At 43.6% G+C, this 65928-nt stretch overlaps 1 protein-coding gene across 3 annotated transcripts; it reads left to right on the forward strand.

Annotated features, from left to right (window-relative positions):
- Positions 1 to 20422: 20422 nt before the first annotated feature.
- SLC10A2 (solute carrier family 10 member 2) lies at positions 20423 to 51844 on the forward strand. Of its 3 annotated transcripts, none has more exons than XM_053304914.1 (9): positions 20423 to 20544; positions 28446 to 28572; positions 30080 to 30276; positions 35486 to 35589; positions 38296 to 38414; positions 43284 to 43372; positions 43946 to 44121; positions 47360 to 47517; positions 51468 to 51844. In XM_053304914.1, exons 3-9 carry the CDS (start codon positions 30244 to 30246, stop codon positions 51614 to 51616), a joined length of 828 nt encoding a protein of 275 aa, XP_053160889.1. In that variant the 5' UTR covers positions 20423 to 20544; positions 28446 to 28572; positions 30080 to 30243; the 3' UTR covers positions 51617 to 51844. The 3 variants fall into 3 exon arrangements, with proteins under 3 accessions (XP_053160889.1, XP_053160890.1, XP_053160887.1); XM_053304915.1 differs by having other exon boundaries at positions 30137 to 30276; XM_053304912.1 differs by lacking the exons at positions 20423 to 20544; positions 28446 to 28572; positions 30080 to 30276 and having other exon boundaries at positions 35150 to 35589.
- The last annotated feature ends 14084 nt before the right edge of the window (positions 51845 to 65928 follow it).

The raw sequence follows: 65928 nt of genomic DNA on the forward strand, positions 1-65928 counted from the left end.
ACACACAGTAGCAGATTTAAGCCCAGCTTTTGTCTCAGATCAAGCCCACGTGGGGGAAAGAAAAATGCTGGATCATCCCCTACATGTTTGCTCAACAAAGGCTGTTTCTTTTAAAACTTAACTGTTCCTTGGTAGTTATATCACTGCCATCACACACCCCTTTTAACAGAGTTTAATCCCTCCCTGGTGTGGACAAAATTCCAGGGAAACTCTCCTTTTCTTTACCAATGGAAAAATACAAAAAACCCTCCATATGCAGTCTACACATGAAGAGAACACTTGGTAGTGATTTGCTGAGCAATCAAACTTGAAACATGTTTGCACCAGAATAAAAACCCCTTTTCTGAGTTAAAAATCCACTCAGAAGCAGATAAAATACAAGAAGAACAAGAAGAGAAAAACTTTATTCAAAATACTACAGACTGCTTCAGTCTGAGGCTCTCTCAGCTTTTGGTTACAGGTAACAGAAACAGTACTTGCAAGAATACATCAAAAAGCACCCTCAGATAATATTGGGGTGGCACACTTTAAAAATCGTGGTTATCCAGTTGCATAGAACATAAATGTAAGACAATACAAAAAGCCCCCTTGAGAGTTTACAGAGACTTTTGCAACGCCCCAGTTGAAAAGAAAGGGTACAGGCTCAGTTCTTTTAATTTGTTATGTTACAAATAAAAACACAATAAACTAGTTATAAGGATTTGCATAGCACAAGAAGAAAGAAATCTAATGTGAGCTAACAAACTGTTTCCTCGCTAAACCCTTCAGAAGCCCTGACTTCCTTCCCCCTTAAAACTCAACCCAAACTCCAGGAGAGATTTCAAGCTTCAAGCAATCCTTTCTCTCAAGGGTCTGTAGATGTCCTTCCATGAGAGAATTCTTCAGGCTAGCTTTTGATTATGCGGCAGCAAAAGCTCCATTGCTGCGGCTCACTCAGCCTTCCTCCCGTCCTCTCTCATTTCCCTCCTAGCTCCTTCTGAGAACAAAGACATGCTTCTTCCTGCTGCATGGCCCTCTGGTTCCCACAGCACTGTGTGCTGAGTGGCTGTTCCCTAGCCTGTCATTCAGGACAGGGTTCACTTCCAGTTCACTCTTTAGGGTAAGGGAGGCCCGATTCCCCCTGCCACCCACCCACCCACACACACACACACACACACACACACACACAGAGTGACTGACTGACTCATTCAAACAGACACCTTCAGTGACCCCACCAGAAGAAGAGTTTGGAGGGCATTTGAACAGAAAGGTAGCAGGTGTGGAAAGGATTTAGAACACTTCCCAAATTTTTCTGCTTCAAATTGTCCCCTCCCAAAGCTGCTTTATCTTAAACACACATACACCAGCAACTGAGGTTGTGTTACACACATTTTTTGTGGTGTGTATTTAGCACCTGTTCCCTAGCTATGACCAACCAGGCAAGAATTCCTCTGTCACTTCCTGTCCTCCCTTCCCCGGAGAAGAGGTCAACTAAGGCTGCATTCAAACGTACAGGATAATCTAATGGAGTTAATCGTGGCCGGGGTTATAATTCCTAACTCCAGTTTATGCCACAGATATTCAACAAATTGTGGCCAATCTGAAGGAGAGGGGAGCCTCTCCCTGCCACTTGGCCTCCCAGCCTGATCCCAGCCAGCTCCACAGCCAGACTCCCAGCAATGCCAGTGCTGCTTCTGCCAGCCATAGTGACAATGCACACACACACCGTAGTAGCCACCCACACAAAAGCAGCATGAAAACTCGAATTCCGGCAGGGGGGGATGGAATCCTGCTTTCAGTGTGGGAGGGGAGGGGAAAACCTACATTCATTAGAATGGGATATGCAGAGGCGGGGGCAAAGGATGCTGGGGGTGGGAGGTCTGTCCCACCATAAAAAGGGAAGATGTCATGAGAGGAGTACCCAGCAGAGCAGTTCAGCCAGACCCATTACAAACCCACTGCAAACAACTTGCTGCCCAGTGGGCTCACACTCTCATGAGAGGGCCAGTTTAATGGGGATATTGAGCCACCCACTTAACCACCAGGGAATTCAAGGGCCCCCCACTTTAGTGGGGCCCCAACTATCTTTGTTAAAACATAGTGGGAGAAAGCCCACTAATTCCCTCTCCCCAAATCCCTCTGAAGCCTTGTGTGTTTCTGAGAGGTCATCCTGACACTGAATGTTTTATAGCCTGGCCATGTGCATGGCCATGGAGTGGCCCAACGGGACACTATATTTGCTCAAATTTAAAAATCCTGGGTCCGCTCTGTCTATGTGCCATATGCAGAAAAGTGGGTGTGGGGAATCACGGAGAGGGCAATTTCCTCTGCTCCTCCAACCCTGAGGCAGCTGGGTCAACTGCAGGGGCTGCAGGCGAGGGTACACCTGTGAGCAGGTGTGGATAGCCAGGCAGGGGACTTGTTTCCAAGGCACTTCAACAGCCATCCTCAGGATCAGGAAAGTAGTCTCTGGGAGACCCCTGTCCACCGCTTCCCAACACACAGAACACAGCTCTACTTGGAGCACCCATGGCCTGACACTCTCGTAAGCAGGCATAGTCTGTGTGGGCTTTCGTAGCCACCCTCATCACAGAGGAAGTATCACTCCAAAAACTAAAGCAATTCTTATCCCACTGGTCTTGCTCATGAGTAAGACAGGGTTGTAAAACCCTTCCCTCGGGGAGGTGGCTGGACCCCGCTTCCCCACCCTTTCTTTGCAGAAAATAGAACAGATCCCCCTCAAACCTCCCCACCCTCTTCCCCTGTGCAGACTTTCACTCACCCAAAGGCCATCTAGATGTTCCCTTTGTCTTTGCCCAGATGAGTGTGCAGAGGGGAGGGAGGGGTAGACACTGGAACGGACCTCTCCGCCCATTCAAAACTCCCAGGTCCCAGTCCATCCTCGCACTGTATGCAAATCTGCCAGTGCACGGATTGACAGGAGAGGGGAGCCTCTATTCTCCGGCCACTCCTGGACAGCAGGGTGGCCGTTCCATGTCAGTGGCAAGGGTGCATGTATACATGTGGGCTGGCAAGGGGCATGGTTTCACAGGAGCTTGTCTGCAGTCTCCAAGACTAGGAAATCAGTCTTCAGGATTGCACTCCCTGCAGCGGCCATCCAGATAACATCCTTGCTCTGTTCAGAGCACCCACGGCCTGACACTCTTGTGAGGAAGGTGTTAGGTGGAGAAGCGGATGTTTTGCTGTCTGGCATCATTTCAGATTTGTCTGGGCAATTCTCTCCCCTCCCCTTTGATGGTCCTTCTCATGAGCTGTCTGGCAGTATTGCTGTGGCCTTTCACTCTCATGCCTGACCACTGAGCCCTGGGTCAGGTGGCTGCATCCTTGAAAAGGCATCTGTTGACCCAAGACTGACCCTGGTGACTGGCCTTGATCATGAGGTAGCCTGTGGGTCACAAACCCACAAAAGGGAAAGGGGCTGCCCCCCCCCCCGTCTCCAACCTTTCTGTGAAAAGAGCAGAACTTGGCTGCTTGGAAATCCCTGCTGGGGGTCTGCCTTTCAACGCCTGCAAATAGCACCCCCACCCAAACCATTTGCACGGACGGTGCAGACAATGGGCTGTGGCATGGACCCTTTAACCCATCCAAAATTCCTGGGCCAGGACTGGCATTGTGGCATATGTAGATCAGCCACTGCAGGGAATACATCAGCCACTGCAGGGAATTCCAGGTGAGGGGGCCTGGCATTTTCAGCAATCCCTACCAAGCCACATTGCCATGGTGGGCAGAGAAAATCATGCATATGTGCTGTGGGGCGACCTGGCTGCCAGAGGAAGTGCTTTTAATCCTGCTGTCCACCAGCTGCCAAGACTAGGAAAGGTCTTGCTGGGGTACCCTTCCCCGGGGCTTGCAGGGACCTAGTAAACGGGCTGGGTGGCAGCAGCCCTCCAGCCTGCATGCGTGCCTTTTAGGGATGAGCGAAACATTCTGTCCCCAAAATGATTTGTGCCTGAAAATGGCCATTTCGGGTGATTTGTCAACAGAACAAATCACCCGATTGCATTTCCAAAACGATTTGTCCCCAAAATGAATCACCCCTGCTTCAGTGCCAAAGTATTTGTCATTTCGGGACTCCATTTTGTGACGATCTCTGCTTTCTGTTTCCTTGCCGTCTCTTTAAATTGCCCGTGCTTCCAGCCTTCGAGTGGTGGACGTAGGCATGATCTGACCAGCTGATGACTCCCTCTCCTTGTTCCCCATTGGCTCTTCTCCCTCTTGCCACTCTTTGCTGAACCCACATTGGCCAAGGGAAGGGGCAAGGCTGGGTGGGAGTTCTCGGAGGGCTTTTCAAGTCACCATTCTGCCTTTCTGTTTCAACGTGCAGCTGTTCTTTATATTGCATGCCTCAAGTTGCTTGCCATGATGTTGATGCCATGCCATGCCATACCAGCCACCACCACTATTGCCTGTGCCTGCCTTGTTGTTAGCCTGAGCCCAGCCTGCTACTGCATGCTAGCATGGGAATGGCTTGGATCTATCTGCTTTTTTGTTCCTGGGAAGATTTTTTTTCCCACCGCCCCCTTGAGAGAATTGGTGTCAGCCTGTGATGTTTCTGTGTGTCTGCCAGCCACCAGCCCCAGCCCTGGTGAGTGAGTTTACCCTACCTCTGGAATTCTTTATTCTTTGGGGTTGCAGCAATACAGCGTGGGGCCTGGGGCTGCCGCAGCGGAGAGTGGGCTTTGGGGTTGCAGCAATTGAATTTAAAAAGTTACGTGTGTTGTTTGTTGTTCCTTGTTGTTTCACACTGTTGTGTGTGGATAAATTGCATTTGGGGAGGGGTGAATGTGCTTGACCAAAACTTGTTCTTTGCAAAGCTCTGCGGGTGCTGTAGATGTGTGATGTTGATCTTATTTGGGGGGAAGAACAGTGGGTTGAGTGGTAGTGCCCCAATGGGTGCCTGCTACCACCTAGGTTTCAGAGTGATTGGGCAAAGGGCTCAATATTATTTGATTTTTGAAGTGAAGTTTACTCGTCTTTAAGATTTTTTCCCCATAGGGAAGAATGGAGGTTTCAGCAGCCCAATAATTGCATATGTGGGGCACTTGGGTGGCCCAGAGAGAGTGGTGGCATAGTGAACAGAGGGTGCCAAACCAACCCCACGGGTTGCTAACCCATGGGGTACTGGGTTCTGTTGTTTTGGAGGTGTTCTGAGTGTAGATTCTCTGGTAGCATATGAGATTTTCAATGAGAAACCATGAATCCACTATCATTTGCTATTGCTATTGCAAAACAGCAGAACCAAGTACACCATGGGTTATCAAGCCATGGGGGTGGTTGGCACCCTATGTGCAATATGCCACCACTCTCTCTGGGCCACCCAAGTGCCCCACAAGTGGAGTTATGCTGCTGCTGAAACTCCCATTATTCCTTCTGGGAAAAATCTTAAAGACACATAAACTTCAAAAAAAAATTAAAATCAACCCTTTGCCCATTTTTTTAAATTTATTAATTATTATTATTATTATTTTTAAAATTGGGGTGGTGGCCTCCACCCATTAGGCACTACCACCCCACCCCACTCTTTTGGCCCCAGGACCCATTTTTTCTGATCCAAATCGATTCGGATTCAGATAAATTCAGATCCAAAATCAAATCTGGGCTGATTTGGATGGGTCAGATTTGGACACTAATCAAAATGGGGGTGTTTCAATTCAGGTACAAATCGAATAACAAAAAATCATTTCATGTGCACCCCTAGTGCCTTTATGGCCTGTCACTCTCATGAGAGAGCAGGCCTTAGGAGGATGTCTAAGATTTTATTGTGACACTTGGCTTTATCGCTGGGTTAATATAACAAATATCTAGGTGTAATCCAGGATGGGTCTTCTCATGAGGTATGGCCAGTATTGCATGTGTGCATCCCAAGGGAAGGGGCTGGGGCCCCCTTCCCCACCGTTTCTGTGTAAAAAAAAAGAACGGTTGCTCCAGCTTCCCTGCTCGGGTCTGCCTTTTATATTCCCCTCCCCCAGCCATTTGCCCCCTACCCAGTAACATGATGGGTGCCCAGCAGGGGCATAACTATAATAGGGCAAGGGGAGACAGTTGTCTGGGGGCCCACTGCCTTGGGGGCCCCCCCAGAGGCAGGTCACATGACTGACTCCCCCAGCCACACACACCCTGGGCTTCCTTCAGTTGTATTCATCCTCCGAAATTGATGTGAGTGTTAAGACCTGGAGCTACCAGAACAGCATTTCTTTCTCTAGTACCATTAAATGACTTGCATTGTCCACAATTTACAAAACAATTATTACAATTTACAATATAATTTAGGATGATGTTCTATTGTGGCACATAGGATTATTTGTATATTAAAAAATTTGATAGATAGATAGATAGATAGATAGATTTATTTTACTATGCTTTTTGTTACCACTATTCAGCCTCATTTAAGATTTCTTTACTTCACGAGCTGAGCTTCAGTGGGTGGGGGGGGCATTTTAAAATCTTGTCTCTGGGCCCACTCCAACCTTGCTATGCCCCTGGTGCCCAGTGCCCTCGCCCTACCGCTTGCCAGGTGTGGGGAGCAAGGGAAGGAGTGAGAATTGGGGGGGATGTCCCCAAGAAGCTGTGCAGCTTGACAGGCTGGCCAGTCCAGGATGGGGCGCGGGGGCATCCCTGTAGCATGGCAACTCCATAGCTGCACAGCTGACAGGAGGGGTAGGGCTGGTTTTCCAAGAGGCTGCCAGAGAGAAGTGCTGAAAGCTAGAGCAGCCATGTCCTCGGGCAGGTCTGTACTGCCACCTCTATGATTGGGGTTTGGAAATGGGTGTGAAACTGGTTATAGCCAAGTCTGCAGTCAGGCATAATGCTTTGGCGGCAAAACCGCAGTTGTTGGCAGCGAAGCTTAGAGAAAACCAAAGGTTTTCTGAACTGCAGTTTGACAAGACAAAATGGATTTAGCTTTCGGCCTGTAACCGCGGTTTTGCGCATTTGGGTGCACTGCAATTACAACCTCGGCCAGCTATAACTGCAGTTATCCTGTATGTCTGAACACAGCCTAAGAAGATCAAATACTAGGATGGCTAGGTACGTCTTCTTTACCTGTCTTGCCCACTAAAGGCTCTGCTTTGCAAAGTGCAATTAAGCACGAACTTCAACGAGATGATATATTTAGGTTCCAGTATGTGGATATGATGACCCGCAAATAAGGTTCAAATCTTCTGCTGACCAAAACAACAATGTTCATCTTCTTTGTATTTGGGGCTTATAATTTCTAGTAACCATAGCAAGTACGTTAGCCTGACACATATTTAAAAAGATGAGTTTCTTTACCCAGGTATCACAGCAGCATAATTTTACATGCTGATATTGAACATGATGCATATTAGTTTAACAATCAGAAATCTTATTTTTGTGTTTAATCAGGATTGATGGAGGACTTCATAGACTTAGAATAGTCCTGTTGTTTCCCTCAAAAAGCACAGCTGCTATTGTTTATTAGAAGCAATCTAGTTATCTTTGAATCAAGGCCTAATGCATACCCTCAGTTTTTACAGATTATAATATAGATTGGTATATCTATAAAAATTAGTTAACTGTGTTTCTTGACACTTTAGCTTAATTTATGCAGTCACCATGATAATATACTTTGTAATTATTTTGGTGTAGCCAGCTGATGAATTTTCTCAGGCAAGGGGTAATTATTTGCAAGTGCCTATTACATGAACAATGAAAACTGCTACTATATGCCAACTTCATCCAGTTTTCATTGGGTTTTTTCCTTGTTATTTCATTATCCAATTCAGATCAGCAATTGTGATGTGTCTAAGTTAATTCATGAAAGAAGTTCTCATTATATTTTCACATTATTTAGTTGGAAAATCAAAATGCTGAAGAATATTTGGGACACAATGCATCCAAAGCGAAGCAGTTCTAGTTCCACTGATTTCTGTGATGCCTGAAGGGTAGTGTGGGGCATGGATTACTTCTACCAAGCCCCTAACCTAGTCCTCCAAACTTTTCTCTAAGGAGAAAAGCCCCCAAATTATCTTTCTTTCCATAATCTACTGCCAACATCGGTTCTCCCAGGATGGAACCTCTAAACCCTGGGAAAGGTTCCTAACTAAGGGCAGCTGGGGTATTGCTCTTCCACCATCCAAAGATCCTCCACTTTCCCCCATCTCTCACCCTTGCTTTGCTTGAAGCAGTGGGTAGTAGCAGTGATTAGCAGCAGTCAAACTACAGGAGACTGGGTGTGGCCATCACCTCTCTGGGCGGGGGGGGGGAGAATTGCTCCTGCCCTCCACACACACACACCCCACATAAAGTTGCCTCAGGTTGGATATATTTCTGTAATGATCTATACTTGTCACCTAGCTTCATTCTCTAGTTACTATTACTATTATTATCATTTCTATACTGCTTCTCAACCAAAAAAACCCCAACCCTCTCAAAGTAGTTCACATAGGAATAAGAATAAGGAGGTGGTCCCTGTCCCCAAAGGGCTCACAGTCTAAAGAAACACAAGGCAGACACCAGCAACAGCCATTGGAGGGATGTGCTGAGGTTGAACAGGGCCAGTGCTTACCGCCCCGCCCGCCCCCGCCCCCACTTAGTATCACCATCATTTTGAAAGGTGCCTCTTTTGTCTACTTAGCAGGGCAAACTAAGTAAACCAAAAACCAATTAGGCCATGTAGTTTTATCTTATAGTAAAGGAACAGCTGTCCCAGTCAACTGCTTCTTCAGGGCGACAGATGCATGGAGATGGAGGGAGAGGGAAAGACTGCAGTCTACATCTTGTCCCCGAGTCTCTTCCTTCCTTCTTTCCCCTCACTACTCATTCCTGACAAATTTTGCTGCCCTTAAAACTTTGTTTAGAGATGGTAAAATGGGGGTAGGAAACCCACAACTTACTGCCTGGGGAAAGAAAAAAAGACATTCAGGAGATGTTTTCGGCTCCTTAAAATGGCATATTTTGTGTTCCAAACATGCTGCACTTAGAGTGGAGATTATGAGAAATGTAGGCCGAAGGAGCTAGCACAGATGCAGGGGTGACCATTGTCTGTTTTTCTCCTTCCCTTCTTTTTCTCCCTTCCTCTCTTGCCCTATTTTCCCCCTTCCAAAGGGGGAAGGGGTGAGGTGGGAATGGGATGGATATCTCTCATACTCTCATGAGTCTCCTTCTTAGGGGTGCAGTTACACATGAACCTGGGGAAGTGTAGTCAGGTAACAAAGAGGACCTGAAACCACGGGTACACTTTTAGGGCTAGCATCTGGTACATGGGAATATGTCACTGCTATTCTTGCAGTAATCTGAACATAAAAGGTTCAGAATTCTCTTATTCTCTTATTCTGCAAGCACAATGTCTAGGAATACCGATTGTAAATCCTCTGCTCATTGATGCATAGTTCAGGCGCACATCACACACACACACACACACACCCTTTGAATGGAATAGCAGCCCTGCAATACCCTTCTCTTGTCCTCAGGCAGATTGACATGGAAGAGCCATGAAAATAATGTTTATACACACACATTGCCCTTTTTTGCTCAGGGCAATAGCTTCTAATGCACTTGCTTACATGAATCTGTTTGCTCCTTTATATGTTAAGGTAAGTCAACATTAAAACGATATTATGCATTTGATTCTTGAAATTTAAACAAACGAATACCAAAACTTGTATATTAAATGAATAGTGGGGATGATCTACTTTTGAATTTGAAGAATTCTTCCTTTCCCTGGTTATTAATGGGTGTTTTGGTTGGTTGGTTGGTTGGTTTTTCATTTTCTTTTATGGAGAAATTATATTTATGTAAAATAAACATGTGGTTGAACTTTAAACAATTAAAAAAACTGATCATTCCAAACTTGCTACTAAATTAATCTCAAGAAATAATAATTTGATTGTTGTCCTCCTGTAACTAAAATAGCACATCCACACAGATCCATAAGCCTCATAGCAACAACAAAAATACATTGGAAGTTCTTTGAAGAAACATTAATTGCTTAATTAAGAATTATTGCACCAGCTTATTCACATCACTGGAGGACATGTGTAATTTTTTAATTTACTCAGTATCTGTCAGGGCTTAGGTCTGAGTGCTGGCAAGTACCTGGAGCAGGTAGCAATAGGCAGGCCAGTGAGAGTAGCAGATCTGAGAGCTGTATAGCAAACAGTAGTGTGGTATCACCCAGTTCACAAGACAAGGAAGATTCTGGGCAATTGTATAAGTGTCCCAACTCATACTGTCTTCCCTGGACCAGCAATAATCACTGCTCAGTATCCACACAGTATCTACCTTGGACCAGCAGTTCCCTCTTCTGATGGTGCAGGGAACCTGCAGGGATCCTTACTTACTTACTATTATAGGTTGACACCAGCAACAGCCACAGGCATGCTGTGCTCAGGTTGAATAGGGCTACTAGTTTGAGCCCTGTGATGTCTGAGAGTGTCGCTATTCCACTTTGTAGGTTTTGAAATAAAATGTGCTGGAATATACCCTGAATATAGTATTGCCACATCGGAGTGTGAGATGTAAATGTTGTCAGATTCAATGTACAAGTGAACCTTGCCACTTGTGGATCTGACATCTGCAGTTTCGTAGTTGTAGCGGAGAACGGAACCCCCATGGAGAATGGGGTCAATTGTATGTGCAACTAGGAAATTGCCACCCAAAAGTCCAATACATACAAATTTGACTTCAAAAGAAGAAACTTCTCAAAAATGAAGGGTCTAGTTTAAAAAAAGCTGAAATTGAAAGTCAAAAGGGTTAACATCTTTCCAGAAGCCATTCAGGTTATTAATAATAGAAGATTAGATAGAATCTGTACCACAATGTAGGAAAAATACCACCAAATCCAAGAGGATGCCGGTATGGATAAGTAGACTGTGTGGGACAAAGACCACTAGTTTAGTTGGCTTTACAAAGGGATTGGGCAATTTAATGGCAGGAGAATCTATCAATGACTACTAGTGTTGATGGCTATGTGCCACCTCCAGGTTCAGAAGCAGTATGCCTCTGAAACTCAGTTATAGGGAGCAAGAGCAGGAAAGGGGGGCATGCCTTCATCTTCTGGTTGTGGGTAGGGATGTGCATGGAACTGGTTTGGAGGCCCTTTATGGGCCTCCAAACTGGTTCAAACAACCAGCGGGTCCACTGGTTTGAAGACAGCAGGGGTCTCCCTTTAAGAGTGGGGGAGAGTGCACTTACCCCTCCCACGGCTTTCCCCCCACCGGCATCCGTGTTTCTTGATGCCCATCGGGGCAGCAGCGTACCTCCCTGCTGCCCAGTTGCCCTCGTCTTCCGGATATGACCAGAAGTCGGTGCGCGCATGTCATGCATGCACACGCACCTATGCCAGCATGCGCAGGGGTGTCGGCAACTTCTGGTCATATCCGGAAGATGAGGACAACGGGGAGGCAGTGAGGTATGCTGCTGCCCCAATGGGCATTAAGAAACACAGACGCCAGTGGGGGGAAAGTGGCGGGAGGGTAAGTGCACCCTCCCCCACTCTTAAAGGGAGACCCCCGCCGCCTTTGAGCCTCCCTGCCACTGTTCCGTGCACATCCCTAGTTGTGGACTTCCCAGAGGCATCTAGCTGGTCATTGTAGGAAACAGAATAGATAGCCCTTTGGTTGGATCCAGCAGGGCTTATGCTACTTCTGGACAACCAGGCTGGTCACTGTCCAGCCTCATATAAGCATACACCTAAGAAAAGCAACATCTGTGAAAAACAAGGAACCTATAAACCAGGTCTCTACAATTTGTGAGTCATCAAGCTGAGCATAGCCCACCAGCCAGAAGACTGCTCTAAGAAAATATCCTGTTATTGATGTAGAAATAGGATAGTTGTCAAGAATCTGGAAAGCCTAAATATATGATTAGTGGATTATGTTTGGCTTGGTGGATCACAAGTTGTGCACTCCTAATGTAACTTGCCCTAAGGTGCAAGGGTAAAGAATAAAGCCTTCAATATTGGTTGTGGTTGGCTTAATCTCCCTGCAAGCAATACAGCTCAGTTATTGAAGCTGCCATACTTGTTAATAAGATTAATGACTGTTTGGTCCAGCAGATCAATATGAGTAGGTAGAAAGTTAGGGGTAAGGATGTTCTCATCACAATGCCACCTTCTGTATATGATTAATGAGATAAGACAATGACATATTAGGACTTTACTTCCTTCCAACTTAAACAGCGCTGAGCATTGCTACTCATGTCCACAACATGATGGATATACTTAATCAGTATTACTAGCAGTCTCATTAAGTCCTCATTAAACTTTATAACCTTGGGAAGTACATTAACCACTAATGAATGCATTGTTCTCTTATGCTGCATGCAACACATATTTAGACATATCACGTGCTAATGATAGTACTACCACCACAGCAAGTACAGCCTGTCAACATTTTTTTAAAAGTTTATACTTCTCATAGTAGTGGAGCCAAACAACTGAGAACACCGAGGCAGTGTGTCTTAAGCACTGCCTTTAAGACTTTCTTTTGGAGTGCAATTCCAAATATCATAATTCCCAAACCCACCTCAAGGCAGTCACTAAACCAGTCACTGTTTGTACATAGTAAAACCAGAGCTCTTGATGGTTCCAACTGGATAGAAGACCCATCCACAGGGAAACTGTCATACTTCCCAACCTAGCCAACTGGCTCCTTTAAAAATTGAACAGCATACAAAAAATAGAAGTGGGCCTTATCCAAGGAGCAGCTTGCCATTCACTTAGCAAAGAAGTACACAACTGCGATCACAAGAACTCAGCTAAAATACTGGGTTATTTCTCCACTCATGGAAGGAACTGTGCACTGTGGACCAGTAACAGTTCCTAGTGAGACAGAACACCCAGTCCTTGAAACCAGAGCAGTCTGAATTTACTCATAAAGAAAAAACTGTCTGATGGAAAAATACGAATATTGCTGACCATAAACTAGGGATTCCTTCAGATTTGGATATATTATATGTGAATATGGTACAACAAGCTGAGGTGGTAGACTCTGAATGCTATTACTTGGAAGCCCAAGTCTCATAAAACTAAGAGGAAGCTAGAAACACAACATGTTGGGAGTGGTATCAGGAGGAGTATGAAAAGGAGAGGAGCAGGAATAGGAGGCTTGCAATACACCCATTGCTACAGTGATGATATCTTGTAGAATCAGCTTCCCACGCAGCAGCCGACTGAATAGAATATTAAACATGAAATAGTGTGATTTTTAAAAAAAAAAACACTGTGTTGGACAAAGTGAATGTTGCACACTTCTCATAATGCAGATAATTAGCTATCACACAGTAAGCAGTTAAATTCAAAAAACCAGTCACTTGTCAAAGTAGACAGCTGGTAACCAGAGATCATTACCCTTCCTGTCGCCCGAGTATGTTCTTGTCATTCTCCTTGTGTCTACCACCCTTGCCACCAGCTTTAGCTTCTTAAACTTACTTATTGGTTTTGGAGACAGGAACTGTTTCTTTTTTTTAATAGTGCCTGCTTCACAATAATCAGATTTTTTTATCCACTATTATTAAACAAATAAGTTAGCTAAGAATAGTTACAGTTCATCACAGCATAATGAGACATTTATTTCTCCAAAATTAGACTTATCTCCATTTGGATCCAGTGTTCTCTAATCCAAAAGCTAATGAAATCTAGTGAAAAGCAGCAGAGAACTATAAAATAGAAGACCTAGATTCAAATCTCATTTCATTCATGCTCATTAGTTGATGCTAAGTCAATTCACATATCTATACAGTTCAAACTATGCTTTTATATCACATTAACTGCTGTGGCTTGATGACTGACCATTGCACACTGTCAATCATTCTTGATTCTTCAAGAAGGATTGACAGAACTTGAAATGCTGAAAAAGTAGCATTTATTTATTTAAGGGATTTTTACCTTGCCTTCCATTCCAAAAAGGAATGTTCAGGGTGGCTTACATAACAAATAATAAAGCAATCTAAAAATAATTGACAAACAACACATTTTAAAAGCGGCATAACACAATCCCAAACACACACACACACACACACACTTTAATAGTAACTAACTAAAATTTTGTTGAGACAGTTAGGTGTTCAATCAGTGACTGAAATGAGGTAATTGGGATTAAATGCAGAGACGGCTTGTTTCCCCCTTGCTGCTCAAGGAAAGCCAAAAACATGCCATGCTGCCCCTTGCTAGTCTCGCCCTCTGTGTGAGTGAGATACGACACAGCCCTCCAACAGCTAGATACAGTAAGGGTGAAGTGGCACACACTCTGCTGACTGACACCTTGGTGCGCACTACTGGAGAAAATTAACTCCTAGAGGTTCTTTATAAGTGGAGGCCACACCATTCTGTCAGATTCAAAGCTTTATTAATCACAGCACACTGGACAATACAGCAAGGAGGAAGATATGCCCATCTGGCCCAGGATGTGGCAGAGTTCACGTTGCTTCATCTTTGCTGTATAGGTTAAACTGACAGAACACAGGTGACACACCAAATGATCCACCCTCATTTTGAGACTGGCATGCCAGTCTCCTTGCCTCCGAGACCTTGCCTCCAGCTATGCCAGCCCCTGCATCTTGCTGACGCCATGCTCGTCCTTCCAACACAAAGTTTGCCCACTTTTAGTGCTATGGAAAGCATGCAGCAGCAAGAGACTAACAAAACTGTGAGCCCCCAGAAGTTGAGGGGGAAGAGGGGCAGTGACCAGTCACTGACCTAGAGGGAAGGGTGTAGATGAAGAAAATGGACTAGGATTGGGGACAAAGGGGTTGTTGCGACAGCAGAGAACGTAGGTGAGTGAAGCTTGCAGTGGAGCCCATGGAGCACTCACGACTGAAGTCGTTCCCTTACCTCACCTCATGGGGGAGTCACCCCTGACTAAATGGCATTAATGTTCACCCCATAATATCTGTTGGTTTCATTCATGAGTCACAAAGAAAAGTTCAAGCTAATTTCAAGTAAGTTAGCTAACAATTTAAGATTAGCTTTCTTTCCTTCCTTCTCTTTCTTTCTTTGCCATCTATATGTGCACGTGGGCACCAAAGTCCCCAACACAGTAATGGTATTATCAGTCCCAGGATTGATGACAGTGCGAAGATTCTGGATTGGCCCACCCTAACATAAACACTAGCGGAGTGTGGCCTTCTGCCATAGCCTGGTCAATGGAGCTCATGGCACTTTCATGATTCAGCTATCATCTCCTCTTTTCCAGCTTCTTGTTCAGGCCATGGACCTTGGAGACCATGCCTGAGCATGCCCTTCAGGTCTGGATGCAACAACCCATGGGCCTAACCTGACACAAACTCTCTGAACCGTTGTGTAAAAGGTCAACATGTGGAGCTTGCAAGGTCATAGTTTTGCAGAGGTTTGTACAACTAAAGCTGGTTCTGTACAACTATGTCTATACGATATGATCAGGGGTATAGCTATAATTGAGCAGATGGGCTCAAAGAACCCGGAGGACCCAGCTCCACTCCTCCCTATTTTCTTCATTATCTTCCTCATTTAAGGGACCACGGGGGAGAGGGGCAAACATGGGACCCCTCTTCCCTATCTACGCCCCTGCATATGATATCATCTGTACAACTGCCACAGGTCTGGGAGCTTTATTTATTATTATTATTATTATTATTATTATTATTATTATCATCATCATCATCATCATCATCATCACATTTATATCCCACTCTTCCTCCAAGGAGCCCAGAGCAGTGTACTACATACTTAAGTTTCTCCTCACAACAACCCTGTGAAGTAGGTTAGGCTGAGAGAGAAGTGACTGGCCCAGAGTCACCCAGCAAGTATCATGGCTGAATGGGGATTTGAACTCAGGTCTCCCCGGTCCTAGTCCAGCACTCTAACCAGCTTTAGCGAAAGGCTGGCTATGTCTGGCCTAACATTAACCCCTACACATCCAATTTATAGTTTCATTTCACAGTGGAGAATATTAATTTTTAAAAAACAATTAAAATGCACCTATGCTCTCACGGCCATTTCCTGGGATTTTACAACATGAGAACAGAATGTTTAAAAGGTCATCTCATAACAGTCAAATAATATATACATTTCATTGATAGAACTAGATAAATGATGGGGTAAAACCATTGGCAGGAAATTCCATATCAGTTGCAAACTCAAGAACCCATCTGCATACTGGTGTCTTGTTTCATAAATGAAGCGCAGAGAGATTACTGTGGCATACCTGCACTTAGCAAATGAGAAATGCCAAAACAAATCAAGCAGTAAATCCATATTGGACTATGACAAATTGATTCTGAAATCATGTTTTCTGCCATCAGTTACTGCTACAATGATTGATAGTTGCAAAATTTCACGTGGATTTGAGGTCTCAGACCTACATTGATAAGAACAGGAAAGCAACTAAGCAAATCCAGCACAGATTTTTGACATAACTCAGCATGTATTTGTTAACATTACATTTCTATCTTAAGTGTCAGTTTTTTTTTCCCTAAAGGTTATCTTCTGCACCTTACAGAATCTTGTATATTCTCTGGAGCCTCAGACACAAGAATGACTATTTATTCATTTCACTTTATTTTCTATTGGAAATATCTATTTTAAAATTCCCAGAATCATTAACACCTATCAAGATTCACCACATGCTACATTATTTTTTCCACAGAAACTTTTTAATGAAGTTGTTTTTATTGTTCACTTTATATTATTTTTACAGCTTAATGAGTGTGTTAAAAATGCAACTGTTAAAATGCCAGTGTTGCTTTTAAGACTCCCAAACAATAAGGAATCTGTCATATAAAGTAGTTAAAAAATGAAATTAGTATGAGAAGGAGAAAAACAAGGTAGGCAGCCTCCCCTACAGGATTTATGACTGTTGTGGCTAAACTGTATTGACTAACCTTTCCTCTACCACACCACCTAATAGCCAAAAAACAGCAGTGAAAACACAAGGAGTCTATTCCCACGATGGGGGGAAACCAGGCTAAAGGAGCCCAGCCCGGTTTTCCCCCATTGTGAGAACCACCAGGTTCATGGGCAAGCTCAGTGGTTCTCTGGTGGCTTGCCCTCCCACCAGAAAGAAGCTCTCCCCTTAACCCGTGTTAGCGGAGCGAGCGCTCCGCTAACCCGGGTTTTCTGGTCATGGGCCGCCACTGTGCGGCTCCTTGCTGCGGCGACACACAAGGAGACCCCCGCTAGGAGGCTGAAACAAGCCTTCTGGTCCCGGGGGTCTCCCCAGGATGCCCTGTGCACTCACGTGGGGCATCCTGTGACTTCCGGGGGCTGGGTGGCCCCTGATCCCCGCTGCCCCAACCGGCTCTGTGATGGAATTGGTAATCATGAGAGCAGCTGATTGGCCAACCAGGGACAGCTTAGCAATCATCTGCAGGGAGGGGTAAGTTAACCCACTCTCCCTGCAGGCCCTCCAGAAGCTCTTCTCACCAATCGTGAGAAGGGCTTCAAGGTATAGAAGAGGAAGTTCACTGTGCAGAAAGGAAGGCCCTAGTGACTATGATTCTCCACTAGGAATGTGCACAAACCAAAATCGCAGTTTGGTTCAAATTTGGATCAAGCATCTTACACGAGGTAAAAGTGAAGATGAGTCAGCAGGCATGAGTGCAGGGCAGACACAAACAAAACAAAACAAAACCGCCAACCAGACAAGCAAAAAAGGAGACAAAAGTCTCGTGGTGTTGTGAAGCATTTATTGAAGCCCAACACATTTCAGCTTAGAGGCCTTCTTCAGGATCAATAATCTGTGATATTTCAAAGAGACCTTGAGTGCGTGCTTCACAGCACTATGAGACTTTGCTTCCTTTTTTGTTTGTATGGGTGCAGGATAGCCATAGAAAAGATTTAACTGCTGAATGCTGAACAATCTAATCTTTCAAACCAAATAATCTCAGTCTGAGGCCAAGCACTGTCATGCTAGCCTAAAAAATATAGATTTAATGCATATTAACTAGGCTTTCACATTTGTTTAGTATCATAATGATACTATTATCTCATCAATTTTACTAGCATCCAAAAGCGGATCCACTATTCACGAACACAAATAGATCTACTGCGTACCCAACCATTAAAATGTCTGTGCACATACCCATTAAAATCAGAGTAAGAGCTGGATTGCCCTGTTTTGCATGATTATAAGAACTCATTCAAATCCCTTCAACCACATTGCTCAAACATGGTAGCTCAGCTTTTTTAGGAGAAGAGGAGAACTCTTCTACCTTGCTTTTCTGGCCATGTGGATCCACTTATCTTTTCTACCCAGCCATCGGGACCCAGCAGGCATTGAAACAAAGAGCTGTGGCTAAAGGGACTGCCATCCATAGATGTGCCACTCTACAAATCACACTCTATGATCCTGTAGCTGAAGCCACTTCCACCTTTTGTTCCTTCATGGTCAATCAAAGGGCAGCTGTTGATAGCATGAGGCTTTCCAGTCTACTGGCAGTGCAAAGTATGCTGGGAAAGCCTGCTCCTTTGGTGGACTTGCCATGCTTGCAGTTTCCAGTTTCAATAATGGAAGCCTCGCCTGGCTTAATCATGTGTTTATTGGGTTTACTAACCCAAACATATGATCCAATTGTGCCTTCTGGGGTGGGGGGGAGGAGCTCTCTAACCTTCTAATCACCCCTCAAATGGCCACGTGAACAGGCCTCATATGAAACAAGCATAATTTAATTGCAGCTCAATATGTACAAAGCAAAGGACAATCATGCAAGCCAGAGGAGAAAAAGTCATTAGTATTTCAAAAAAGTATTTAGCAACTAGGCATTTTGACATATGCACCCTTTGCACGTTTTTTATTAGTTCAGCTTCTCAGCTTAAAGTTTTGCAGTTCACTCTGCATTTCAGCACAACATGGAATTCACCTGAACCACTTTACAGATGAGTGACCCAGAACATATGCTGTGGGGAGAATTGCAAATGAAGATACTTGTGTGATTAACAAACTGGCCACCTGGCAGAAGTGCTCATCCATATTCAAAAATGCTACTAATAGCAGGTGAGTTAGAAGCAGCAAAAGTTTCTGAAATACAGCCTAAAAGATCAATTTCTGAAAACATTCCTCTAAAACGACATGGATTATACACATCACTCACTTTCCATACTATAATCTTCTGCAGCGTGATAGCAATGTTCTTCAATTCAATTAAAATATTTATTTTTAATCATGACAATATATTTTAATAATAACAATAACAAACAACAATACACAGACATCTCTAGGTCAGATTTCAAACCATAGCAACTTCTTACTATGTAAGCAAGAAGTTTTTCTTACTCAAAAAATATCAAGGTATTAAACTTTAAATTGTTCTGGAGTTTCCTTCCTATACATAAAAATAGCAATATTTCCTCCCAGCATTCCAAAAGCATTTGAGAGATTTAAGAGGCATTTAAATTTAGCACAAAAATGATTACTTGCACTGTTCCTTTTGTACTAGGACATTTTGCATCTCGTTATACTGCCCTGTACTATGCCACAATCGGAGCTAGGCTATTATTAACGCTGGGTGTTATTATAGGTGCCACTGTATTCTGGTAGTTGTTGGGTCAGCACTGGGATATGCCACAATCAAGCGAGCTTTGGGCTTTCAGGAGTGCAGTGCAGTGGTGTGCTTTACTCTACAAGTCACTACAGAATAAGGTAAAGCTGGAAAGAACACATGGTTGCATGGGACTTCGTGCAGCTCCGGACCATTAAGCTGCTGAAAAATGTGTGCATCTATTGGCCAGATCCCTTTTTGACAGGGTATACTTGGATACCCATTACCATGGATCTTCATTAGATTAATACATATATTAATGGCCAAGCTTTTATCATACTCTCTGTGTTGGTGTATGCCTGACTGTCCTCAGAATCTCTTTACACAGGATACGGAGGGAGTCGGCTACCAACCGCTTACTGGGATGTGAAGCCAAACCTGCACCCTGGCAGGATGGGAGGCAAGGATGGGAGCCAGTGTAGCTGCACTTGACAAATGGGAACTCTGTCTATGACCAAGATGCCTTTGCATTATGGATACTGTGTCCAGTTCATTAGTTCAGTTCAGTTTGTTTGTTTGGTACCTTTATATACCACCCCCTACAAAAAGGTTCCTGGGCAGTTCAGAATATAAAATCATTAAAACATTAACATAATTAAAACAATTTAAAATGCAATAAAAACTCTAAAACCAAAGCATTAAAACTATAAGCTAAACGCCTGACTAAACAGGTATGTTTTTAGCAGGCGCGTAACAATGATAGGGCAAGGGAAGACAGTTGTCTGGGGGCCCCACTGCCTGGAGGGGCACCCCAGAGGCACCTCATGTGACTCCCCATTGAACCCTGCCCAGCCCCATAGCCTCTCAGCCACTTGCCCTCTTCGCGGTCTCTCCAGCTTGTTCTGCTGGCCCGCAATGGAAGCAGCAGGCAAGCTGCAAAGAGCTCCTTTTCTCCCGCCTCTCAGCTGATCGGCGGGTGGGCGGGGCTTCCACGGAGGCCTCCGTGTAGGCCGCAGTGAAGCCTGAACTCGAGTAGGGCCCAAGCCAGCCAGGAAGGAGGAGGCAGCCAGAGCGTTCTCTGCAGCAGAAGACTCCTTGCTGCCCTGCTTAACCCAGACCAGCATTTGCCAGGTAGAGTGTGAACTCCTTTTTGTGGTTACCTTTCCCGCCCCCCCCCCATATATAGGGATCTGCTTGCCATAGGGCTTGGATATGGGGGGCGGGGGGGAGGGACCGAGAAGTCTCTGAATATTTATTTTGAAACAGCTTGGAAAATTTGCTGACTTAAAAAAAAACTATCTAAAAAGTCCTATAAGTGGCTTGTTTCATGGCAGAAAATTGCAAAAACTTCTGGAACAGTATTTTATTAATTTTATTTATTTATTCATTCATTCATTTATAAATGCACTTATGTTCAAGTTGTTTTGCAGCCCAGAAGGTCTGAGTGAGAACTGTGAAGCATGTGTGGTGCTTTTATTTTATTTTTCTTGTGTGTGAACTGCTCCCCAATAACTTGCAGGGACTTCAGGGTAAATCTGGCCAACGTGTGAATGCAGCACCTCCATTCCAGAGGAGATGTGTCTTAAAGGGCTTTAAAAGCCTCCTGTGAAAAACCTCCTGCAATCAAACTTGACTGAATTTGTTCAGAATTCTGAGAAAACAAACATAGGTTCACCCTGCATGGTTGAAAGTCTCCTTTGCTAATCTGCAGCGAGGGGCCCATTTTAATAATTCATCTTTCTAGTGTGTTCTAGGCATTAAAAGTAATACAAATGTATAGTACTCAATGTATATCACTATATATTGTGACGTGTGTGTGTGTGTGTGTATTCAGTGAAATGTATTTGCAGGCAGCATACTTATTTTGGAATATCAGACTTAAATCCTTGGGGGCCTGGGGTGTGCGGAGGCCCTGGACTTGGGGGGGGGGCCATTTTAAAATCTTGTCTCTGGGCCCACTCCAACCTTGCTACGCCCCTGGTTTTTAGGTCCTTAAAACATTCAGAGAAGGGGAAACTAATTTGATTAGGAAGCACATTCCAGAGTCCCGGAGCAACTCTAGAAAAAGCCCAGTTTCAAGTCTCCACCACCCGAGGAGAGCTGGTCTTGTGGTAGCAAGCATGACTTGTCCCCATAGCTAAGCAGGGTCTGCCCTGGTTGCATCTGAATGGGAGACTTGATGTGTGAGCACTGCAAGATATTCCCCTCAGGGGATGAAGCCGCTCTGGGAAGAGCAGAAGGTTTCAAGTTCCCTTCCTGGCTTCTCCAAGATAGGGCTGAGAGAGATTCCTGCCTGCAACCTTGGAGAAGCCACTGCCAGTCTGTGAAGACAATACTGAGCTAGATAGACCAAGGGTCTGACTCAGTATATGGCAGCTTCCTATGTTCCTAGCTGGAACCTCCTCTGGACCTCCTCAGATGATCTTAACAAGCGGTGGGGTTGATGAAAAAGTCACTCTCTTAAATACCTCCAACCCAAGCCGTTTAGGGTTTTATAGGTAATAACCAGCACTTTGTATTTTGCCCAAAAACTTATTAGCAGCCAGTGTAGTGCTTTTAAAATTGGTGTAATATGATCTCTTCAGGGTACACCAGAAACCAACCTGGCTGCTACATTCTGTACTAACTGCAGTTTCCAAACTGCGTACAAAGACAGCTCAGTGTAGAGAGCATTGTAGTAGTTGATTCTGGATGTTACCAGCATATGCACCACTGTTTTAAGGTCATTTATCTCCAGAAATGGACGTAGCTGGTGAATCAGCCAAAGCTGATAGAAAGCACTCCTGGCCACTGCCTCAACCCTGAGAAATCAGGGAGAGGTTTGGGTCCAGAAGTATTTACAGTCGCTGACCAGAAAAATATATACGTACATATACCAATGAGCCCTTTCTCACGACCAGTGGGAAAGGGCAAGAGGGTTAGCGGGGAGAAAGCGTCAAAAAGCTTACCTCCCCGCAGACGAGCAGGTCCTTCTCTCTGGGCAGGCGGACTGCCCACCCAGATGACTGCTGGCTGCTACCAGTTGCTCTGAAGATCCGGTTGCCAGACACTTCACACACACATTCCCCACCCCCCCACCCCCGCCAGAGCTCCAGTAATGTACCACGTGAGTGAACAAGTGCATTATGGGGATCCCCCCTTAGCCCAGTTTTGCACATACATGTGAATAGCTTCAGTAACAATAAACTAAACCCATGTATCTGTAACCCTTATGAAATCTAACTATACAGATACTTTGAATTCTAGTGGCAGCAAGACAAATGGATGCTGTGTAGTTATCTGGAGGCCATGAGGCCTTAGGAAGCAATGGTAAGCAACAACCAGGGACAGAGACATTTTCCACTCAAGGGAAGGCAACAGCAAAGCGGGGTGAAAGGAGGAGCCAGTCTCCTACACTGACTGTGTGTTTGCCTTTCATAAAGGACGGAACCCAGTGCTGCAAGTCAGATAGCCTAGGATTCTATCTAGACTACAATACAGGGGTGGGGAACCTTGGCCCTCCAGCTGTTGTTGAACGACAACTCCCTTCATCCCCAGCCACAATTGTGGCTGGGGATGGTGGGAGCTGTCATTCAAAAACAGTTGGAGGGCCAAGGTTCCTCACCCCTGCTATAGTAGATTGTACCTCTGTGCTTTCTGGCAGACAATAGATGATGAGACTGAACCTGGGACCTACAACATATGCTTAGCCACAGAACTATATGCCCTTGTTGCCTAAGAAAGCAATGTTCCCAAGCAGATGACTCAGTTCTCTTGCTCCCAGCATCATGCTCTATATAGGGCGGAGAGATGCTTGAGTCAGGGGGAGCGGCATAATATGGTGTGGGAAATCACACTTTATGTTGTTTGGGGGCCAGGAAAGTCTGTCTCATCTGGCTTTGCTTTAGACCAGGGCTGCTAACTTTGGCCCTCCTGCAGATGTTGGACTGCAACTCCAATAATCCCTGGCTATTGGTCACTGTGGCTGGGGATTATGGGAATTGAGCAGGCTTGCTTTAGACCTGATGAAATAGGGGTTAATGTGGATTTAATCTCAAGAATGACTGAGGGCAATTGATCCTCTCAAGAGCCTCACTGACATAGACCCTGAGAAACATGCTGAACTTGACAGTCTGACCAAGTTGGAGCATATCAAGCTGTGCCATCATTTTGCTTTTATCTCCGCCTCACCTTTCTACTTTTTGGTTCTTCAGTTATTTTTCTGTTTAAAGAGAATTAAATGAGAACTTTTCTGTTCCTTTTATGTTTAACCCACACACACACACACACCTCACTACCTCCAACTTCCCAGAATTAATTATTGCCATTGTGGAGAAAGATTTGAATGAATGAGAATTTGCTTTAATTGAATTGTGAGAGATTACACACAATTAGTTTCAGGCTACCTTGCAAAATAACAGAATCAAGGTCTTAACATCAAATTACAGCGTGTTTGGAGTACACAAAAAGCCACTATACAAGCCAATTTGTCAGGTAAAATATAGTGCATCAATAAGATCTAATTGGAGCTCGGGATTCAGATTAATTGGCTGCAGTACCTTGGAGCTAGTGTGATGGATTTATTTTAATTACCAATGCATCTTAAGCTGTTAACTGGTGTGTATGTGTGTGCATGTAGCTCTTAAATTGTAGAAGTAATTGAAATCATAGAAGTGAACTTTAAAAAGAGCAACTCCAAAAAGACAAACCAAATGTGATGATACCATCCACATTTCATATGAATGGGTATGTGCATCTGTCCTCGGTTTGTTTTAATTCAAATATGTGAAGTATCTGCTATTGGATTGGAGAAATATAATGGACCATCCTTTTAAATCTTTGTGTCTTTGGAAGATCCAGTTTTTCTCTGCTGCTTTCTGAAAATCATTTCTTCAGCATAGTAAAGGAAGGTCTAGTAGGGCATTCTGTCTATCTATATCCTCTCCATATCCTTCACATTATTATTATTATTATTATTATTATTATTATTAATACATGTATATCCCGCTCTTCCTCCAAGGAGCCCAGAGCGGTGTACTACATACTTGAATTTCTCTTTCACAACAAACCTGTGAAGTAGGTTAGTCTGAGAGAGAAGTGACTGGCCCTGAGTCACCCAGCTAGTATCATGGCTGAATGGGGATTTGAACTTGGGTCTCCCTGGTCCTAGTCCAGCACTCTAACCACTACACCACGCTGGCTCTCACATGTTATGTATAAGTACCAAAATATGATACATAAGTGAGCCATCTTTCTTCCTTCTGCTCTTCTGTTACCAGGTTTGCTTGGAAGTCTGGCAGTAACCACCCTTTGTGACTATGCTTAGCTCAAAGTGGAGGAAATTAGCTTCAAATGGGTGTAAACCAGTATACACCTCGATTAACCTAAAATTACTAGTGAAAGTTGAACTCAGCATGGATGCACTGGAAGGAGGCAAAAGAATATAGAAACATGCCTTGAAACCAAAGAGGTACTTTATTGAGGGGTAACAGGGGTACAGAATGAGAAAAGAGGATGATTAAAGCAAGGATTAAAGGTAAAGTGTGCCATCAAGTCAACTTCGACTCCTGGCATCCACAGAGCCCTGTGGTTTTCTTTGGTAGAATACAGGAAGGGTTTACCATTGCCTCCTCCACGCAGTCTGAGATGATGCCTTTCAGCATCTTCCTACATTGCTGCTGCCCAACATAATACCAGTGGGAATTCGAACTGGCAACCTTCTGCTTGTTAGTCATGCATTTCCCCAGTGCACCACTTAAGGTGGATTAGCACCTGGCAAATTAGCTGAGAAACAGTCTTCCCATAAGGAGGTTTGCAGACTCCCTAAAGATAGGTTAGGTTGCTCTTAACACACATTCACCATATCATAGCACTGAGGAAGAGGGGCAGAGGTCTAGGGTTACAGGTTTTTAGAGAAAGAGAAAAGCTGTTTTTCATAGCTACTTGCAATTAGGAGGGGGTCCCATGGGGTGCAAAGAAGGTGCAAGAGAAAGATGCCATTTTTAATAGTCAAATCCTGCTGGATACCTTACACAGAAGTACTACATAGTTTTTAATCTTATAGTAATTTCATAATAACCTTACAGTTTTTATGCTAATAGACAGACTATTGCTTTTATCTGCTTCTAATTACTTTTAATATCACCTGTTATATGCTCCTTTTACCTTGTGCTGGTCTGAGACTGTAATTATTCAAAGATTGATTAATTAATAGTCAAAATATGCATGAAGGCATGTATGGTGGGGAGTCAAGCATTCTGAGTACTTGTTTCATATACAGTGTGATTTTACTATCGGTCAGGCTACATCCTGAGTATTATCACTTGGGTGTTTCTTTCAAACAAAGGGTGCTCAAAGCGTGATCACTACTTGCCTACAAAAATGGGAGTGGGGAGATCTATCTCTGGCATTACACACCCCAAGCTGTTAAATGGAAGGGAGTAAAATATCCTTGAATCATCTTAACTGCTGAGGCTCCTTACAGGGGTAGAAGGAAAACTGCATTCCATCACCTTTTGTTTCCATTTCACATGCTAAGCAGCCTGCTCTGATTCTCTGCATATGCTCAGATGTTATCAGAGTGGCATATCCTTAGTACAATTACAGTCGTTCAGTGACCTGAAGGCACCAGGAAAGCCTAATCAGGACAGAAGAATGCAGCAGGCTATAGCTTCTCTTCCAAACAGGCAAAGAAAATGGCTATGTTTCTGATCTGGAGAAGCACTGAAGCACACAAAATGGCAATCCAGCAAGCCTGGTAACATTTCCATCCTATATTGAGTGCCCATATATCTCCCCCACTTGGAGAATGAACAAATTCCCTACTTTGCTCATTATAACAAGATTGTGGAAAGTAGAAACAATTCATTCAGGCTTCCTTCCTCAGTACTTCATCATAACTTGGGAAATGATTTCTAGCTAGCTAGCTAGCTAGCTAGCTATTTATATTTTCATACCTGCCCTTCTTTTGAAAAGCTCAGAGAAGCTTACATGAAGCTCTCAGTAGTTTCTCATCTAGGCAAGCATAATGTCAATACCCCTTTACAGCTTCAGATACCCTCAGGCTATTCACCGGCCCTCTCTATCTCAGCCTTTTTTAAAGCTTCTGGATGTGTGTATGAAGGGGTGTGTGTGTATCTTCTCTCTTCCGCCATGACCCAGCCCATGTTTATAGCCTCTGAGTGGTCAGTATGTACTCATTCTATGTCTGAAGCAGGGGCGTAGCAGGGTTGGAGTGGGCCCAGAGACAAGATTTTAAAATGCCCCCCCTCACTGAAGCTCAGCTCATGAAGTAAAGAAATCTTAAATGAGGCTGAATAGTGAAAATAGAATATCATCCTAAATTATTTTGTAAAAGGTTTTGCAAATTGTGGACGATGCAAGTCATTTAATGGTACTAAGAAAGACATGCTGTTCTGGTAGCTCCAGGTCTTAACACTCACATCAATTTCGGAGGATGAATACAACTGAAGGAAGCCCGGGCGAGTGCATGGCTGGGGGAATCAATCATGTGACTTGCCTCTGGGCCCCCCCCCCAAGGCAGTGGGCCCCCAGACAACTGTCTCCCCTTGCCCTATTATAGTTACGCCCCTGGTCTGAAGATAATGTTCTGGGGTCAGAACTGTGTTAAAGAGCTGTCCAGCTTCTATGCATTAGAGACCAGTAGGTAGGTGTCCTTTTCAGCAACAACAGATAAGGAGAAAACACAGATATGATCAGGAGTATGTAAACAGATGTGTGTATATGAAAAGCTCACATAATAGCCCTTTTCAGACAAAATGTAGGGTGCAATAGCACTCATCTGTGGTGGGGAGTGAATCACAACAGGAGGCTTGCTGCAAGTCTATGTAAATTCACTTTAAAATGTGCTTAGAGCCAGTGCCAAGTTCATGGTGCCCTTTGGCCAAGTGTGTTGGTGAACCCCTGTGGCAGTAATGGGACAACTGTGCTAGCAGCTGCCATTTTACAACCTATAATGCAATGCCTGTGCCCCCACTGTTCCATTGCTGAATTATAAAAAAGGAAGACGATGTAAAAGGAAGATGATGGCTGCCAGTGCAGCTGCTGAAAGCGCTCTGAGCCACTGCTGCCCTGAGGGTTTGGGAGAAGTTGACCTCAGCAGTAGTAACTTAAGCACTTCTTGGCGGTCATACTGGCAGCCACCATATTTTTTTCACAAGTACCTCAAGCATCACTTATGGGTCTTTGCATGGGCCTGGGCGCTCAGCTAATCCTGAACTGGCCCACCCTTAACACTGACCTTGACACACACAATTGTACACACACAGTTATTTCTCCACACAGTTGGGAATCCTGAAAATGGAGGGTTATTGTATGAACTGTATGACTGTATGAAGAAAACCCTACTTCAAATATACGCTCAGAGGTTGGGGCCCATCGCTTCATCCCCAGACCATGCATGTATATTCTACTATGCATGTTAACAGAATAGGGTTATAGCTATTTGTAAAGCACATTAGCAATGTATTTATACCAGTGCAATCTCTGCCTCTTCCCAGAAGCACTTTGTATTCCAATGCCTCTGACATTCACAATCATCCATGCTGTAGGTGACAGGAGAATAATCTTAGGGACAAACTGCTAGTTGTTACCTCATTAGAACTGATGGTCTTAACTTTTCTTTCAAAAATAGCAGCTGTGGGGGGGGGGTCCATAATGGATTGGGACCATGGTGGGGGCAAAGAGTTACGTTTCCTCACTACAATGTTAATTTGGATTTTCCCTGCCCCCCACACCTGCTTGTCAAAGAAACTTGTCAATGCTAAAAATGGGCTTAAAGTTACATGTAGTTTGCCCTAGAGTATCCTCAGACAGATTGACAAATGACACTGCCTTTTACTCTCCAAAGTGTCACTTCCGGTGGTTGGAATGTTATTTGCAACTTACTTCAACAGCCAAAAAGCACAATTGGTTTGAACAGCACTTAGCTAACTATGATACACACCCTATCAATGGTGCTTGCAGTTGTTGGTAGATGCCCCACGCCTTGAGGACATTTTATGATGACACTGCTTAAAATCATGTCTCAACAGGGAGGGGAAACCAGGCCAGTGCCACAAGCCAGATGTCTTGAGAAGTGTACGTGGGAAATATAGCACTTAGAAGCAAATCGGAACCTTTGGGGTTAAAGTAACACTTTGGCTTGTATACTGTGTGCAGGTGAGAAAGTTGTTTACAGCAGAGTATAAAAGATGGATGGCCTGCCAGATTGGAGGCGGCCACACCCAAAAGCTTTTGCCAGGGGCATAGCTAGGGGAGAGGGGGCCCATGTTCATCCCTCTCTCTGGAGGCCCCCCCAGAGGGAGGGAGATAATGAAGAAAATAGGAAGGGGTGGAGCTGGAGGGCCCTCAGGAGCGGGGGGCCCGTGTTCTTTGAACCCTTTTGCTCAATTATAGCTACGCCCCTGGCTTTTGCTAGCAATGAAATAAAGTTTTGTTTGAAACTTTGATACTGGTGTCCGGTGAATATACCTAACCAAGAGACATGCGAAATACAGGGAGTAAATCTCTCTTCTAACACTATATATTGCTTGAGCTTCAAGAGGAAAGAAATTGCACCATGAAATATACTAGAAAGCAATGACTGTACTTTCCTACATTTTCTAATAAATTTATATTTGACTTTGTTCAGAATTACCTTCAAAAATTAACACTCAGTGTTATTCTCAAAAACATACAAAAATGGAATCTAAAAGACAAGAGCAAGAGAGCATTCATTTCAGCTCTGAAGAAAAGGGCTGAATTTGGTTGGATGGGCCCAGATTAATCTTCCCTATAAAGTAAAAGTGTAACTTTTCAAGCAAAGGTTGGGTTAATCTGCATAGTCTGTTATATACCAAAGTCCAAGGCCAATACATGTTAGGGAAAGTACTCTAATCCAATAAAATGATTTGAAAAAGTTTACAGTTATGATATGAATCATATTTCTTTGCACCCTACAGTTGTTGAACCAATAAGGTTTGGTGTCATTTTAGCAATTCAGTTGCCAAAAGGCCAAAAATATCTGGTAATTAATAATATCTGTGTCATAGCAGGTTATAATTGTTGGGCATAAATGTAGCAAACCTTGGGAAATCTGGACTGGCCATACATGTCTTGTTCTGTTGATATGATAAGATCAACTCTATTCAGTTAGCTAGAACATGGTCAAAGACTAAGCATGTTTCAGACATGATTTAGTGCAATAGTCACAAGCCTCAAGCTTGCATATGAGAGAAGGAAACTTTCTGCTTCAAGTCCTGGTTAAAAATAAATGGAGATTTGTCACAGGAACATAGGAAGCTGCCATATACGAAGTCAGGTCATTGGTCCATCTAGCTAAGTATTGCTTACACAGTCTGGATGCAGTGGCTTCTCCAAGGTTATAAGCAGGAGTCTCTCTCAGCCCTATCTTATGCCAGGGAGGGAATCTGGAACCTTCTGCATGCAAGCATGCAGATGCTCTTCCCAGAGCAACCCTATCCCCTAAGGGGAATTACTTACAGAACTCACATGTAGTCTCCTATTCAATTACAAACCAGGCAGACCTTGCTTAGCAAAGGGGACAATTCATGCTTGCTACCACAAGCATGTCCCTGTCATGATGTCATGACTCAGCAAATCCCAGAATGTTAGCTTCCTGGAAGAAGACAAGTCATAAACTGCCAATCTATGTATTCTCCTAAAGGCCTCAGCATTTTCAAGGAGGAGGATGCTACCTTGTGCTGTACCAACTTCCTTTCAGAAGAGAGAACAAGAGGATTGACTATTCTTGAAGTGATCCTAACCAGTAAAGAAGACTTGGTTAATGAAGTTGAAGTACTGAGGACTTTGCGGGAAAGCGACCATACAATGTTGAAATTCTTGTCTTACAGAGAGCTAAAGGTGAGTGTGGTCAGACCTTTGTCTTTGGTTTCAGTGAAGCTGTTTTTAATAAATTCAGAGAACCTCTAGGTTGAATTCCATGGTTAGATAAACTAATGAGGTAGGAACTCAAGATGGGCAGCAGTTCCTGAAGAAGTTACTAAAAGCCACAAACAATTCCAGTAAGAAAAATTGGTGACATTTTTAAAAAAAATCCAGTGTGGCTATATGAAAAGCACACTGATGAGCTCAAAATGAAATTCAACAAATAGAAGGAAGGACAGGTCATCGAGCATGAGTACCCCTGCCTTGGGCAACTCAGAAAAGCTAGCTCAGAACAAGTTTGCTTATCGTTTTGGTGAACAAAAAAGATACTAATAGCAAAAAAGAAGAAGAAAAGGAAAAGGGAAGAAATTGTAGACTCATTGCATTTGAAGGATGTCGAAATGTCAATGCATGCCATGCAACTTCAACAAAGCAGCATGAATGGTAAGGAGTCAGGACTGCCGTTCAAAATTGATAAGGAGTTTGTAGGACATACTTCTCTAACTTAAATTGGTTCACATCTTCAGGACCAGATGAACTGCAACCTGGGATACTAAAATAAGTTGCTAATGCCCTATCATCTCTGAGAAATCCTGGATAATGGTTAAGATACCACAAGACTGGACATGGACATAAATTATCCCAGTCTTCAGAAGGACAGAAAACGACAATCCAGGAAACTACAGACCCATCAGTCTGACTGTGTCAGTCAATAGCTCTACCTCATTTGCCATAGACAGGCAAATGTACTGATCACAGCTAGATAGCAAGGCTGTGCAAAGCAGCCCTGCTTTCATTCAGGAACTACGCCACCTTGCTTTGGCTTTCAGAAATTTTGGGCCCTTCCCTGCCATGCTACTCTCCCTCAAGTCCTGTAGGGCGCAGGCTAGAGGCAAGCTGGCACTGTTTTTGTTTTTATCCAAGCGCAGCAAGGTAGGAATTATTCTGCGTCAAAAATGAGTTACAGAAGCCGTTGTTTTTACTTCTTCTCCTGCAGTCCTGGAAATGGCATAGGGTCTCCTGGAAATTGTATTCTTTTCTGAAACTGCAGCAACACCCACAGGCCTGTAAAAGATTACAGCTCCCAGAAACTCTTTCCCAGGATTGCAGTGGCTTGACTACTGTAATGTACTCTACGTGGGGCTGCCTTTGTACATAGTCGGGAACAGAATGTGGCAGCCAGACTACTGTCTGAGACAACTCAACGGGACCATATAACACTAATTTTAAAAGAACTGTACTGGCTGCCAATATGTTTCTGAGCGAAATACAACGTGCTAGTTATAAAGCCCTTAATGGCTTGGGTCCAAGCTACTTAAGACAGCGCCTTCCTTGTCATGAACCCTGCCACCTATTAAAATCATCTGGGGAGATCTGGTTACTGTTGCCACCTGCTTGTCTGGTAGCGACTCAGGACTGGGTCTTCTCTGTGGCTGACACAGGGCTTTGGAATACGCTCCCTGTCAAAATAAGTGCTTCTCCACCTTTGATTGCTTTAAAAAAAGACCCTCAATACACACCAGTTTTGTCAGACTTTTAAATGTTTATTCTGGGGAAATAATAATAATTAATAATTTAAAAATAATTTAATTGTTTTTATTCTATTTTATATTGTGTTTTGGATCGCGTACACTGCATACACATATCAGGTGGCATATAAATATGATAAATAAATAAATAAATGGAGGGTGGGGGAGAAAGCACTTCTAGGATCATTTTAAAATAATGGCATGGATGTCACTGCTACCTCACTGCACACAGATAAAAATAGAGTCAGCCTGTCCCCTGCCCATGCCTGGTAAGTACCTGCAGGAGTTAGAGAGGGTGATAAGATGGCAGAGAGAAGCCAAAGTGGCCATGCTTGCTTCAGTTTGGAACGAATCAGCAGTCAATCAATTCTGTTTGAAACTAAAGTTTGAATAACCAAACTGGGTTGAACCTCTTCCAAATCGACTTGGCCACCAAAGCTTTGCAAAGCCTTACTACATAGGAATGGGTTGTAATGTTGTGCCAAGGCACAACTGTGAGTGCCATCAGGAAAGTCACATTGACCGCACAAGAATGCATTGGCTCATAATACCTCTCTAGTAGGAAATATCAGAAAAAGCTATCTGAGCAGTAAATGAATCACAAGTGATAGTTTCCAAAACTTTGGCATGGTTGTGCTCCATTATCAGAAGCTAATTCCATGAATTCAAGGAGGGAACCTTTCATGCAAGAAGTCCTTGTGTGAGCAGAAGGGGTCCTTGTGTGAGTGCAACTGACTTTTCACTCACAGAAAGAGCTTCCAGTGATCAAATATCACTGCATCCAAGGTCTGGATACAACCCAGAATCTTTATGAATGTATTTGTCTTCCAATGAGACCATCATTTCAAAGAACAACTCTATAGGCATAAATAAACACAAATGTTTTTTCAGAAGTCCTCCAATATCATTATATGATGGAACACTATACACAGTGTCCCATCATCGAATTCCTAGATGGTCTCAAAGGCAAAATACTTTGCAGTTTCGCATGTTTTTCACCTGACACCAGCATTTCCCAACCAGTGTGCCACATTTACTTGCTAGAAGCAGGGAGTTTAAACTCCTCTCATTTGGACCTGACTCACTCCTTTATGCACCAGAAGGGAAGTAAGGACCAATGAGTTCCTCCCTTTTGTACCAGGAGAATGTGAGGCTGAAGGAGAAGGAATAATAAATGGCACAACTTTGCCACTGCTACCAAATTTTTAAAAAAAGTGTTGGGTTGTGTTTTGTTTTGTTTTAAAAGTTTAGTGTGCCTCAGAATGAATAATAATGGGATATACATAATTATCCTATGTGGAACAAGATATTGACCTTTTCTTTGAGAGCTATTACCAATTTTTTTCAGGTAGTCAAGAAGATTATCATTATTTTCAGCACATTATCCTTTGCCTTTATGCAACTCAGAAAAATAATATAGTATTCCAGATAAGATAATTACAACAATAAACAACAGACAAAGACACACACGTGTAGTGTTTCTGGTTAACTTTGTTCCAGGCCAGCTCTTGAATGGTGCTTTAATTAATTGAATGGTACTTTAGTCCTGGACTGGAGGTGAAGCTGACAAACAACCAGCAGCAAGAGCATCAAAAGCAGTCTGCACTTGTCTTTCTCGAAATAATATCTATTTCATTAAACGATTAATATTCTTGATTCTACTCCACTGCCCAGTCCTTGTGTGCCGCAACATTTTTCCTCAGGATTCTACAACATAATGTTTTTTAAAAATGGGAAATGAAGAAACTGTTTCAGATCAAAAATTTAGTGTAAGACAAGGAGACAGAGACAACATGTCATCATGTTTGTAAACTGGAACTATTAGGTTGAGGGAGTACAACAGCACTGACACTGAGAGGTTTCGTAGATAACATGAAATTGACTGACTAAAAAATGAAGCATAGAAAATAGATCGGTACAAGTTGAAGCAGCAGCAAAATGTTGCCGTAGATGTTCATAACCTAGTGCTTGGATTCAGGGCTCAAGCCAGCCTGGAATGTGAGACTTGTAGTGCAGTTTGGAACTCATGGGAAAGAAGGAATACGTTTGAGGGCTAGGAAGAAAAAAAATACACCTTTACTTCTTTCTTTCTCTCAAGTAGATACATATGATACAAATGAGGCCTACAACAAAATGTTGCATTTCCCCAACCCTAGAACCACCTCTGGGATACCATAAGCTGTTAAAAACTCAAGCAGGCCAATTTGTCACACTTCATTTTTTGTTATATTTTCCCTGACATCTTCAGGATTCCATGACTTCATGAGCCACTGAGGTGGACGGGGGGAAGGGCCTTTACTTTTTCTTTTAATTCCCTGCTAACTGGGCAAAGAGGCACCTTTTACCGTGGTGATTCTCTTTATTTAGCAGGGGGAGAGTAACTGGCCCTATCCACCCCCAGCACAGTACTTCCAGTGACTGTTGCTGGTGTGTGTCTTATGTTTCTTTTTAGAATGTGAGCCCTTTGGGGACAGGGAGCCATCTTATTTGTTATTTCTCTTTGTAAACCGCCCTGAGCCATTTTTGGAAGGGCGGTATAGAAATCGAATTATTATTATTATTATTATTATTATTATTATTATTTTACAGATTTTCTTAATTCTGCCTACTTGTGAGATCCTCTAAATATAAAGAGGATCACTTTATTCCACTACTTCATTCCCCATACAAAAAATGTCCCTGGGTGGTTCACAATATAAAACCATTTAATTAAAACAATTTTAAAATACAATAAAAACTCTAAAACCGAAGCTTTGACACTATAGGCTCCCAACCATCTGTGTTTGTTATTAGAAGCAGCAAGTGAAGCATTCTCCCGGCCCTAATTCCCACCTTGCTAGGAGAGGGGTTCCAGTGTGCCAATTCACTCCAACTCTCCCAAGTTTTCTGTTTGCTTTATTTATGGTTTTTCAACTGCCTGTGCCTCCTGGAAACTACTGAACATGCCTGGTCCTTACTGGGCTGTTTGGGGGTTTAGTTTTGGAGTTTGTTTTTTGGTCTTTTATTCCTGACCAAGAAATTCTTGCAATTCTCATTTTAATGTATTATCCATTATTTACTTGTAGCTCATATGTTTAAAAATTAATTTGGTGTGAAATCTCACCTCTGCTTGAGAATAAATGATTGATTCCAAGAGTGTGTATACATTTGTTCAGTGGAATTTATGACTCAGCACCATGCTCAACTCTAACCCATGACAGCCACCAAGTTCAAGTGTTATCTTGCTCTTTATTGCCCCTTGTCATTTAAAATGAGATACTAGAAAGACACACACCGTATACTGAACTAAAGAGCTTGGCAGAGTGTGCTTCACCTTCAAAATGGAGGGCCACCTTTCAGAAACATCTAATATTTTGACTTCAGAATTTTTGACAGTACAGCGAACTCTGAATTTTTCTTATTGTTCCGTAAATGCCACTGTGTGTAGTGGCACATCCTGTGTGCTGCCAGAAGATGATTTTAACAAAACTTTGAATGTAATTTTAAGTACTGTTCTAACACTCATGTTGGCACTGGTGATGTTCTCCATGGGCTGCAATGTGGAGCTCAAGAAATTTTTGGGACACATTAGAAGACCATGGGGCATACTGGTGGGATTCCTCTGCCAGTTTGGGATTATGCCTCTCACTGGCTTTGTGCTGTCAATTGCTTTCAAGGCGCTTCCTATACAAGCTGTTGCAGTGATCATCATGGGATGTTGTCCTGGTGGAACAGCTTCCAATATTTTAGCCTACTGGGTAGATGGTGACATGGACCTAAGGTAAGTGAAATCTGCTTTCAGCAGAGTTTGTGCCATATTTTTAATGTTGAGGTAACTGGAAGAAAAATCACGGGTTGGGGCTGTTGCTTAGTGATGAAGCATTAGCGCACAGAAGGTCTCAAGTTCAGTCCCCAGCATTTCCAAGTAGGGCTGTGAAAAATTGCTGCCTGAAGCCAGTCACCACCCATCAAACAATACTGAGCTAGATGGACCAATGGTCTGTCTAAGTAGATAGTAGCTTCCTGTGTTCTAATGACCATCTACCCCACTTGGACATCCCTCTGGACAGGTCTTTTGTAGGAGTGTGCATGGACCATTTGCTGCTGTTTGGTCCAAATTCGAACCAAATCTAGACCAAACCGTGGGTCTCCGAACTGGTTTGCTTGAACACACTGGCAGGGCTGGTCAGGTCAACAAACCAGCTTGAACCAATTTGAAGTGTTTTGCAATCACACTGCTCAAACTGATCCGATTCACAGTGACCGGTTCATGATCGAACTGGTTCTGCACATCTCTAGTCTGTTATCTTGGTTTCATTGAACAGCAGAGCACAGTGCTGTATTTCAAATTGCTTTTGAACTTCCCATAAGGGTAGCTGCTATTTGAGAAGCATGTTCAAAGCTTGGATGCATGGAGCTACTTAATAAGTTATCTGGTCGTTGATAATCAAATAATTATGAATTCATCATTTTGGCAGGCAATATCTTTTCAGGCTGCTGTTCTCTGCACATGTACAAAGATGTTATCCTTCACAATACTGTCTGCACACTGTGTTTATCTACTGCCAGCTTCATTGTATTATATTGGTCCAAACTTGCATAGCTATTTTCTGAGACAAAGTCACGAGAATATAAATCAAAGGTGTGGTGGCATCTGCCACTACCTTAAGGCCAACCTTGATTAGACAGTGGGAGATCCCTAATCAGATCTCCTAGTTTGGTGTGTTTAGTCCAAAGCATTTAGTTGGAAACAAATAAAAATGAGAATGATACCAGATAACAGGATCTTTAAACCTTCCACCCCACACACCATTTCCCCTAATCTAAGTACTCCCAAAGTTGATATTTGCCATGCAGGAGAGAACTTATTGATGGCTATATGTTTTTGAGGCAAAAAGCAGATATGAGGAGCTAATTTAGCTCAGGAAAATAACACAGTGGAAAGGGTTAAACACTCCTCTCCCAGTCTGCTTCAGGACTTCCTGAAGCTAATTTGAATTGAAGAGAAATAGTGCAGATCTGACAACAAATTTTCCAACATCTTGTCTATGCCCCAAGATAACATTAGTTAAATTCCTAGAGGTGATCAATGGCGATTAGCCATCAAGAAGTACGTTAAATCTCCATCAGAGGCAACACACCTCTAAACACCAGAGTTTAGAGACAGTGCAAAGTTATCATCTCTACAGCCTGCTTGTGAGCTTCCAGAGGCATCTGGCTGGTGGCTGCTGCTGGAAACAGAATGCAGGATTAGATGTACCTCTGAATACATCCTACGGACCCACTCTAATGCACACTAATTATGATTTGTTATCCTTTCTGATTTTGCAGTTGTCTTATCCCACCTGTGCTGAGCTGTCAAATAGCTTTTGAAGCTCTCTGCTCACCAGTGCCTAGGGGATTGCCTGAACATGGGCTTCCACAAAGTGATGCATTTGCAGTCACATATGGCATCATGCCTGCAGTAGTTTGCTGAAAGTGGCCTTCTGTATCCCACACACCAACTATATACTCTTTTCCAAGGCATATGTTTTCCTGCATTACAGAAACCGTTAAAAATAGTAATATGTGGTTCCAACATTAACTGAGGACAGGAGTACGTTCCTTTTTTTGCCCGTCTGGCAAGTACTTAATGGGCCTATTTTGAAAAGATGTGCTTTAAGCACATTATTGTCATTTCAACTATTAATTATATTCTACTGTGTCTTGGCTGCATGGGGGTGGTTCTGAGTATAAACAAATAGATAGATAGATAGATTGATTGATTTGCTGGCTCTAGACCAGGGGCATAGCAAGGTGCAGTGGGCTCTAGGGAGAAAAGGGAAGATGAGACCCTGTCTGCCCCCGGTGTGTACACATGTGTACCGCCAAGAGCTACACAGCTCTTACTGGTGGCATGGCAGAAATCCCACTTAGAGAGCCCTCTTCATAGCCTGGGTTTGGGGCAAGAGGGCACCCCAAAAGTGGCCTAAATGCTTGTGTGCCTATGCCGCGGCTTCATGCATGACCTACACACAAGTAGCCTCCCGACCAGCATTGGGAGGCTCCCCATAATGCACCATGTACTCGCACAGTGCATTATGGGAGTTCCCTGCTACCAGCAGCAGCTGGCAAACGTCTGGGCAGCCGATCTGGCCATCCAGCAATGTGGACGGGATTGTCTCCGTGGAAGGTAAACTTTGCACGGCTTCTTCCCCTTGCCCTGCCTGAGCCCACTCTCCAGTCATGAGCATGGACTCATAGTCTCTGGGAGTTATTTCATTTGCTAGAGACTTCTTCTGCCCTTGCTATAGTGTGAGTGGTACTACTGAGAACGTGATATGGCAAGACCCAATTAGTCATAGACCCACTTTGTGTGACATTCCACCACAGGTCCATGGAAGCAACATAAGCCTCTGCTATCTGCAGTCTATAACTATGGATTTGCCAATAAAATATATAGTCATTAGTATGATATGAAATGTAACCCTAACCAATTCCTTTGCAGCGTCAGTATGACAACATGTTCAACCCTCCTGGCCATGGGGATGATGCCACTTTGCCTCCTTGTTTATACCAGAATTTGGACAGACTATGACTCCATTTTAATCCCCTATGACAGCATTGGTAAGTCACGTTTTTCCTCTACTGGTGATAACCATTTTGGCCATTTGTCCACAATACCAATGAGCTATTAAGCTGCCTTATATCATTATACATCTATGGTTCTTGTTTGGGAGCCTGGTAGTGAGCATGCTTGCTACTTCACTTCTTCCCATTCCCTCAGTCCAGATGTGTAAACTGTGTCAGCCTACAGAGGCTTCTAGACCACACAGCAAATAGAAGATGGTGTGGCATTTTGGTGGGACAGGCCTCCCATAGTCAGCAGTATGGACATCAGGAAAAGATGTCCATCCCTGAACTCCTACATCTTTTCCTCCATTAGCCCCAGCCAAGCAGTGTTCCTAGGCAGATCACAGCCCCACTTGAAAGCCCCCAGACACTTAGAAGGCCCCCACCGTCTGCACCCGGGCAAGCCTCGCAGTACCCAGGGCCTGCAGCACACCAACCAAGTTCTTGGTTCAGTCCTAAAGGGTCATGTGGGATGCTGCGGTGATCAAGGCACTTCACCAGAAATGCACGCAACGCAATGCTTCAGACTGCACTATGCCAATGTTCTTAGCTCCACTCTCAAGCCCATCCACAACACCATGGTAGCTGCATCACTTCATCAGAAATGCTCAGAGCATTTTGAGACTCCAGTCTGCCCTGGTTCTTAGTTCTGCCCTCAAGGCCCATCTGTCACGCCGCAGTGGCCACATTGGTTAATCAAAAACACATATAGCATTTCAACTGCAGTACTCCACGGGTCTTCGTTCTGCCCTCAAGTCCCATTCATGACCCGACGGTGGCAGTGGTGGATTAACGGAGAGGCAGAGTAGGCATTTGCCTATGGTGGCAAAATTTGAGGAGCAGCGAATTTTGCCCCTCCTCGAATTTTGTCGCCCCTCTCTGTGGGCGGCGGTGGCTGCAGCAAGGGTGGAGGGGGTGAGGATAAAGTCCCCCCCCCTTTTACCTTAATTTTAAAAAGGCAAACCTTTTTTGTTCAAGGTAAAAGGGCAGCAAAGGCCTTTTTGCCTATGGGCAGTAAAAAACTTAATCCACCCCATACAAATGTATATGGCATGTCAGACTGCAGTATGCCGTGGTTCTTAGTTCCACCCTCAAGGCCCATCCAAATGCCATAGTGTCCACATCACTTCAGCAGGAACGCATGGAGCATTTTGAGACTGCTGCACTCCATGGGTCTTACTCCGGCCTCAAGGCCCATCCATGACGCCACGGTGGCCCCATCAGTCCATCAGAAACGCATATGGCATGTCAGGCTACAGTATGGAATGGTTCTTAGTTCCACCCTCAAGGCCCATGCCGCAGTGGCAATATCACTTCATCAAAATGCATATAGCATTGTAAGACTGTAGTACGCCATGGGTCTTAGTTCAGCCATGATGCATCAGGAAACCATATAGCCTTCAGAACCAAACTACGCCAAGGTTCTGAGCTTGCAGCCCATATGAATACAGCTACATTATCAGTTGGCTCAACCCCCAAGAGCCCAGAGACCAATCAGGTCCCACTGCCCTCATGCTCCATTGCAGAGCTGGAGCAAATACTCCACACTGTGGAAGGGCCACAGCGTTTGGAGGAATTCTAAAAAGGATGATACATGGCATTACTACAGTGATGATGTCATCACCCATCTGAAAAACAGAGGCAAGTATGAATGTCAGTTTCCTCTATTTTCAGTTGGGCTTATAGGGCACATCTGGAAATACAAACCATCCTCTTAAATGACTTACAGCAGGGATTGGCCATGTTGTTTCAGGGGTAATGGGTGGAGGAAGATACCAAGCTAGGTTAGTCCCATGCTATGGCAGGTACAGTGCAGTTGTTCATATCAACTTTGAGGCTAGTGAGCATCTTAGGCATGCGGTTAGTGAAAGGAGGACCCACAGCCCCTCTATGGCTCAGGGTGCTCTGGCAGGGAGTTTATACTCCAGTCTGCAGTAGCAACATCTTCCTGAAAGAGCGAGTGATGCTGCTGGCAGACCTGGCATTAGGTCAGCTAGGAAGGGCAACCTCAACCCCTAGGGCTACGTGGCTGCCTGGAGCCAAGGTGTGCCACCCAAGTCATTATAGGACAGGCTCACTCTGCTGGTAGCATGACCCTAGAAACCATACTGTAGTGGGTGGAGCACCAATCCCCATCTGTGTAAATCATTCAATAAAGTTGTGCCCTCTCTATACCCATTACATTTGTCTCACATCTTCAGTGGTCTGGGCGCAATAGCTCTATATCTTCTATTAAATTAAATTATGCAGATATAAACTCCTCACATTCTATTCCCACACAGGGAATAGCGATATGCTGGCAAGCCACAAGGCCCTTGCCCTCTGGACATCTGAACATTCAGTACTTGTCTGCAAATAGCAGCACTGAAAGCAGAGAGGGTTCCTCAACATGATTTGGACTCCTGATGGCAAGAAGTCAAAATCACATGAAAGAACCCTACTAGCATTCAGTACTGCCCTTTGAAGACAAGTACTGAACTCACAAACCCTGTGGGCATGATTGTGACTTCCAGGTCACAAAGAGCACTTACAAGGGAAGAGGGGAACAGTAAAAATAGCACCCCCTGCCTTTGAGTAGCTTTCCTTCAGAAGTGCAGATGCTAACACTACACACTTGTTTGCTTGCATGGGCATAGTGTTGGTCAGGCTCTGAAATTTAGGCAGCTTGCATTCTCTTCTAAGGTTGATCCAAAGGATAGTTAGCTGTTCACGCCAGATAAAAAGCACTTGACATCTCACATAGAAGGCAATGGCCAAGTTTTCTTTTCACACAGCCCTTCCTATTATAATGGATAAAGTATGTTTATGTTAACAATTCATTGTGCAAGCAGATGTAGTGAAAATGTTGTTCCCTTGACCCTTAAGGACAGGCTGGTGACCAATAAGATTCTTGCTGGTCAATGGACCGAATAAAGATGATTGATTGATTGACCAATGAGATTATTTGTGCAGCTTGTGGCCAATGGAATTGAATGAATAAATAATAAATAAATTATTCATCCACATAAAACAAGTAACCATGGCTGCAATCTCAAGGTGTGGAGATGATGCATAGAAGAAATCTGTGCAAGCATATAGAGGTGTGTCCTTAGATTTCACTAGCAGGAAGTTCATACTAACTGACAATACCGCCACAATGGATACAGAATGAATCAGTTTGTCTATTAGTCATCTAGTGCAAACAAACCAGATGGGAAACTACTGCTGAAGAACATCACAGACAACATGTCAGGTGCATAGATTAATGTCTTCTGCACTAACCTTTTACCTCTGACAAGAGCATTCTGCTAGTTGTTGCTTTTCCTGTCACTAAAATAAGGTAACTGACCATCCCTAATGAGGGCAATGAAGGCCAAGGAGTACTGGGGAAGGGCTAGATTTCAACTAAATCGCCAGTGCAAGCTTGTAGTTGGGTTTAGTTGTGTTTAAATCCAAAATTGCCTTCAAATCTATACCATTCTAGTTATAAGGTAACATGCAGAGTTATACTGTAGTCATAAGGTAACACACAATGGGATGACTCTCTAGGCTGGTGCTCAGATATAAGTGGAAAGAGAAGCCAGGCAAGATTTAGGAGATGTTCATGCTCCCAATAACGGGTCATATGAGTGGTAGAAATGTCAGGTGGAGAACAGGGAAGTGATCATGTGCAAGAAGCCATTCTGATTGGTCGGTCGACACTAGCAACCCAGATCGGTGATCTGAGATTTGTTCTAGGGTGGTGGAGGTCAGCTCCCCACACTGAGTGATCAGGATTGCCTCTTGAACACAGTCACTTCCGAGACCAATGCATACATTTCGACCACTCACATGTTCCATTATGGGGAGCATGCATACATACCTGACAGGTGAATGGGAAAATAGGGATATGTTGGCAGGTATGTGTGTGGTTCCTGAATCTCAACTAGCCACTCCTCCCAATTACATCTGATTGTGAGAACCAGCTCCACTAGCTCCACTTCCAAAAAGTTATAAGCCTTCCCCTCCCTGCAAATCAAAGACCTACAATCTCACAGAAGGAAAGAAACTTTAAATTAGTGTCTACTAGAGAAGCAATCAGAGACCAAAATGAATGTTTAGTGGCACTGTCAAAAGAATGTTTAGTGACACATCGGAGAATGACAATTACTAACATGTAGAAAAGTGTGCTTTTGTTAGGAGTGACCATATAACTACACAAAGGACCAAGATTATGCAGCCAGGCTACTAAACAGAGAGCCAGCATGATGCTGTAGACAGAATGCTGGATTCTCTCACCAGGGTCACTTCACCAGGGACTTTTACGCACAGCAGGTTTTACTACGAGTTTACACGGAAGCTTTATTGCAAACTCAATGTTGTCCCCAAAAAGCACTGCAAATAGTGGATGGTTTTTAGCCCAGATAGAAATCAAGCTACACTCTAACACGCAGTGAATACCCCGAATTGTGGGTGAACTGTTCCCCAATAACTCGTGGGGACTTCAGGGCAAATCTAGCTAATATGTGAACACACACCCTCCATTCCGGAGGAGATGCAAGTTAAAGGGCTTCAAAAGCCCCATGTGAAAAGCTCCAGGGAGACTTTCTCTGGCTTGTAGCTCCTTCAGCTGCCCTGTTGAACCATACACACTCTATCAGCCTAACCTACGCCTCAGGGAAATTCACACATAGGGAGCCTCAAGATCCTTGGAGCAGGAGCGAGATAAAAAATATAGTTGGACAAATAGTCCATTGTTCGAAATGCGAAGCTCTGTTGTGTGAAAGAGGCTGGGAACAGAAATTGATTGACCCAAGCCTGATTAATCCAACATCTCAGTGTTCATTCTCCATTTTTCTCAACCTAGTAGATCTCTGCCCAATCTAGCTGGTTTTTCTTATCCAGGCATTTCACTGGTGGCTCTTGTCATCCCTGTTTCCTTTGGAATCTTTTTCAAGCACCGATGGCCCAAAATAGCTAAAATCGTACTCAAGGTAAGATTTAAAGCCTTTGGATACTTCTTCAATTATTCCTAGGGAAATTTAAGGTGGTGCAGTTTCATTGGCGCAATCTGTCCCTTTGCTAGTGAGTAATTAGCACTAATTAGTTAATTAGCATTGATTTAGTTGCTTGGATTTCTGACCTATCTAACCTTGAGGGCTTGGGGTAAGAGTGTTCCATTCTAAGAACACAAATAATTATGGTCATCAGAGAGCTCCCAAAACCCCAAAGGAAAGCAGTAGGCAAAGAAGGGTTACCTCACATCATTCACTGCTCCTTATTCAAGTTCAAGACAGCACAAGGCTTTTTGGTGTGTAAGACAGGAACTCCATTTTGGTAAAAACATATAATATAAAAACAAAAATATTTTACAACATGTAGCCCTTTAATGGTACCCCCGAACTCTGCTACCTGCATTGGCCTGCTTCAAATATTTGATCTGCTCTGTTTCCACCACAGTGGGATGGGAGAGTTCAGGGCCAGCATTTCTGTTGTTTAAATCCTTGGTGAAGGAAGGCTGAGTGACCAATACATCAAACCACTGTAAATTATCATTCCTCCCTCAGGTTGGTTCCATTAGTGGTGCAGTTCTTATTGTGGCCATAGCTGTGGTTGGAGGAATATTGTACAAAGGGTCTTGGACAATTTCTCCTCAACTCTGGATCATCGGGACCATCTTTCCAGCAGCTGGCTATTCTCTTGGATTTTTCCTGGCTCGTGTAGCTGGCCAGCCCTGGCACAGGTAAAGCTTGCACTGCTCTTCATATTTTCTCCTCTCTTTCTGTCAGAAGAGATTATAACCAGATCTACAAATGCTTTTAAAGCGTTAGCTAGTTGCAATAAACTCGTCAGAATTCTATTAACTATCAAAGAGCCACAAACTGGTTTTTATGTCTACAAAGAGCCGCTTATATTCCGTATAGGTCTGCATTCCCAATGAGAGTAGCAGAAGAACTATATTTTTTGCAATGCATAATAGGCATGCAACAGCCCCACCTTTGGAAGCTGTGTGGGCATGATTTACAGGGGCTCAGAGAAGCAGTGCCCATGCCTCTTTCTTACATTGACTGGGATCTGTACAGAATGTAAGCCAGCTTTTATGGTTATGACTTCTAGTCACTCTCCTATTTCTAGTCACTCTCTAGTTTTTATTATTACTTCTAATATATTTATTGTTATTATTATTATAAACTTATAGTAATTTATTACTAATATTAGAAAACTAGGCTAGCACTAGGCTAGGCTAGATAGTCAGTGGTCTAGCTCAGCAAGGCAGCTTCATACACACCCTGACCTTTCCGGCACAGACTTTCAATTATAGTAGTTACACCAAGATTCATGAAGCAGAAGCCATTATTCCATATTCTCTGCTTCTTTGAACACAAACATGAAAATGATGTTTGTTATACCTCATTCCAAGCATTTGCAAATTTGGCCCAGACTCAAGATGTTTGACAAATGCATTGCTAATACGGTTGTCATCAAAAATGCCATGTTTTCAGCATTTCATATTCAAATAGGATGGGCAAAGATATATGGAATAAAAGAATTTTTAAAAATAACCTTCTGTTTTCCCAGACTTGGGACAGACAGACTCATGCTATAAGGAAAAGGTTGTGCAGTTCTGTTTACTAACATAGTGACAAAGTTTTGAAACATTCAGAATAAAGCAAGTTATATCTCATTTTTGTGAATTTCTGGCACAGTTCTTGTGCAGCCATAGATCTCTAGCTATACCTTTCAACTATTGCATCAGGTTTCTTAGCAGTCCACTGTAGCTGCATTTTGCAAGTTTCTCATCCAGCTATCTGGTGCAGTGCACAAGCCAGTCTGTTCCAACATTCCCAGGAGATAATTAATGGCTTCAACACTCAAATGTTATTGAGAAGCCACTCAGTGATTATCCAAGGGCATTTAATTAGTTTGTACAGTCAGTGCGAAATCTACAAAGGCCAGTAGACACAGCAAGTACAGAAGTACAAGTAACCTGTACATGGAGGAGATCTGATCTTGTGGTAGCAAGCATTACATGTCCCCTTTGCTAAACAGGGTCCATGCTGGTTTGCATTTGAATGGGAGACTATTGAATGTGATTATTCCCCAAGATATTCCCCTTAAGGGATGACACCACTCCGGGAAGAGCATCTGCATGCTTGCATGCAAAAGGTACCAGGTTCCCTCCCTGGCACCTCCAAGATATGACTGAAAGAGACTCCTGCCTGAAATATTGGCGAATCCACTACCAGTCTGTGTAGGCAATACTGAGCTAGATGGACCAAAGGTCTAACTCAGTAGAAAGCAGCTTCCTAGGTTCCTAAGCCTCAAATATGCATAAAGGTGTTTGAGCACAAATGAGGTACCTCTGTGGGATGACAATACAATGTGAATTCTGGAAGGCTACTGATGGCTGTGTCTGCAGCTTAATGTTTCTGCTCTCTCTCTGTTCTGCAACATATGCCAAAACAAAATACACTGATGCTCTAAAATACCAGTCACACATTCATGCATCATGTAATCAGCCCCAGATCAGGTCTAGCTGAAGCTACCTGTGGCATAATAGTGTACAGCACTTAACGGGTTCAAGGTTTAACATGGCCAGTTTCAAGATGTGTATTGAGGATGCGGGTGAGAAGATAGCAATTGGGAGCTAAATGGCTCAGGAGGGAAGTTCACTTCAGATTCTTAAAAGAACTGACATTCACCACCACCATCCCACTCACCAAACAAGGTCCATCTTGCTGTGGGTTGACATAGTATACTTGGACTTCCAAAAAGCTTTTGACAAAGTTCCTCATCAAAGACTCCTGAGGAAACTTAGTGGTCATGGGATAAGGGGACAAGTACATGTGTGGATTGCTAACTGGTTGAAAGACAGGAAACAGAGAGTAGGCATAAATGGACAGTTTTCACAATGGAGGGAAGTAGGAAGTAAGATCCCCCCCCCAGGGATCAGTACTGGGACCAGTGCCTTTTAATTTATTCATAAATGATCTAGAAGCAGGGTTAAGCAGCAAGGTGGCCAAATTTGCAGATGATACCAAACTTTTTCAGGTAGTGAAATCCAAAACGGATTGTGAGGAGTTCCAAAAGAATCTCTCCAAACTGTGGGAGTGGGCCACAAAGTGGCAAATGCGGTTCAGTGTTGGCAAGTGTAAAGTGATGCACATTGGGACGCAAATGCAGTTCAGTATTGGCAAGTGTAAAGTGATGCACATTGGGACGAAAAACCCCAACTTCAAGTATATGCTGATGGGATCTGAGCTGTCGATGACTGACCAGGAGAGGGATCTTGGGGTCGTGGTGGACAGCTCGTTAAAGTGTCGACTCAATGTGCGGCAGTTGTGAAAAAGGCCAAATCTAGGACCAACAAATGGAAGTACTTTTTCACACAATGCATAATAAACTTGTGGAATTCTCTGCCACAAGATGTGGTGACAGCCTGGATGGCTTTAAGAAGGGTTTGGATAACTTCATGGAGGAAGGTCTATCAATGGCTACTAGTCGGAGCGCTGTGGGCCACCTTCAGCCTCAAAGGCAGGATGCCTCTGAGTACCAGTTGCAGGGGAGTAACAGCAGGAGAGAGGCCATGCCCTCCTGCCTGTGGCTTCCAGTGGCATCTGGTGGGCCACTGTGTGAAACAGGATGCTGGACTAGATAGGCCTTGGGCCTAATCCAGCAGGGCTGTTCTTATGTTCTTATGGTTTAATGAATAGGAAACTCACCAAAAAATGAATCCAAGCCCTCCCCACCCTTCCCAATCCACTTCTTGGCCCATCCTATTGAGGCAGTCCATTTTAGATTGTGAGCCTCCAGGCAGATATTCTCTTCTTTAAAACTTGCTGCGCAGCACCTAGAAATTTTAGTCATTTTTTACATGGAATGATAATCACAAGGATGTTGCTGGTACAAGTCTGTGTATGTGGTGTACATTGCATGTTAACATTTTCTATAAAAAACAACAACAATACTCTCTCTTTCAGATGTCGTACTGTGGCTCTGGAAACAGGGATGCAGAACACTCAGCTGTGTACGACGATTGTGCAGCTCTCCTTTAGCCCTGAGCAACTGTCACTGATGTTTACTTTCCCTCTCATTTACAGTATTTTCCAGATAGCTTTTGCAGCAATATTTCTGGGAGGTAAGCCACATGTCCCCAGCTAATCTTTCCCTTCAGGAAACTCTTTATGTTCTACCCTTCCTTCAGGGAGCAAAGGACAGCATACCGTTCTCCATTCACTCATTTTAATCTCGCAGCAACCCCTGTGATGTAGGTTAGGCTGCACTCAAACCATTACCTCATATTGGCTCTTAGAAGAACCACAAGTATTGCAGTTTCTTACGAACTGCTTTTTAAAATTTGATCAAAAAGCAGAAATATTTATACTGATCACTCCTGATTATTTGGTCAGGAAATTTAGGACTAACAAACGGAAGTACTTTTTCACACAGTGCACAGAGAATCTAGGGAATTCTCTGCCACTGGATGTGATGATGGCCACTACTTTGGGTGGCTTTAAAAGGGGCTTAGACAAATTCATGGAGGACAGGTCTATCAATGGCTATGAATCTGAGGGCTATAGGCCATCTCCAGCCTCAGAGTAAGATCCCTTTAAATATCAGTTGCTGGGGAGCAACAGCAAGAGAGCGGGCATGCCCTCACCTCTTTGCCTGTGGGCTTCTCCAAGGCATCTGGTGGGCCACACTGTGTGAAACAGGATGCTGGGCTAGATAGGCCCTCGATCTGATCCTACAGGGCTGTTCTTATGTCCTTATTGAGTGAACAGTAGAAATACTGATCACTGATTAATTAATAAAAATTAATCTATGGTCAGCAATTTTTGAGAGCTGGTTTTGCACTAGCAAGTGTGAATTATCCCTTTGCTAAGCAGGGTTGACCTTGGTTTGCATTTGGATGGATGACTACATGTAAGCACTGTCTGCTGTATAATATTCTCCTTAGGCAGGAGTTCCCAACTTGTGGTAGTCCAAATATTGCTGAACTACAACTTCCATTATCACTAGCCACAATAAGTTGTTGCTGGGGATGATGGGAGTGGTAGTGAAGCAACATCCAGAGAACCACAGGTTGGGAACCCCTGCCTTAGGGATTGGGGCCATAGCTAAGTAGTAGCTTTAAATAAAGTTGGTCCCAGGTTCACTCCATGGCATCTCCAGGTAGGGTTGGGAAAGACTGCTTCCTGAAACCCTGGAGAGCCGCCACCCGTCAATGTAGACAATGCTGAGCTAGATGGACCAAAGGTCTAGGAACACAGGAACATAGGAAGTTGCCATGTACTGAGTCAGACCATTGGTCTATCTAGCTCAGTATTGTCTTTACAGACTGGCAGCGGCTTCTCCAATGTTGCAGGCAAGAATCTCTCTCAGCCCTATCTTAGAGATGCCAGGGAAGGAACTTGGAACCTAGACGCTCTTCCCAGAGCAGCTCCATCCCCTGAAGGGAATATCTTACAGTGCTCACACATCAAGTCTCCCATCCATATGCAACCAGGACAGACCCTGCTTAGCTAAGGGGACAAGTCATGCTTGCTACCACACGACCAGCTCTCCTCTCCTGACTCAGTATAAGGCAGCTTTCTATGTTCCTAATAAGCCTGAGTGTTATCATAGTGCAGATCACACATGAAAATTGCCCAGTAGCAAATCTGGAGTCCTTTTGCTCTTTTGCAACAAAATAAACAGAATATGGGCAAATGCTAACCCATATGGGTAATGAATTGAGAAGCCACTGTTTGCAATCCAACAAACCAGAATCAAAGCCACAGTTGGAAGCAGCCTTACAAATGACAATGCTGGTGTTAACTGACCAGCATATTGTCAGCATGTTGTCTAAACTGACACAGCATAACTACAGCTCTTGCTGCACTTTCAAAGGTCACTGCGCCTAGAGATAGGAGAGCAGAGCCAGCAGCAAACCAAGGTAGACAAGTTGTTTGAAACCATGGTTTGCCTGTGCATGTGGACATTCAAGCCATGGCTTGGGTTAAGGACTTTCCAAAGCTGTCGTTTCATCTTAAGGTTGGATGCTTTTAATGTTAATTTTAGGCTGCAGGTGTGGTCATTGACCCACACAGCATCAACGTCCAGCTGGATTAATCCTTTTCTTGCCCAGTCTGCACAGCTGTTGATTGTGCAAATGGATGAGACCTTGAAATAAAGCACTACATTGGTCACAAGCCAAGATTCCATTAGCCTCCACTGCACAAGGAGAGGTTGCCCCTGTTCTTTCATGTCTGGAAATGATCAATGAGCTCATTTCTATTGTTCACACAGAGCATTCCTCACCATTGTGAAACTTGGTGTCTGCACCACATGCATACACAGCACCTGGACTGGGTTAACTCCGTTTAAGCAATGATCGCTTAATCGGGATGGATTCATCCCTTGAGTCCCAGCTTAAATCTGATTATTGCACACTTGTTCTTGCTGATAAAAGGCAATTATTTCCAAGGCCTAATGGCAGAAGGTTCACAATCCTGTGATCAGGTTTACACCTTTAACAGACTCTGAAAAATGTGTAGGGCTGCTGTTACTACAGGAAGAATATTCTGAGTTAATTTACTTATTTTTAAGGATCAATGACAATATCTGCGATTGCTGTGCATGTGTTCTAATTTAATTTAATTTCTGCAAGTGATAAATTACCAGGGTTTAGCAATTTATGGTTTAACAATTTAATATGCAGGAAGAGCATGCAATAGAATACAGATCAACTAATGGATTCCTAAACCTACCTTTTATTACAAAAAGGCATGAAAAATAGTCATGAAAAACAGGCCTCTTTCCAGGTCTGTTTCCTTGTAATCAAAGACACTGCAGACATTTTGTAAAATCTGTTTATTGACAGACATTCAAGCTGAGTCTGTGTGTGTCTATAATGTTCCAGCCTCAATCCTAGCATCCCCAGGCAGGACTGGCAAAGATCATTGTCTAAGGAAAGATGTTGTCAATCATTATAGACAATACGACTGAGCTAGATGTACTAATGGCCTAACACAACTTCATATGCTCATGTGTTCAGCACTTGTCTGTACAGCAGCATTAGTTCCCCAAAGCAAACAGCATACTGAGATCTTACTTTCAAGCCAAGTTGCTGACTATATTGCTACTGCAAACTGTTCTCTAGTGCACACACAAACACACAAACAGGCTGAGGCCACACCCTGCAAGTAGATCATTGCTTGCTAAGGACTAGGACGTCTGTCCTGAATGGACAACCAGCTTTTTAAAAAGATCAACTCTTTCCTGATACACCAGGAGCCCTGCCGGATGGCAATTTGACTTTGGAAGGGCAGTTGTGTGTTCACATATCGAGCAGATTTAAATTAAAGTACCTGTGAGCTAACAAGGAGCACTCCATACACCATTCAGATTTTTCATAGCTCAAAACTGCACTGGGCCAGTTTGGCCCCCTTTAAACCCTGTTTGGTTGGGGGTTGTGGGGTTCGGACATTTTTTTAAAAAAATCTAAGGGTTAACTTACCCCCTCTGGGGGGCTTTTTCCAAGGTGGTGGAGGGGTCTGTGGAGGTTCCCCCTCCCCCTGCCAGCCTTCCTTTTCCCAAGAATTACCTGTTTCGGTCATCTTCAGCCTTTTCCGGGCCTATTCTCTGGTGCGGTGGCCATTTTGGAGACCTCTGCGCCTGCGCAATGGGATGCTGCATGGCCTAGGTCATGACCTGGCCCCAAACTGGGGGGTGGGGTTGAGCTGAACTGGGGATGGTTTGGCTTGACACCAAACCTTCGAACTGAACTGGTTCAATATCAAACTGCTTCAGATTCAAACCTCTTTGCACACCCCTAATTGGAGCTTAGCCAAATTTCAAAATTCCACTTTTTACGTTGAGTTTTTGGGCAAATTTGAAATATCTGATATGCCTCATAACTCTGAGTATTACACCCCTCTTAATCCTGTGGTAAAGCCTGCTGGACTTTAGTTACCCAGGATAACTTTTCTGTTGCAATGTTTATATCAGGAAACAAAATAAATGTTTGAGTGGAATTTGCTTCTCTAGTCTTGCCTACTACCACAATTCCTGCCTTTGACATATCTTGCTATTCTTATTCCTTAGTCTACATGCTCCACAAAAAGTATTTTGCTGATCGAAAGCAAGACTTTACAGACGCAGATAATGAACCAGAATCGACGCCAACATCAACGTACACCACTATGAATGGAGGATTTGACTCAGAGAAAACTATTGCTAATGGAAACGTTTAAATACTGTGGATTTTCTGGAACATTTACTTTTGAAAATGTTATGTAAAATGTTTTTCATATTTCTACAAAAACTGGGTTACTTTTAAATTATTCATTCATTAGAGAACCCCTTGGCATTTCTTCTTACTTTTTGACAGTGGGGGTTGGTTTGATTTTTATTTTCTAACAGATGTTATTCCAGTAAAGTGTAGCAAGCCACAATAAACTAGTTAACTTAAATCTCAGAAACCTTCACCGTTTGTGCCCTGATCTTGTGATAAAAACATAACCCAAATAATATACAGAAATGCCGAACAGTGCTGAATGCATTTGATTAACAGCATATGAGTTGGTGCTAGTAAATGCAGTGACAAAACTAGAGCTTTGCAGAAGATAGTAACTGAAAAATGAAACTGTAAAAAGAACATTTTCTAAAATATTGTTCTGCATGCCTGTTATGTGAGCCTGACTGTCTTGTTCACCTTATCTTCCTGAACTGCTTTGCCATTGGGGCAAGAGAATTACCATCAGAAAGCTAAGAAGGAGATTAAGGCAACAGATTTTGTTTGGGATACTTGCAAATGTCCACCTGGAAAATATATCCCAGATACTCTCTCCCCCCTAGGAATTACAAAGGGAAACATTACTTCTTTCCCCTCCCTTAAGGAACAATCATTGCCTTGCAATCAGCATTACACATATCCCCACTCTTATCTTCGACCTCCTTGCATGCCTATCAAATAATACACTTTACAATAAGGAAGGCAGGCGGGAGTGGGGAGACTCTCATGGTAACGGACCTAGAATCAAATATCACAGATTTCCCCGGCTTTAAAAAACAATTTGTGAAACAAAGACCATCATCTTTACAGGTCTGGAAGCAAAGGAATATATTACTATACAGTGGAGAGCAACCACCAGCATAACTGCCAGACATTTCTCCAATATCACATATAGTTAATGGTGCCATGTGTCTTATAGGGTTTTCATGCCAATTTAAATGTAAAATGTATTTGTTATTCATGAAAAAGGACAGGAGTAGTACCCAAACCTCCCAAGTCTCCAGTTCTGATTAGCTACAGTTTTCCCTTTCCTTTTATGTCCACCAAGTTGTACAAAGGTCTACTAAATCTGCTACTTTCCAAGATACAATTGAGGATAGGAAGGAAGGAATTTTGGGTGAAGTCTGCCCTATCAAATTGGTGGCAAGTTTCTAAAATAAGAGGTCTTGAGACTCAAGCCTTCCTAGAATGCACAATAGCTCACCAGAAAGATTTGCCCAAGTTTGCGCAGCTAGTCTGTGCTTATGGAGTAGTGAAAGACAGATGGTGGGCTCAGGGCCAACATCCAAAGTTGGGCAGTTGTTGAAGGCCTTGGGGTCCTTTAAGGGCCCACTGACAATCCCCAAAGTTTGCTAAGGTGCCTTCACTTGCTTAATAGTAACTCTGCTGCTGCCACTGCCTCCTCCAAGAACCATCTCACCATTTTCTTCTCTTCTAGGCTATTGCCACATTCTTGGCATCCCAAGGCAGTTTACAAAAGTTAAAATACAATAAAACTCCATTTAAGATTTAAATTTTAAAATTTAAGATTTAAAATCTTAAATTCAGTTAGGCAGTAAAAACCCATAACACATTTTTAAAAAAACACCAACCATAGAAAAGACAAACAGAAGCAGGAGAGCTGAGAGACCTGGCAGCCTCTAAAGGGTAAAAGCCTGAACATATAAAAAGGACTTTGGTTATTTTTTTAAAAAAGCAGCCACAGATGTCAAAGAGCAGACATTCAATGGTCTCCCAGGCATTCAATTGTCTCCCAGGCATTCAATGGTCTCCCAGGCTGCATTCCAGAGCCTGGGGGCAACAACTGAAAAGGCCCTGTCCTATTTGCACAACAATTTAGCCCCTCTCAACATTGGCACATGGAGCAAAGGCCTCTCTGACAACCTTGTTGGGCAGGCAGAAACCCTTGGGAGCATACAATCCTTCAGGTATCTAGGGCCCAAACTGTTAAGTGCTTTAAAAGGTTAAAACCAGCACCTTCAATTGGATATGGAGACAAATTGGCAGCCAGTGCAGCTCTTTCAAAATAGGTGTAATATAGTCCGAGTGAGCAGTTCCAGAAAAAACCTTGGCAGCTGCATTCTGCACCAACTGGTTTCCAAATATTCTTCAAGGGCAGCCCCACATAAAGCTCATTGCAGTAATCCAGATGCAACATGACTAAGGCATGGATAACCATAGCCAATTACTGCCTACTAGAGAAAGGGATGCAGCTGGCACACTAGCCGAAGCAGTGCAAAGGCTCCCCTGGCCTCTACCTCCACCTGAGCATCCAAAAACAGAGCTGGGTCCAGCAACACCCCCAAACTGCACACTTGCTCTTTCAAGGGGACTACAAACCCATCAAGAGCTAGTTGCATCATCCTATCCCAACTGGCTTCTCTGCTGACCAGAGGCACCTCCATCTTGTCTGGATTTAACTTCATTTTGCTAGCCCACATCCAGCCCATCACCGTCTCCAGCCCCCCAGTTCAGTACACCCACTGCTTCCCTAGGATATGATGTCTGCATATTGATTACACTTCAGTCCAAACCTCCTGATGACCTCTCCCAGCAGTTTCATGTAGAAACAGCAGGTGGCACAATACTGAGCCTTGCGGGACCCCAGAGGCCAAGGAGTTGAGCAGAGGTCTCCCAGCACCATCTTCTGGAACCTCCCCAAAGGAAAGGACCAGAATCACTCACCATGGTCAATTTGGTATCGATGCACTCCCTGTCAAAATAAGAGCTTCTCCATCTCTGATTGCTTTTTAAAATACCCTTAAGACACACCTATTTTCTAAAGCTTTACATTAAAATTAATTTTAAACTGTTTACTTGTTTTAGTCTGTGAAATTGTATTGTTTTGCTCTGTGAGCTGTTTTTTATTGTTTTTATTTTGTGAAAGTGTTTTAATTCTTTATTTTTGTTTTAATTTTATAACTTGGATTCTGCGTACCACCTAGAGATGTATATATCAGGCAGTATATAAATATGATGAATAAATAGATTAAATAAATAACTTAGTCTTGGATTCAGGTACATACAGTACAACTATCGACAAGAGTTTCAATGTTGGTTTCATCAACAGTAGGGACTTAAAACTTTGGCACACGTGTCTTCACAGCAGTCTGGTCAACCTGAACATTGACCATTCATGAACCGAATCTTGTTACGTATTTGAAGCCAGAGAAGGACTTCTAAGGGACATAGCACACATTTCTTTAAATAACAGAGAATTATGAGCTTGGCAAAGAAAATGAGTTCCAGGGCTAAGCCCTGTCTCCAATTAAGGTCTGAATTCTTTGAACTTGAAAAATAGAAAGGCAACATTTTATAATCCCCTCCACTCAACAGATTGGTTGCAAGTGCTCCAATCTAAGTAAAACCTCTTACTGGAACACGGAAGGCAATCATTCCAGCCCAAATTCATCATGCATTCAATCCAATGGTTCAGAAATCCAATACTCTGAGGGGGAAAAATCTACATTAGGCAAAGGAACATTTGACTAAATAGTCCTTAACCAAACCTCTAACACATGGAAAAGATCAATGGTTGTAGTTTGGGGTGTTGTGATTTAGTGTGCTAGCGTTATTACCTTATATTTTCTTCTAAAATATGCATTTGGCAAACATAGTTTAACTGAGGAATTCTAAGCACTAGGCATACTTTTTTCCATTGGTAGGAAAAAAATAATAATATGCTAAATGTGAACCAAAGAATGAATTGCTTCTGTGGGCCAGACACTGAGAGAGAAAGTTTATATTCATCATGGTACAACAAAATACTGAAACATGGCATCCCGACAAGCACTTTCAGTGCAAAGAAACAGTTAAAAGCTAGAAACAGAGAAGCATAGCTACAAAGCCTGCATAAAACACAACATCAAAGCAGGTGCTCAAAGTCCTCCCTAAGAAACCCAATATATGTGAGCTGGCAAAATATGTAAAGAGATGGGTTTGGTTGAATTTCTGGTGGAAGAACATTCCAAAGTGTGGGTGCTATGCCACCACCAGGAAGGTCCTATTCTGTGTGATCACCAGACGAACCCCAACAAGGGTGCTGCATTCATTATCAGGCCTCTCTAGATGCTCTTATGGGGAGGGCAGATTCATGGGGGAGAAAGTAGTCCTACAGGCATCCTAGAATCAAGCCACTTGGGACTTTAAAGGTCCAGCACTTTGAATCAGACCGAAAAGGAAACTGGAAACGAGTGCAGCTTCACTATAGCAAAATGTGTTCCCTGATAAGACCCTTGAAGCAGGACTCTGGACCATGTGAAGCAGCTAAATAGGCTTCGGGGCAGCCCTGGTGTCAGGGCTGTATTCTGACATGCTGTGGCCCTAAATTATATCAAGCTTAAAAGGACTCAGAACATTACAAAACAGGTCCTGCCCCAGCGCATCACTTATCCCCCTCCCCCACACTACTCATGGTTACAGCAGCGTTGCTTTGAAGAAGCAAACAGCCCCTGCCACCATGATGATGGGCATTGGTCTAAACTGGGCCCTGCTCTAATAAAATTTCATTATAAATTTTATTTCTACACAGATTTATAAACTCAATATGATAAATAATTATGCATAATTGTACTGTATATGTATTTTTTTGTCTTAGAATAATGTCTGTTATAGAGTCTTTTCCCTTTGTTTTTCAATCAGTTATGTAAAACTTGAAATTTATTCACATTTATGGTGTTCAGAGGGCCCTCATAATGTGAGGCCCCTAGCTTACTTAGTTTGTGCTTAAATCCATCGCTGCCTGGTATATGTACAATAAGTGAGAATTGTAAATAAATAATTATTGCACATTTTTATAGAACCAACGCTCTAAAACAAGTTGGGTCGTAAATAGATTTTTAAAAACCCAATGTGAAAACATACACACACAGAATAAACTACCATACAATAACATTTTTTTAAAAATGACCTTATGCTTTCAAAATGCCTTATGAAAGAACAATCTTAACAATATTTTGGAACAAACCCAAAGACTGCGTGAAATGAGCCTCCTAAGAGAGTTGTGGAACCACAGCAGAAAAGGCCCTGCTCCTTCTCAGTGCCAACCTAATTTCCAAATGTAGCACGTGAAGATCTAAAAGTGAGGAAGTGCATATGGCAAAGTGCATGGATAACAAATTTAGTTTTCTTTAAGCATAATGAAGAACTCCCCAAGCTGTTTCATGCCTCTGTGCTTAAAGAGGCACAAATCTTAGAGTGCAAAGTCTTCAAGTTTAAACAAAAAACCCAAATGTACAGCCCAATCCTGTGTGTGTTTACTCAGAAATAAATCCTACTTAATTCAGTGGGACCTCTGTCCAAGTATATATGCATATTAGGGATGCAGCCTAAGCAGGGGCAGAGCCACCATTGCGCAAAAGGGTTCATAGAACTAGGGCTGCCGTGCTTAGGGGCCGTGGCTCCTGCCACAGCCACACCCCCTACATCTGACATCAGATGCCAGGGTGTGTAATGTGCTTGCAAATGGAGCCGTGCCCCCCATTTTTAAGCATATTCTGCCCAGCACTGCATTTGTAGTGAGGCCGAAAGCAGCTCTCCCTGCTTTAAAGGGCAGGGAGAGCCACTCCCGGCCTTTCTGCAAAGATGGCGCTGGGCAGAATATGCTTGAAAATGTGGGGCGTGGCTCCATTTGTGAGCGCTCCACACACCCTGGCATCTGATGTCAGATGTAAGGGGTGTGGCTGGGTGAGGGTGCCACTGGCGAGCTGAACCAGGGTTGCCGGCAGCTTCCATATGCTCCTGAGCCTAAGAATCTCCTCCCATGGACAGGGTGTGGAGGTTATAATTTTGCAGAGCATTAAGGGCCTACTGTACCTTTGATAATGCAAAGTGCATATCTCTTATCTACTGAACTTATCTGATAAGTTGTAAGGATAGGTGTCCTTTAAATTATATGGTAGGTTCTCTTTGATTTATTACAGATACCTTATCTTTCACTTACAGCATAGGCAACAATGATTTCGAACATCCGAGGAGAACAATCAGGCACTGAAATCATTTTCAGACTTTACATTTTTGCAATTTTAAAACAATGTACTTGGAAAACACAGTGCTGCGAGTCGGTTACATTTACAGGAGGAATGCTTGAACTGTGTCATAAGACTAAAACCACGATCAGGGTTATCAGCTGACCATACCAAGGGGTGGGGGACCCTGCCTGGTCTGATTTTGTGCCTTTAGAAAGCACTTGTCTTCTGTGCAGAAATCAGCAGGTGAAGCTTCTGATGGCATGGAAATACATTTCCATGCTGCTAACATGTGTGCATCACGTTGTTGTTAGAGGCACAGCTACAGTGCCAACTGAGAAGCTGGCCATCCTACCCCACCATCCCAAAACTTCTTACTCGAAAGTAGTTCTAACATTTGTTTGTTTATTTGTTTATCAAACTTGTACACTGCCCCAAACTTTCTTCTCTGGGCAGTTTACAACAACATAAAACAAGTTAAAACACCGGAAATAAAAACCTTAAAACAATATAAAACCACAGCCAGATTTGCAGCCAGTTCCAAGCTCAGAGTTGTTACCTTGTCTGAACTGCAGTTTTAAATACATGTATTAGTCAAAGAAACTAATTGGTTCCATTTTCAGATTTGAAAACCACTCATTCCTAGGACACTTACAACAAGCAATGGTTCTTCTCTACTATTAGCATCATGACTTAAGCCATTCTGTAAGTTCCTTCCTGCCCGCACCCCCCCCACCACCCCCTGCTCAAACATACTGCAGTGTATTGTTTCTGTAGGTCCATTGCTTCTCAGCTCCATAGATCTAAATGAAGGACGGGCATAGTCAACTCTGTCTGGACAAATTGAAATTGAAGCAATATCTCAGCATGTTGGGACCAGGCCTTTTGTTCAAAGGGGACATATAAGGACTTAACAGCTGAACTGCACATTCAGAAATGCCATGCAGTGGGGCCTTTTCAAGACTCTGTAACAGAATGAAAGTGTTCTTCTACATTAAAAAAAATTTTGTATATAACATTCTGGTTCCTCCTCTTCTTCATCTTAATGATCCTATGTTCTGATGAAAAAACTTTTCTCCCTATTAGGAATGTTCTTCTGGTGTATATGTGAGAGGCTAGGGAAGTAGGCTGAAACAAAGTGCTCCCGCTCCATGGATTTGTGATTGCTAGAGTGCCAAACAGGGTCAGTTTCCAGTTTCTGTAGCCTTTTCTCCTGAGGACAGAAATTAGAGCTGCCCATAGAAATCAATGGACAAATTTAGGGTTGTACCTTTGATGTGATTGGGCAGCAGCACAAAACTAAAAGGTAGCAGCAAAGGCAGATGTCCCCACTCTTCTAAAGTCAAGTCAAATTTCATGTGAAAAAAAATGGTTATTCTGAACTTTTTAACACTGAAAGGTGCAACACAGCCACATGCAAGACAGTGGAGCACAAGACTTCTGAGTACAACTGATCACCGGATGTGGGCTGGGAAGGAATCTGTGGGAACAGTATAAGTAAAGTAAAGGTAAAGTGTGCTGTTGAGTCAGTGTCGACTCCTGGCAACCACAGAGCCCTGTGGTTGTCTTTGGTAGAGTACAAGAGGGGTTTACCATTGCCATCACCCATGCAGTAGGAGACAATGCCTTTCAGCATCTTTCCTAAATTGCTGCTCCCCGATATAGGTGTTTTCCATAGTCTGGGAAACATACCAGCAGGGATTCGAACCAGCAACCTCCGGCTTGCTAGTCAAGTCATTTCCCCACTGCGCCATTGGGTGGCTTAGGCTAACCTTTATTGCAACCAAAAGGATGCTTTGTATGGGGACTTCTTGGCTGGGAATTCAAACTAGCATCAATCCATCCTCTAACTTACAATATTGACAGCTGACTACATTGCAGGGCTGTTGAAAAATTATGCACTGACCCAACTTGCAATAAGAGAACAGCAATAAAAGAAACCTGGATTGGAGTACTGGGGTACCATAAGCCCCTCTCCCAAAGACAAACGATTATATTACATGCATAGCATGGCCTTTACATGCTTGTTTTCGATAGTAGTAGTGGGAGAGGGGTTGTTGGGAGGGATGATATAGATTGGGACCATGGCAAGGAGGACCTTTCTCTATGGTGGTCCTCCTGGTCTTCAACCTGCATGCATGCATGCATGCAGAGGTATAGCTATAATTGAGAGGATGGGCTCAAAGAACCCCCACCCTACAACTCCTGCGAGCCCCCAGATCCACCCTTCCCTATCTTCTTCATTATCTCCCTCAGTCCAAGGGGTCGTCAGAGAGAGGAGTGAACATGGGCCCCCTCTCCGCTAGCTATGCCCCTGCATGCGCTCTCTCTCTCTCTCTCTCTCTCTCTCTCTCTCTCTCTCTCTCTCTCTCTCTCTCACACACACACACACACACACACACACACAAACACACACACAGCCCAACAGTTTCCCCTGAAAGGAAGTTCCCTTTGTTGCCTGCAAGTCATAAATTAGAAACCACAGGAAGGAACTGTCCTCTTTGATGGCACATTTTGGCTTTTGATGGGAGGAGGGAACACATGCTGCTAAGCTGCCCAGTCAGTGCAACATTCAAATCCTGCATGTTTCCATTGATTTCTTTGGGCCTTGGGGATGTCTAAGAATGGCTTCTTCAGTAAGAACCCAGAAATCACCTCCAGAAACATTGAGATCCATCTCCCTGGCCTTTCAGAACTCTGTGTCCAGCTTCAGGAAGGTGCTGAATGTTGAAGATAAGTCCAGCCAGACTGTAAGATCTTTATACCCACAGATAAATTTCAGGGTGAGTCTGTCCTCCCTCAAAAGAGCTTCAGGGACTCAACACTGCTTGAAGGTAACCCTAGCCATTCCTCCAAACCCAGTAAGGCAGCTAAGGACTGCAGTTTCTGTGGACTGTTGGCTCCATCCATCCAACTGGTTCAGAATAAAAATATTATGGAACTAGGTTGTTGCTATCCCACCCCTGTCCAGGTAACAACAAACCAGTAAGATATGCAAGTTCATGAGCATTCACCTTTAAAACTTCTAAAAGCAATTGTACTTTATGAGGCTACACATTCCTCGAACAGGAGGGCGGGGGGAGTTGGCGGGGAATAAGCCAGGATTTCAGATTAAGAGAGGTTTCTAGTACTGCTTAATGATTCAGCAGATCTGGTATAATTGAATTACCATTATAAACTGCAGAATAACTGTGTGCGTGGGATGGTTACATAAGGTGTTAAATAAATTACACTCTTCTGAGTCAGGGACATCTGAGATACTTCCTTGTACTGGCTTTTGTGAGTCCTTGGGAAATTATGGGAGAGTTCTTTGCACTGTATGATCTGAGAAAGAAATAATCATGACCAAACATTACGTAGAAGTTCTAGTAACCGAACTCCTTTTAGAAGCTGATATGTGATGCTCCTTAGGGTGGAATGGTCATCTCATAAACATATGATGATGCCTTGTACCAAATCAGATCATTGGCCACAATGAGAAAAATATTCAAGATTGTGTGTGTTTCAGGATTCCATTCACTTTCATTATATTAAAAAGTGTGTATTACAATAAATATTTTAAATACTCCCCCATTCACGTATTTACTCATTCATTTCCATAATGTGGAAGGGGTTACCTTGCAGCATAGCAGTAGAGGTGTGTGGAACCAGCCTGGTTCAACCGGTTTGAACTCGAACTGAACTGGCCTCAAAAAAAGGCAGTCGGTCCGAGTTCAAACCAAACTGGGCCCAGTCCTTTATGAACTGGCTCAACTGAGTTCCTCACCGGATTCCCCTTTACAAGTGTAGCACCTCCGGCTGTCGAATTGGGTCAAACTGGTTCTACTCAGTTTGATTGAATGGACCGAACTGCTGGCCAGGTTGATTGAACTGGTTTGCGGACTGGCGGTTCAGTTCAAATTTGTTCAAATTCAAACCGAACCACCGAAAATGGTTCCATGCATACCCCTAATGGCAGAGTGGCAGGCTTTCCCCTACTATTTTAAGCTGTTCTTAAATTTTCAAAGGAACATCAGAGGTCCTCCTGGTGATTGTCTCCCAGCAGCTGCCATATTTACGCCCACAATGCTCTAGATATTGCAACCCTCCAAGGCATTGTGGAGGGGAAAATGGCTGTTGCCATTGTTTCTTTTTTCCATAATGATGTGGACCAACTCAGTGACTGGAGCATTGGAGGGGGGGGGAGAATGGCAGCTGTCAAGAGGATCCTCTGTACTCCTTTCACTCTTAAAGAAGACATCCCATCACTCTGCTGAGCTACAATGTAAATCCCTCTACTCTCCCTCCGATACAAAAATGAATGGTTCACAATCCGTTCAGTTAACTCCGATCTTATAGGATCCTGAACATTCCTAACAAATGAAAACAGACCCTAATTGGTCCAATTTGATTATATTTATTCATTTATACATTCATTCGGAATGATAGTCCTAGCTGAAGCCAGTCCTTTTGACTCTAAGTGGGAGCAGAGCTTGAAGATCATGGGCAGACCCAGTTCTATTATTTGAGATTCTTTTAACAAGAGGTGCCAAAGACTGAAGCTGGGACTTCCTACATGGAGTTATGGCCTCTTCCTGAGATACAGCTACAGGGAAGAGTCCTTCTTTTTAAGCAGCCTGTGGCTGGTCATACAAACCATCCTTTCATTGGATAGAGGCTGGGAGCTCCATCCCCAGGGCCTGACTGAGTAGACTATTCACCTCAGCCACTCAGGCACTAAGAGGCCCCCATCAAAATTAGAAACTTTCTCCATTCAAACTATCAAATTTTGTACATTCTTGACTGACCTTCACATTCCTGATGTGAGTATGGATATTGGAACCTCAGTGCTGTTAAAGCACCACATCTTTTTATTTGGATTCTGCTGGTCTTTTACTATAGGCTTAACCCAAACCTTTGCTCCTCTTTTCTGATCCTCAGTCAGAATTATCTCTCTTAATTTAGATGTGTTTTTGCCCAAAGCCTTTTTACAAATTTTCTCTCAGGAGCCAAGCCATTTGCTCATTAAACACACTGAGACATATGGCAAGGAAGGACAAGCTAGATTTACCTCACGTTGAGGGATTTCAACTGGAAATTGCTCTTTTCCTGATCTGAAAGTCATTTCTATCCCTTGATGTGCCTCCTGTCTGGGGAAAGAGGTGGTGGCATATCTACTGAGGAAATTAGCAACCTAGTGGGACTGGAACCTGGCTATGTGGGTCAACAGCTTCATGATCCACGCAGGCCTTCCCCAATTCTTGGCAGAGGTCCTATCAGGCTTTGAAGCAGTAACATGCAGCAGCTCATTCGCTGCAAAAGAGATAGCCAGCCTAGCAAGTCCTGTTGAGGATCTGAAAACTGGGCCTCTTACACAAGGTCTGTGCTTTGCCCCCTTGGATCAGTACCTTGCAAAGATGGCCACTCACAGCATGACCTCTACGGCATGCTTCCAGTGGGGGGGGGGGGCTCCTTGATAGGAAGCAGTACCCATACTGCTCCATGGGAAGAGTGCTTGGAAGACCTCTCCCTCTCAGTGCGCTGCACTTGTATCTGCTGCTGCAGTCTGCAAGCCACCCCATCCATGGGCGTCTGCAGGACTTTTTCCAGCAGGGGCAAAGCCAACAATCCAATACTGACCTCCCTGGGAGTATGCTCCCTAGTAACGTGGCCCATTGAATTAAATGGGAACTGGTTCAACAAGGGGGGAACAGCCTCCTCTTGATCCCCCTCCAGACACCCATGATCCCATCCCATTCTTCACACCCCAGGGAAGAATCATATTCCAACTCTCACACATTACTGACAATGCGGTTTTCTAGATGGCAGTAAAATCTAAACGACATCTGCTCAGAGCAGATGACTCTGGGCTATTTAGGACTGCTGCCAGTGGCAGCAGGCCTGCCACTGGCTGGTTTGCCACTGAAGGTGCAATATCAAAGGGGGGTCAGCCCTTTGGGGGAGCCACTTCGGGGGACAGAGAGGATGCAGGCCAGGCCTCTTGGCCCAAGAAGTTGTATGTGGGTCGGCATTTAATAGTTTGGCTTTTGTTTTAATTAAGTCCTTGGTGAGATTGGTTTACAATGTGTCTGGATTATCTGAAGATGGAGAGACAGGGGATGTACCTTCTGATTATGGGGCGGCTATTCTGGTGGTGGTGAGGAATAGAAGTAACATTGGCAAGTCAGTGGGCTGTTACAGGGGAAAGCAAATCAAAAATATTATAGCTGTTTCCCCTTCCAGCTGTCCTGCCAGCTCTTTGACCCTGGGGAGGAAACCTCCATGAGGAGGAGTGCCAACTACCCACAGAGCCTCACCTTGCTCCTTTTTAATGCCAGGTTGGTCCAGAACAAGTCAGAAATCATCCATGATCTGATTCTTGATGAAGGGGCCGACCAGGTATGTATTACAGAGCCTTGGTTGGGGGAGGCTGGTGGCCCCATCTGGTCCCAGCTTCTCCCTCCAGGCTACTCTGTTGAGGAGCAGGTGAGGGGATGTGGGCAGAGAGGTGGGGTGTCTGTATATAATGTCTCCCTTACCAGGATCCCTGCCAAAGTGTCTAACCATATTGAATGTGTGTATTTAAGTTTAGGGACCAGGGATAGACTGAGATTTCTGTTGGTGTGCCAGTCACCCCCGCTGCCCAACAGAGCCCCTAACTGAGCTCACATACTTGGTCTCAGGTTTGGCTTTGGAGTCACCCAGGCTTGTGATGGTGGGGACTTCAATGTTCACTTTGGGACCAATCTGCCCAGTTTCTTGAGATAAATGACCTGAAAACAGTGGTATAAATGCTGGTAACCTCCAGACTGGACTACTGCAATGTGCTCCATGTGGGGCTGCCTTTGTACATAGTCCGGAAACTGCAGTTGGTACAGAATGCAGCAGCCAGGTTGGTCTCTGGGTCATCTCGTAGACATCATATTATCCCTGTATTGAAAGAACTTCTGATAGGTTTCCAGGCAAAATACAAGGTGCTGGTTATAACCTATAAAGCCCTGAATGGCTTAGGCCCTGGGTATTTAACAACTTCTTCAGTATGAACCCCACCACCTACTGAGATCATCAGGAGAAATCCATCTGCAACTGCCACTAGCTCGTCTGGTGACTACTCAGAGATATGCCTTCTCCGTTGCTGTCCCAAGGCTGTGGAATGAGCTCCCTGTGGAAATAAGGGCCTCCCCATCTCTGACAACTTTTAAAAGGTCAATCAAGACACATTTGTTCACCCAGGCTTTTAACTAGTTTTACTGTTTTAATATTTTTAACCTTGTTTTAAGTTTTAAATTGTTTTAATGCTTAAATTTTGTTTTAATTGTGTTTTAATTGTAAACCACCCAGATAATAAATTTTGGATGGTATAGAAATCTGTTAATTTAAAATAAAATAAAATAAAATAAAATAATAAATAAATGATGCTAAGAAGGGAGCTTAAATATACTGTGGATATATTTAAGGTGAGTACTTATGTAGAATCTAAACAGTACCACAAACTGCCACTGTCTTGTCTTCTAGGACAGGGATGCACCAAAACATGATTGGACATCTGAATTGCTGGCACAATCCCTTTAAAAATGAGGGCTTCCACAGCCCTTTTAACAAGAAGGAGAGCAGACCCATACCTACTCCTCCTCTCTCTGGCTGCCACTTCTGTAATCCTGGTGCTCTTCCCAGATTTCTTTGCGCACCGGTGGGGCATCTCCCAGCTGCCCCTGTGCGCGACACTGTCTGCACATGGCCACTGCACATGCGTGTGCCAGCGTTGTGCACAGAGGCAACTGGAAGATACCCCACTGGCACACAATGATATCTGAGAGGAGGGCCAGGATTTTGAAAGTGGTGGCAAGTGGGAGGAGGAGCAGGTATAGCAGGTATAGGAGCAGGAGGAGCTTCCCTCTTTGTTAAAGGGGCTTTGGAAGCCCTGATTTTTAAAGGGATTCCCAGCAATCTGGATGATGAATCAGATTTCGGCACATCCCTGCTGATGAGATGGCCACATGATTAACCACAATTAATCCACCCTTTTTCAAACCACTTTTCTGGCAAATAATAGCCACATTCGCATATAATGTAGAACTGTGGCTCCAATGGACCCACAGTTCTTCTCCCCCCTCCCCCCGCTTTTCCATCCGAATTTGGGCATTCAACTCCCTCTCTGTGGTTGTGCTGACTGCAGAGAGGAGGGGGAACTGGGTGCCAGGGCTTCCTTCTTCACTGAAGGACAACCCCATCAGCCAATAGCAGCCAGAGCTAGGGAGGAGCTTCCTCCCTCAACTCTAGTTGCAAAGCAACCAGACTGTGGTGCCAGTGTTCAGACTAACGCTGG

The sequence above is a fragment of the Hemicordylus capensis genome, chromosome 3, assembly GCF_027244095.1.
Source record: "Hemicordylus capensis ecotype Gifberg chromosome 3, rHemCap1.1.pri, whole genome shotgun sequence".
Classification (NCBI taxonomy): Eukaryota; Metazoa; Chordata; class Lepidosauria; order Squamata; family Cordylidae; genus Hemicordylus; species Hemicordylus capensis.

Bases quoted from the DNA above. Each gene is read 5' to 3' on its own strand.
- SLC10A2 (XM_053304912.1), top strand. From the start codon at position 35,150: ATGGAGGGCCACCTTTCAGAAACATCTAATATTTTGACTTCAGAATTT. The intron at 43,373-43,945 runs GTAAGATTTAAA...TTCCTCCCTCAG, and splicing joins TAGCTAAAATCGTACTCAAG to GTTGGTTCCATTAGTGGTGC. The intron at 47,518-51,467 runs GTAAGCCACATG...CTTATTCCTTAG, and splicing joins TGCAGCAATATTTCTGGGAG to TCTACATGCTCCACAAAAAG.